Here is a 72,089-nt window from a genome sequence, read left to right as displayed (position 1 = left end):
ACATCCACTACCCTACCTTGTACCTCTTTTATTACCCCATCCATGTACAGATTGAACAACCATGGAGACATGACACATACCTGTTTCGACCCAACTTTCAAAGAGAAAAATTCACTTAGTTCACCATCCACACGCACTGCAGCCTTCGCACCATCGTACATACTCTTCACAGCATTCAGCAACTTCCCATCTACTCCATATATTCTTAACACTTTCCACAATCCTTGTCTAACCACCCTGTCATATGCTTTCTCCAAATCCATGAAAGCCGCATACAACTTCTTTCCCTTCTCTAGAAACTTTTCCACTAAAGATCTAAGAAAGAATATCTGATCTACACAACCTCTTCCCTTCCTAAAGCTTCCCTGTTCTTCTCCAACTAATTTCTCTGTTCTTTCTCTAACTCTGTCAGTAAGTATCCTACCAAACACTTTTCCTATTATACTAAGAAGACAAATGCCCCTATGATTACCACACACTTCTTTTTCCCCTTTTCCTTTGTACAAGGGAATAATTATACCTGACTTCCAATCCTCCGGGACTCTACCTTCCTCCCAGGCCAATCTGCACATCTTCCACATCCATTCTACTACTATCTCTCCCCTATGCTTCAGCATTTCACCACACACTCCATCAATTCCTGAGGCTTTCCCCGATTTAACTTTCTTCATTGCTTCCACAACTTCTATCCTACTGATTTCTCCCTGTCTTATCACTTCCCTCCTTCTCCCAGCCATTCCCCAGCCACTTATACTCGCATTACTTCCATCCTCTATGTTCAACAATTCCTTAAAGCATTCTCTCCATCTGCTCACTTTTTCTCCCTTCTCCACTAGTAATCTACCATTTTTATCTTTCACTCTCTTGCTAACTTCATAAAAAAGGTTATTGTTCTTGCTGTCACTGTTCACGGTCTGAGGGTGCGCACTTGAATGGTTTGGTGGGCAGGAGACTCGGTCGGGCGGCCAATCAGTGCTTGGCTGGCGCTGACATCACACGACCAATCACAGAGTGAAGCTTTTGTTGGCTGGGCGGAGCACCGGAGCCCGACCTTTTTTAAATATTCAAACATTTCCAGGACGCAATAGCCCTGGGTAGTTTTTTATATAGGCGTGATAGTGAGATATGCTATAGCGGAACCCGTGATAGCCGAGGGTTGAGTGTACTTTATACTTAATTTTGCAGAAATGGCCTCTCATATACCGGTATGTGGAGAAGGGCCAAGCATATTGGGCTTTTATTTTTCAGTTTTGGGCCAAGCAAGTTGGGCTTTTATATTTCAGTTTTGGGCCAAGCAAGTTGGGCTTTTATATTTCAGTTTTCGATATTCACTTTTTACATTCGTTATGTTTATACCTACCAACAGTTGGCTCTGAAATCATTTTCTAGTCAGCTTATTCAAAACATTCAGCCTGATTAGAATTATAATGAAATTAACAAGGATCACTGAAAATGTGATATGGCTTAATGGCAGTACCTTTTCAATATGGGAGGCAGCAACTGACAAAAGTAACTTACTAAAATCATGTATCAGCTGGTTGGAACCCCACAGCTGATCACCAATATTACGTATCAGCTTAGGGGTGACTGCACTGTTCCAAGCAGGTTATCAATGATGTAATGTTCCACCTGGTTGAAGTCACTTCCAGCTGACACTCTCCACCAATGTCTCTCTCACACACAGGAGATGGTGGGAAACAGTGTAGATCCTGTTGAAGGAATGGTAGGTAATGTGTGCAGGTGAACAGAAACTTGAGCAGATTGTGATTTATCTCTATTCGCCACAGAAAGATACAATTGCAACACAGAGAGAATTCAGAGTAATACATCTCTCCCGTTTGAGTGATAAAAGTGTTCTGTTATAGCCGGCCGGCTTCCCCACTGGGAGTGGCCCTGGGTCAGCATAATATAGAGGTGCCATCCCACAGATACTTTGGGATTTATACATGAGTAGAAGTAATTACAACTCTACCATGCACATTATACTTCAATAAAGTAGTATTAATTACATTAAAGCATACCAACTGGGTATATATATGTTTCCCCAAGACTTAAACGTATATACATTTCATATTCTTCTATCGCCTTCCCTTACCCTCGTTGTTTATAACAGAAAATGCTGGCTTTGCAAGTCTAGATGCTCATCCTTTCCCATGCCACACTTTACAGTAAGATGGTGTTTGGTTGATTATCTTCACACTATATTACAAACTCCTCAATTATGTATAAACACCTTTATATGTAATATGTAAAAATAGTGTAAGACTACAACTCGTCATGGAAACAATGTCCAGTACCAGAACAAACGAATGTTTAGGGTATTTGAAAATCCAGTAACAGACCTGAAACAGTCTTGGAAATGTTGTGCTACATGAGTACGTTTAAGTACTTGGGTAGTGTGATGAGTAAGGATGGAGGTCTGGAAGGTGAAGTGCTTGAAAGGGTACAGCAGGGAAGAAAGGCTGCTGGTTCTTTGAAAGCAGTGATAAGAAACAGGGAAGTGAGCATGGAAGTGAAAAAGTTACTACATGGCAGTATTGTGATACCAACTCTAACGTATGGAAGTGAAGCTTGGACGTTGTTGGAAGGACACAAGTCAAGAGTGAGAGCAGTGGAAATGAGTTATTTAAGAGAAGCCTGTGGAGTCACATGGAGAGACAGGCTGACGAATGAGGATATAAAGGAGCGTTGTGGTGTGGATGTGGATGTGATAGGAAGTGTTATGAGGAACACACTGAGGTGGTTTGGCCATGTGGAGAGGATGGAGGATGAAAGACTGACGAAGAGAGTGTATGTGAGTGAGGTGGAGGGGGGCAGAGGGAGCGGGAGGCTGAGGATGAGATGGAGGGAATGGGTGGAGAGGCATATGAGAGAGGGGGGTGTGAGTTGGGAGCAGGGCAGTGAAATGGCTGGGGACAGGGCGACATGGAGGCGTTTTGTTTGTGGCCACCCCAAACGGGATTGAGGCATCTGGCAATAGATAGATAGATAGTGTTTGAGTATAAACTTCACAGAACTGGGCAGCCATTTTGGACTTCAAGATGGCCGACATAGTCCAGTAATTAAATGGCAGAGGTTGGACAAAATTGCTTTATTTTGTTTCTCAACTGATTCTGACAGGAAATTAGGTCTACTAGCCAGGATAAAAAATCTACCCTGATCTGCTCACTGCTAATACCCTAAATTTGCCTTAATCCAAGATGGCCACCATTGCAGGTATTTAATTCCAAAAATTGGCACATCTTCCAAACGAACAGAGCTATGAATGCAAACGAAGTGTCTAATCCAATGTTTTTGGGGTCAGGGAATTCATTTATAGCATTTTTAATAAGACGGATGTTTCTAAAGCTTGAATGTGACAAGACTCCCTGACTGCATGACACACACACGGGTCGCCGACAGAGACGGACCTCTCCCAGGATCGTAGGGAAATAAAAGCTGAATCACCGACGAAAGGAAGCTGAGCCTAATTGTGACTGTGTTAATGAGTGCATGAGTGGTGGTCCTGTTGGACAGTAATAAAAAAAAAAACGTGGTTTCGGTCATAAAAGAGACAAGATAAAGTGAAAACAGAAAGTCTCCATATGGTTGAATCATGGAGGAAACAGACGATGCATTGTTTACAGTCAGTGAGAAAGAATTTGAGGGCTTTTGTGAAGAGGATGTGGGAAAAGGAAGTATTAAGTTGAACCAGACAAGAATAGCAGGTGTAGAGAAAACAGCGGAGAGGAATGACCAGGAGATAAAAAAGGTATGGGCAGTAATTAAAGAGTTACAGGAACAGACCATAGAGCAGGAAAACGGGATCAAAAGTTTAAGGAGTACACTGGAAAAAATCTGTACACGTAGTGACGAACAAGAAAGGGAAATTACTGAATTAAAAGTAAACAATGAATCAGCCTCGAATGAAATAAAACAGCTTAAGAGGGAGAATAAGAGGTTGGAAGAGGAAAGAGACATGATGAAAAGCAAACTAGATGAGTATGAATCCAAGTCAAAAATGCAGGAAGAGCACATTAAGAAATCAAGGAGCAACATATGGGGTGGAAGAAAATTCAGGAAGAGGGAAATGTAAATTTGAGAGAGATTATAGACCAACAAAGCAAGGGAAAAGTGGAGAGGGAAGTGGTTAGGGTGTTGAGAAGTAGAGAATCTTTAGAGATGTAGCAGATAAGAAAAAATGTATAATAATTTCAGGAGTTAAAGAAAAACATATGAAAATAAGATCAGACAGAGAAAGAGAAGAACTGAGTAAGGTTAAAGAAATAATATCAATAGTCATGGAGGAAAACATGGAAGCTCAAGAAGAGATTGAAGAGGTGTTCAGGTTGGGAAAATATGAGGAAGGAGGCGCAAGGCCATTGAAGGTAAAGTTCAAGTCCCAAGCAACAGTTAACGAAATTATCAGTAGAACATGGAAACTATCGGACAAGGAAGGGTTTAAGAATGTTTGGATAAGGAGTGATGCAAATGAGGAAGAAAGAGCTAAAATAAAGGACTTAGTAAAGGAAGCAAAGGTAAAAAACGAACAGAGAACGGAGGAAGAGAAGACAGTGTTTTATTGGAGAGTCATGGATGAGAAGTTAAGGAAGTGGTACCGGCAGAGACAAGGAGGAAAGAGGGTATAGAAAACGCCAAAAATCATTGGAAGGTGGCATATACTAACGTTGATGGTTTAATATCGGCAAGGTTAGAAATCAACGATCTTTAGAGGATACATGAACCTGACGTTATGTGCTTTGTAGAGACCAAGTTAAGAGAAGATATTGATGTTCATATGGGAGATGGTAAATACAAACTGTGGAGAAGAGACAGAAAAGAAAAAACACGAGGAGGAGTGATGATAGCAGTGAAGAACAACATAAATGCAGATACCGTGGAAATGGGAGAAGGCAGGGCTGAAGTGATAAATATGAAATTAGAAACTGGAGAGAATAACAAGCGAGATATGGCAGTAGTGTATGTTCCCCCTAAGACAAGAGCATGGAGTGATGATGAATACCAGGAAATGCTGTCAGACATGGCATGTTATTTACAGAAACTAATTAACAAAAGCAACAATATAATTTTAATGGGTGACTTTAATTGTAAAGAGGTGAACTGGGAAAAATGGGACTCAGGAGGCGGCGAGGATTCGTGGGGCACTATATTATTAAATATAGCAATGAACAATGTGATGACGCAATGGGTCAAAGATGAGACAAGGTTCCGAGGTGAGGACACACCAGCAAGACTAGACTTACTGTTTACCAAAGAACCCGATGTAATAGAATCCTTGAAATATCTGTGTCCTATTGGAAAAAGTGATCATGTGGTCATTGAGTTCCAGATGATAACAGGGAACATGGAGCCAAGAGACGAGCTTTATAGGCAGGGAAGGTACAACACTGGGAAAGCAAACCTTACAGGATTGAGAAAATTTTTTGAAAATGCAGATTGGAGAAAATTCAGAGAAACAACAGAGATACAGAGGAAGTGGGATATTTTTCTAGACCTGTATAATTCGGGAGTGGAAAAATTTGTGCCAAGAGTAATGGGGAAAGAAAACAGGAAAAAAAGAATGGTTTAATAAAAGGTGTATGATAGCAAAAAAAAGAGAGAGACACGGCGAGGAAAAATTGGAGAAAGAGAGGTAACAACAGAACAAAGGAAGAATATAAAAGAATTAGAAATGAATACACAAGAATACGCAGAGAAGAAGAAAGGAATTTTGAAAAAGGTATAATAGACAAATGTAAGGATGAACCCAAACTGTTTTATAGATTTGTTAATGGCAAACTGAAACAAAAGGAAGGAATCACCAAACTGAATGTAGAAGAAGAGGTCTATAAGGATGCGGCAATACAAGCAGAAATAATTAACAAACGTTTCCAGTCAGTTTTCACTAATGAAAAGGACTTTGTGGAGGTGGAGGTAGTGACTAGAAATAGAAATGTAGTGATAAAAGATATAAAAGTGGAAGTACAGGAAGTGTATAAACTACTAGAAACTCAAGATGTAAGGAGAGCCCCAGGACCAGATGGAATCTCTAATTGGGTACTGAAGGAATGCAGAGAACAACTGGCAGATAAGATTCACAGTTTAATTGTGTGTTCTCTTGAAGAGGGGAAAGTGCCTCAAGAATGGAAGATGGCAAATGTGGTACCAATTTATAAGGGAGGAAACAAGGAAGAACCTCTGAATTATAGACCAGTGTCCCTAACCAGCATGGTCACTAAATTGTGTGAAAGAATTCTGAAAGACAGATGGATTAAATATCTGGAAGAGATGAATATTTTGGTTGATAGTCAGTTTGGATTTAGAAGTCAAAGGTCGTGTGTTTCCAACTTGTTGAGTTTTTACTCAAGAGCGATTGACGTGCTTCAGGAAAGATAAGGTTGGGTGGATTGTGCGTATTTAGATTTGGAGAAGGCCTTTGACAAGGTACCCCATAAGAGACTAATGTGGAAACTAGAGCATATAGGAGGACTGAAGGGGAACCTCCTAGAATGGATGAGAGACTTTTTGAGAGAGAGACAAATGAGGACAGTAATAAAGGATAAGATGTCTGGATGGAGGGAAGTAACAAGTGGAGTCCCACAGGGCTCAGTGTTGGCGCCAGTAATGTTCCTGATTTACGTAAATGATATGGTAGCTGGAGTGAACAGTTATGCAAGTCTGTTTGCTGATGATGCAAAGATCATGAGGAAGGTAGAGGTTGAGGAGGATTGCAAAATGCTGCAGGAGGATCTGGATAGGATACATGAATGGAGCCGGATGAGGGAAATGAAATTCAATGCAAAGAAATGTAAAATATTGGAAATGGGTAAAAGTACCAAGAGGCCATCATTGAATTATTTGATGGGTAATGAACCAATCACAAAAGCGAGAGAAGAGAAAGATTTGGGTGTGCTGGTCCAGGACAGTTTGTCACCTGAAAAACACATTAACAAGACAGTTAGAGAGATGTATAAACTCCTGACTAATATAAGAGTAGCTTTTCATTATATGGATGAGGAGATGATGAAAAAATTGATAGTAGCCATGATTCGCCCCAGGTTGGAATATGCAGCAGTAGTGTGGTCACCACACAAAAAGGAAGATATAAACAAGATTGAGAGAATATAAAGAACAGCAACCAAGATGGTCCCCAGTCTGGCAGATCTGTCATACAGAGAGAGGCTAGAAAAGCTGGATTTGCTCTCCTTAGAAGAAAGAAGAGAGGTGACATGATTGCAGTGTTCAGGACCATGATGGGAGTAGATAAAACTGACAAAGAAGATCTGTTTTTATGGGATAAGAGAGTAACAAGAGGACACGGGATGAAACTGAGGAAGCCAAGCTGCTTGAAGGATATCAAGAAATATAGTTTTCCTTATAGATGTATAGACCAGTGGAATAACCTGGACAAAGAGATCGTCCAGTCTAAAAACTTAAACGAGTTTAAAGCTAAATTTGACTTACTGAGAAACAGAGACGGGACCCCACGAGCATAGCTCTCTCTTTGTTTGCTTTGTTAATGCCAGCACAACCTTTCTCTGTCAGTTTGACATAGTCATTGGACTTGTCTAGGTCAATCACTTCTCTGCAGATGACACACGCCATCTCTGTTCAGTCTTTAAGTTAGTTCATCTATCCTCCACCACAAATATGCTGTTATTCCATGCACATGCACACTGTAGAAATTAAACAAAAGCCATTTACAATCTAGAAACATTTCAAATAACGACAGTGAAGGCATGGTGTGAATTACAAATAAGACAGAAAAAAGTAGAATAATATGACAATTTTTTGCACAAAATTTAGAGTATGATTGCAATTATCTGCAAATAGGTCACATACAGACAAATAATACCATAATAAACGAACTCCTTGACCTGAAAAACATAGGATTAGACACTTTGTTTGCATTTATAGCCCTATTAGTTTGGAAAATATGCTAATTTTTGGCATTCGGTACCCGTGATGGCGGCCATCTTGGATTAGGGTAAATTTGGGGTACTAGCAGTGAGCAGATCAGGGTAGATTTTTTATCCTGAGTAGTAGACCTAATTTCCTGTCAAAATCAGTTGAGAAACAAAATAAAGTAATTTTGTCCAACCTGAGTGGATTTCTTTACTTTAATTACTGGACTAACACCACATGATCAAGAAAATGATTCCAATGAAAAGGTAGGGTTTGCCTTTGACATTTTCCGTCTATCTTTTATAGCCTTGCATTATAACAAAAGACTGATTTCAGCTGGCAGCCATACTGGCCTTAACATGGACGACCTCTGCCAGGTCCAACAATGATCCCACTGGATTGCCAGACCCTGAAAACATTGGGTTAGCCATTGGAATTTTGCTTCTATTTATCATATTATTGGAGTTATTGAAGAAAACAGAGTTGCTACGCAACTGTATTTTGAAATCCAAGATGGCAGCCACCAGGGGACCCAAATTTGGGGGGTCCATCTCGAAAAATTATTGTATGGGTCCATTCTACACCTGTGCAAAATTTAGTGCTTTCCTGACAAAGTGAACGATCGACTTGATAATTTGGCCTTAGCTGCTGGACTATACAGGAAGGGGCAATAGCCATGCACCAACCCACTTGCTGACAGGTAGGGAATGGGTGGGTTGGTTATACAAGGTCTGTTCAGAAAGTATCCAACTGTAGGCTCTAAAAATAAACATCTAACCCGATGAGCCAGGACACTAATCTCCCTCAAGTAGGCTGCTTCTGACTTCACACAAAGTCCAGCATTCTTTCCACTGCCTGAAACATTTTTAAAAGTTGGTTTTCAGTATCTCCTGCAGGTGTATGTAACAAACATATATATGTACACAGGAAAAAGGGAAAAAGAAGTGTGTGGTAATCATAGGGCCATTTGTTTTCTGAGTGCAATAGGAAAAATATATGGTAGGATACTTATTGATAGAAATAGGGAAATAACAGAGGAATTAGTTCGAGAAGAACAGGGAGTGGAAGGGAAGAGGTTGTGTAGATCAGATATTCATCCTTAGGTCTTTCATGGAAAAGTTCCTAGAGAAGAGAATGTTGTATGCCTTCATGGATTTGGAGAATGCATATGACAGAGTGGACAGACAAGGAATATGAAAAATATTAAGAATATATGGAGTAAATGGGAAGTTGTTGAATGCCGTGAAGAGTAGGTATGAGGGTGCTAAGGCTGCAGTGCATGTGGACAAACTGTGTGAATTTCTCTGTCTGAATGTTGGACTGAAACAGGGATGTGCCATGCCTCCATGGTTGTTCAATCTGTATATGGATGTGGTTATCAGAGATACAAGGTAGGGTAGTGGATCTTGAAGTGGCCCTAATGAGAGAAGGCAGTGTTTGGAAATTCCCTGTACTGCTGTTTGCAGATGATACTGTGTTGTTAAGTGAAGATGAAAGGGAGCTGCAAGGCTTGGTGGATGAGTTTGGGTAAGTGTGTAAGAAAAGGAATCAAAAGGTGAATGTAGGGTAGAGTAAAATTATGGTCTTCTAGAGAAGTGAAATCAGTGAATGTACAGTGAGGCTGGATGATGAGGAAATGGAAAATATGAGTGCGATTAAGTACTGGGGTAGTGTGATGACTAAGGATGAAAGTTTGGAGGGTGAAGTGCTTGAATGGGTACAACAATTCACCGGGTCGGTCAGGATCACTTGATGGTCGTGATCGTCAGCTTTTACCCTCCCGGAAGGGAGCTAAGAGCTCATATAGTCCGATCTAAGGGCAAGGCTGTGACCTTCACACATGCACACACCTGTCCCCTTGCTCAGGGGGACAGTAACCACCCACTTCGTCAGTGAAACTTTTCGCAACCTGAGCGAGGCGCGAACTCCCGTCCACCAGTTGGCAAGCGAGAGCGTTACCACTGCACCAGCGAGGTTGCTGGTTCCTTGAAAGCAGTGATAAGAAACAGGGAAGTGAGCAAGGAAGTGAAAAAGTTACTACATGACAGTATTGTGATACCAACTCTAATGTATGGATGTGAAGCTTGGACCTTGTTGTAGGGACAGAAGTCAAGAGAGAGAGCAGTGGAATTGAGTTATTTGAGAAGCGTCTGTGGAGTCACATGGAGAGACAGACTAACAAATGAGGATGTGAAGGAGCATTGTGGTGTGGATATGGATGTGACAGGAAGCATTAGGAGAAACACACTGAGGTGGTTTGGCCATGAGGAGAGGATGGAGAGTGAGAGACTGACATGGAGAGTGTATGTGAGTGAGGTGGATGAGGGGAGATGGAGGGGGAGGCCAAGGATGAGATGGAGGGATGGAGTGGAGAGTTATATGAGAGAGTGAGGTGCACCCTGGGAGCAGAGCAGTGAAATGGCAGGGGACAGGGCAACATGGAGGCAGTTTGTTTGTGGCCACCCCATGCAGGATTAGGGGGTCTGGTAATAGATAGATAGATAGATAGTTTTCCAGGGAGGGGCACTAACCCTCCACCAACCCATTTGCTGGCATGTAAGGAACATGTGTTGGTTGGTTATAAGGCTAACACCCAGTGTATCAGATATTTCCTGGTTTACAGGAAATCATTTGGCTTGCCACTCAGTGTAGAGCTACTCCCAAATAAAGCACCATTACAGGTTTGTGACAGAGGTTTTTGGGGCATTTTAGGCTTTGCAGTTGAGGGCATCCTCCCTAACCCCACTGAACCTATGTTATATCAACCTCACTATACAATAAATCATTATGCAACAGGTTTTCACTTTACACAACCCTACTGTATAGTGAGACCAAACCGTATTTGAGGCATTTAGTCGAAAAACAACAAACGTGCCAAACATCTAAAATTAAGATTTAGGTCGCAACACACTCGTCTGCTACTTTTCTCTCCAGTAGAAACGTTTTCACAGCATGTTCATCTTTAAAATATGGTCGAAAGTCCAATACAACAAATTGGATTCTTGTACCAACACGCTGCGGGTTGGTACACGTGGCCTGTGTCTCTCCCGAGGAAAGGTGTAGTGGAAGAAAGGTGAACATGCCAGCAAGCACTCCTCCAGGCTGCCAGTGAGCAGTGGGTCTCATGATGACGTCATACTCACAGCCAATCAGCAGCCGTGTTTTGTGGGCGTGTTGGTTGGTGGGTGTGGCCAGATCCTGCCCTTTCCAGTTCTGTTTACACTGTACGCCACACAGATGTGCTTTTGGTTTATTACATTACTTTCACCTCAGATTTACAGTGATTTATACTACAACATGAGTGACTAACATAGTGATAACGACCAGGAGGTCTCTGAGCATACGCAGAAGTGAAAACATAATCCAACTTTTGGGAAATGTGCAGTTGCCAGGCAAAAACAAAATGCTGGGGATGCATACGTGAGTTATAACACAAAAAAGGAAAAGCCAGTTAGGAAAACTGGTCCTTCTTGGAAGTGTGGCTCAGCTGCTTCAACAACTTGGACAATGAGTAAAGTAAGTGATCTATTTACAGCTTTTTAGGCAATGAGTGATTATACCAGACAGACCAGTTACTTTGCCAGTCATGTGAAAAGTGTTGCTATGAAGCAGCCTCATGTCAAGGGCCATAAAACAGGCAAGACATGTACGATTAGTTATTGTGTTGAGTACCGGTATGCCAATGTGACTAACGATGTTCGTCGATCATCATTCCTCAGCGTTCGAGCGTAGAGTTCGTTCTGTACTTGACAAAGTGACTGTAGCTGGATCAGTGGAAACTGTCAAGCGAGGCACTGGCCCTAATCTGAAACAAGTTAGTGATGAACGTAAGGCAGCAGACCGACAATACACTAGACTACTGTTATCCTCACACCCTCCACAGCACTTAAATACATGCACCAGTACTGTACATGGGTTGGTGATTGTCCTTTTCATATTTTTGGTTATACAGTAATCCCGCATATTTCTCGGTAGTTACGTTCTTGTAACCCCCGCGAAAAGTCAATTTCCCAAATACTCTATTAACAATTGAATCTTACACTTGTGTCCACCATGCTGCCCATCACACAGTCCATGTCCATACTGATTGCGAGACAATTCGCCGTCAGACAATTCCCCGTCAAAACATGGACGATTCCCCTTCAGAACAATTCGCACCCTGGACGATTCCCCGCCATTCTATAAATATACTAATCAATACTTTTATCAATATACTTATTATTAATTAATCAATACTTTAATAACTATATTTCAGGGGGATCCAGCAAAGTCTATGTTCAGTAGCGTAGGTTCTGGATCTTATTTATTAGTTGCACCTTTAGTCAATAATTAACTTGTTTCTTCCTCGCTGTAGTCGCCTTTGAATTATATTCTAGCGTCACCCATAGCTATCTTCATTAATGAAGGCGAATTGTTTTGTGTTTGTTGTGACTGCGAATTGTCCCGAAATCTCCATACTCATCCCGAAATACCTTCTTACAAGATGGAAAGCACATACTCCATTATGAAGGAAAAACGTAAACACCGTACTGTAATACACAATTATCTACACATTTATTCACAAAACAGTACAAAATAAAAAGATGCATTAACTGGTGATAGCAAACACTCCCACAGTTGTTTCTTAGCTTGTCCAGTAACACAATTTTCTCTGCTAAGGTCATAACTTATTCTTGATCGTTTTGTCACTTTGGAGTTCTTACTAATTGTATTATTAGCCTTTGGTGAGGCTGGCTTACGTCCTGGGGCCATGTGGAAAGCAAGTGGGAGGCAAGAGGCTCATATCATATTGCGGTTACAAGTACACCAGACACATGAGGCAGTCAGGCGTGGACTGAGAAATGCGGGGCAGAGAGCAGTGTTGCCATATCCAAACAATGAAATTATGCTAGGGCAATGAAAAAATTATGCTAGATTGAGCAAATTTGTTCCAAGTAAAAAATGAATTATGCTAACTTGAAGCTAAATGATAAAATTCTATACATATTTGTGCTACATATTAATTATGTACTGTTTACTATGAAAATATTAAAATGAACCTACATACAGTAAGAGGATAAATATCGGTTTTCTGCCCATACACTTTTTCCCACGAAACTTACGTTTTTCTGATGGATTTTGAAGTGATTCATTCGATTTTGAGCATCATTTCCGTCAGAAATAACCAGATTTTGAGATATGACCCCCCCCATCCCCCTGCAATAATGGGGGATCTTTGGGGAATCGGGGGTTATAGGGAGGGGGGGAAACACAGAAAATGGTCATTTCCGACTGAAATGAAGCTGAAAATCGAATGAATCATACCAAAATCCATCGGAAAAACCTTGGTTTCATGGGTAAAGTACAAAGCTCAAACTTATCCTAACCTAACCTAACCAAACCTAACCTAATCCAACCTAACCTAACCTAATCCAACCTAACCGAACCTAACCTAATCCAACCTAACCTAACCTAACCTAATCCAACCCAACCAAGCCCAAACTGAAAGTAACCAACTATTCAAACATCTTACCTTATTCGTCTCTCTCTCTCTCTCTCTCTCTCTCTCGCTGATTTGTAGCTTTAATAAAATTATTCCGGTGGTGGCGACCATCATCCACTCACTTGATGTAGTGCTGCCCACTTCTTCTTTAGCCTTTATCATTCTTTTTCTGTGCCTGCCCTCCTCTCTTCCTATTTCTCCCATCTTTCCTGTCACTACTTATTGCTTTTCTTTCCGTTACAGGTTGCTTTACATTGAGTGACAAGCCAAATGGTTTCCTGTAAGCCAAGAAACCATTTACAACGCTGGGTGGTAACCATATAACCAAACCATACGTGCTCCCTACGTGCCAAGTGGGTTGGTGGAGGGTTAGTGCCCCTCCCTGTAAAACAAATAACTGAGAGTCAACTGGCCACCCTGTGCGGGATTGTGGCGTCTGGCAATAGATAGATAGATAGATAGATTCCAAAAATATTCCATTCTATTCTAAATTATGCTAGAATGATTCTAAAACTTCTATTATGCTAAAAAATATTCCAGACTCGAAAATCTGATCAAAATTATGCTAAAAGAATAAAATTATGCTAGATATGGTAACACTGGCAGAGGGGCCGCGGGAATGGGGCAGAGGGTGGCGTGAGTTTACCACGCTACGATTGGAAGCTGTGGGAATTTCAAATTTTTTGTTTTCTGTATATTCAAGGATACTTTAGTTGAACTTATTAATGCTAAGAAAATCCACGAGAGGGCAAAACCGTAGACAAAAAATCCGCAAAAAATGCGGGATTACTGTATTCAAATTAGGTTTTTCTTTTTTCCATAGGGGTATAATGGTATGGGGTTAATAACTGAACAGCATTATAACCTGATACAGTAATCCCTCCACTATCCAATGTAAAAGAGCCAAGGGCATGTCTGGAAAGTGGTCCCGTCTGGATAGTGGGCCCCTGCCTCCTGGACTGGTACTTATGGACCCTAACCCAGCCTAACTCTGAAAGCCACCTAAACAGCTCCCTACCGGACATGGATACCACCTATTTAAACCTATTTAAGACCCTATTCACACCAACAATGGACATAAAGCATGATATAAATGAAAAGGAACCAAAGAATGAGGAATTAGAAGTGACTGTACCTCAGCCAGGGTACTTACAGCACGTTTGTGGCCACCTTTTGTAAGGTTTTGGCAGTGGTGAAAATGCTCTTCAAGAACGTACAGTAATCCAGTGTTGTGCTGCAGTTACAGTAACTCTTTGCACTGTGAGTTATAACTGTTTAACACTGCACATTGTTAGTTGCATCAAGCCAGTTTCAACTGCCAGGTTTGCACTCCACAGTTAATCCTTTGCACTCTAAATTCTGATTTCTTAAAACTGCACAACACTGTAAATTCCCGTGTGGTCTAGTGGCGAGGTATTGCAGTTTATTCACAAAAAAATGAGCACATGTGGCTTTCATTACGATAAGCTACCACTCGCGATCGAAGTTAGGCAGTAACTGTTTTGAGTGTTGTGATGGGGACACAGAGTTGACAGATCGCAACGGCCGCATTACCAAACTCCTCAGTTTTCATTACCAAATTTAACTCTTCATTACCAAATTCGTAAAGCTAGCATTTATTCTTCACTAATTATATATACAAGTGGAAATACATGTAATCACTCTTCTTATAATTAACAGCATGTTGATTATTTTCACGTTATGTACGTTAGTAGATTAATCAGAGAGTGCAAACAATCCACCATCTCCATCCTGTGTATCCTCATACATGTGAAACATCAGTTTGGTAATGCATTACTCTGATTCATTACCAAATGAATATTTCATGACCAAATTGGCCCACATTTGGTAATGAAAAATACCAAATGGCAACCCTGACAGGGGAGGGGGGAGGGGGGAGGAAGGAAGGGGTGAGGGTCCGTGGTGTAACAGCTGTTCGGCGCCGCGCGGCAATTTCAAATTACGAGTGGGAAAAAATTCAGATTTTTTTTTTTTTTTAATTTTTTTGGCCATTTTTGGGTTCCGAAGGTCCAGGCCCACAATATCCGGTAAGTGGGGATGTCCAGAAAGTGGGCGTCTGGAAAGTACAGGGATTACTGTATATCATATATTTTGTATTTTATTCTCATGTGTCTTAGAGTACTTTACCAGCTCTATTTTTTGAGATATTGTTTATCAAAATCAGGCTACTGGTTAATGACCTACAATGAGACAAATTTTTAACACTGTTTACCTAAAAACACTGATTTGGCACATTTGTCATTACCTGACTAATCACATTTTTTTTTTTTTTTTTTTCCAGCAAGAACATGTCATCTTGGCCACGGGACGTTTTGAAAATTGTAGATCCATTTCACAATTTTTGGATGGTTGGCCGTACTTCCATGGAATTCCACATATTACTGTGATGCCGTGGTTACAGTCAGAGACTTGAATAAGTTAGTAGAAAACAATGTCACTGTAGTTATGGGTCAAAGAATGTCCCTTAAGGAAATGTATTAACTGAAAAAGAACTGAAATTCAGGCTTTTATAATAAAAAAATTTCAAACCTAACAAAAATGAAAGATATCTTTGGTCCTAACAAGATCATTCTTCAATCATACCACCTGTTCTGTTCAAACTATTTATGAGCATTATACAAACCAGATCTAATAAAAAACGACACAGAACTTTGACAATTATCAAATGACATTGTTTGTATCTTGAAGTTTAATTTCTGAAAAGCCAGCTTGACTTCCCTGAGTCTGGAAATTTTCACTTTAATTATTGCCCTATAATGAATTTGCAAGTACAGTACAGTAATACTCGTGAAGACTGCATAGTGGAACGGTATTACAGAAGACTGCGTAGTGGAACGGTATTACTGAAGACTGCATAGTGGAACGGTATTACTGAAGACTGCGTAGTGGAATGGTACAGTAGGTCCCCGTTATAACAATGAGGTGCATTTGGGAAAACCCATCACTGAACCAGGGTATCAGTTACCAGGGACGTTCAAACATAAAACATACAGTACTGTATAGGGATGCATTTGGGAGCCTTGGGATCTCCCTCCCAACCAAGTCCAAAACCCACCCAAATGAGTCCAAAAACAAGTTTCAAGCTCACCTAAACCCCCAGATAGCTTTAAAACAAGCTAAACTTAGCCTAAAAGCAGTTTATAACTCACCTAAACCCAAAAATCTGAAAATTATAAAAAATGTCTGGAAAAAAAAAATCAAACTTAGTGAACTGTATCTCAAAATGACAGTGTTCACCCCATCTATGACTAAAACATTAATCTAAGACTAAAAACAGTTTATCAATCAACCTATATACAAAAATTAAGTCTAAAATATCATCAAAATCTGAAAAAAATAATGATCAGTTAAAATCAACAAACAATTCTCATCGGATAACCAGAGACTGGCCACTGACAGGCGGGGAATGGTGTTAATTGTTTTACATCGCAATGGCGGGGTATTGCATAAAGGAGATTCGTACAGCGGGATATTACTGTACTGTTCTCATGATTTGCTTAATAAAGAAAAAAAGTCAACATCTGACAGTCAACATGTGAAATAATTCCCAGGGTAAAAATAAGTTTTACTTTAAGCAGCAGAAGCACCTTATCAATTCACTTCTTGATCTGAAGTTTTCTGGTTATTTTTGGGGTGGTAAATGAATCTGTCACATTAGACTTCTTTCCTTAATGTTTTTAGCCAGGGTCCTTCTGCTGTATCAATTGTTTCTGAAGAGCAATGGCGGACACTTACTCCAACACATGTCCCCGTCACCTTTTAGTTCCTCTTCCTAACCTTACATTTCATCCTAACCTAACTCAACCAAGATTCAACTACCCAGTAAGTCTGCCGGGTACACACATGCTTTATTTGAAACAGTAGAGGCACCCTACCAAATTAGTTCATCTTCTTCCTGATAGTCTGTTATATTTTTCTGATTATTTCTGGTGTGGTAAGTAAACATTTCATGTGAAATCCGTTTGTCCATTATTTTTTACTGTTCCGCTGTGTCAGTTTGTTTGGTCAGCGAAGGTGGAAGGGACCGACCTAACCTAGCTTAACTGTACCTAATAATTTAATTTAAACTAACCTAGCTTAGCCTAGCATCCAGTTAGGGAGCTGGGAAATGAGAACCATCTTTGAGTATGGTATGCTGAGCTGGACAGACAATCGTAAGTATGGCTTAAAGGTTGTGATGATAAAATGTGGAAAATTTTTCAGCAGTTAAAGGTAATTTTACCATCCTGAAAATAGTAAAAAAAAAACAGAAAACAAACTGAAGGAATATGAACTGAATTGGTAAAGTCCTTCTACTGCTTCAAGTAAAGCGTACGTTTACTGTCTGTCGTTATAAGTGCTGTTTTGGCATAAGGAACATACCGGTAATGATAAAACAAAAGCAAAAAAGTCAACAGAAAATGGTAATGCTTTACCAAACACGCACGGCAATTCCACCTATATTATACCAAACTCACAATCTCAAGGTGAGTAATTTTGGTACATAAACAACACAGATAGTTAACTGTTCCATTGTGACTGCAAGAAGTGAATGGACAAAGGCAAAAACTATACCGTACCTATTTTGGGTAGTTATGGAAGTGGCCAGGTCGGCCAGGACAATGTTCACCTACGATCTATCCAGCTGGCTGCGTTGTTTACCAACCACTGCTCCGACTGGACGCATCAGTATATCCTGTGTCAAAGCAATGGCAACTTAATGATTTAACCAAACCTAACCCAGCTTTCAGGGGTGGGTTTATAAATGAGGCCAGTAATTGTGGTAATGCAGGTAACCTGTGAAAGACATATTTCAACAGAAAATATGGAAAGGCTGTGCTCATTTCATGAAGAATGAATCAGAAGTAAATTGTTTACCACCATGAGGAAGAAAATACAGAGAACAAACTGGAGTAGTATGGACTGAATTGGTAAGATCCATTTACTGCATGATATCAAACGTACATTTACCATTGCCAGTATTAAAGCCAATGATTTCTACTTTGTCATGAAAACTGGATTACCGTACTATAAAACATAAAAGGTGAATACAGCTTGAGAACTCTGAAAAAAGAATGACAAACTAAAACTAACCCGAGAACACCGTATACACATCAACATTAGCATATCACTTGGTTAACACTAACTTACCGGTGGTGACTATCCTTCAATGCCAGAGTAATGGCTATTATTTCGGAATTACACCCAACAAACGCAGACTGGAATTAATATGGTCACCATTTAGTTTGTGGAGTTTTAAATGATTTCTCTGCCCCCTCCACACGATGGTCCTGACGGGGAAAAGACCCACAAAGCTACAGATGCTGATGTAGGTAGATGTGGAGTTAATGCTAAACATAGGTCATCTGTGTAGTGGCTGGTGGCTTATTTGTAGGCGTTTTGAGGGGCAAGCAGAGTGCGGCTTAGTCAATGGTCAGCACAACTCGCCCTCACAACAAACACAAAACAATTCGCCGCCTGAACGATTCCCCGTCAGGTACTTTCATCTTAGTTTATTTAGCATATACAGTATACTAGATTTTGAGTTATATGATTGCCAAGTGATTGCGGTTTATTGTTCCTATAATAAATGTAAAATGTGGCATCAAATAGTGGTAACGAAAAAAATATAAATATAATGAAATGAGCCGCCAGCACCGGGATGCACATCACTCTGCAAGTCTGCAGAGCGACTACAAATTCATTACCGGTGTAGCGTTTTTTGTAGCACCTCGGAAAGTCAAAAGGGTTTGGGTTTCGGCTGTTGGAGTTTACAGAACGCTAAGCAATAGCACAGGCAGACGAAGGAGCACTGTGAGCCTCGGAAGAACTGTCGTACATAGCCAGTCTGCAAGGAAATAAGATGACACCTTTTTCATAATGACATTTTATGCTCCTAAGATAAACGTAGGAGCATTACTTACAATTTTCGTTCCATTCCGAAGCAGAAATTAAGGCCAGTAGAAACCATTTACTCTCCTATTCTTTTCAAGTAAGCCCAACCTCGAGGTGGATTTGTAAACTTGTTTCAATGGCTGCAGTTCCTGCGGTAAGACGTATGATAAACTGGACAATTTTGGGATCCAAGCACATTTCACGGTCTGGAAATGCATCTATATCCCTCAGAAAACACATAATATGAAAATACTTATGGCTGACTGAGACGTTACGTAAGAATTTTGTAATTTTGTACTTTCGTTGGAACGAAGCCAAAACCACAGTCAATTCATTGGACGCGTCGGCCATTTTGAGGCTGGAGGTGCGAGCTGGTGCGAGACGGAACATATATAATTGATTGATTTTCGTAATAAAATACATTGTTAGAATTCCTTATTGTCATATAGTCATTAACATGATTATTTGTTATGCATTATAATATAAAAAATGAAGTTATCTTCTGGTATTGCGAATTAAACACCATGCTAAACTCCCTAACTGGCTACACTCCGCTACACAACACGCTAATTGGTAGTTTGGGTATGCACCACTGCAGAGGCAAACTCCTCGGTGAGGAGATTGACTTTCCAACAGCGGAATCTCAAATAGTGTTGCCAACCAGTGACAACCAAAATTCCCCACAGCTCCAGGCTAAAATTCCCCAAAATTCCCCATTCAGTAATAATATATTACAATCTCTAATTATTATTGTACAGGTTCAGTCTAATAGACAGATTATTGCAAACATATTAAGAAGAAATGGTTATTCACAATTGATTTAATAAAATACAGGTTTTTCTTATTGTGTATCCTATTATTTTCAGGGAAATAAATACAATGGCTATAGAAGTAATGTACTTTTTGGGTTATGACGAACATTAAGCATATACTATCAACAATATACTCTTGGGTAGTGTTACACTACACTTATGAATGGTAGAAACAATATCACCCATATTGTTTTTGGGTTAGCCTTGGAATATGCAAATTATGACACAAATAACCTATAGATTATGCTTCATCAAAGTATCCTTAAATTATGGAGAAAATCATTGCACAAACTAACCACTCAAATTTCTCTTGAGTTAACTTAGGGTATGTCTAATTTCTTTTTCTGTACAGTTGCTTCTGGGGCAGGAAAAATAATAATGGGTAAAGTTTGTGGAAGGCATCATTATTGTAATGCTGGGTAGAATTAGGCTCGACTTCTCGTACCTATTTCACCCAACGTGGAGCGGGGTCCTCTTTCGAGACCGGAGCTAGTGCAATAAAGAGAGGCAGGACATAAAAACCTTCGGCAACACCATACACGTATATTACCACAGTCAGACACAGGACACTTCAGCAGATATTACAACACAATATAGAGCAATACAAAAACCTTATCTAAGATATGTGTATCTCGCAGGATACTAGCTTTCTAGATACTAATGACAATACAACAAATCTTAGTACTAGGAGTGCAGTAAATACAGGTGCGCGCGGAGCGCGTAAGGGGGAGGGGGCGGGAGGGGGTTTGTGATCCACTAGGAGGAGGTAGGGGAGACGCGGAGAGTGACTTAAAACGGCGAGGAGAAAGTTATGGTAATATTGGAGGATGCCTGATATTGGCAAGGGAGTTTAGGTGCTTTCTGTTGGCGAAGATTCTTTGACAAATAACTCTGATTCTTACTTTGGCTTTAAGAGAGTGAGCGAGGAATGGAGAGAGTTTTTAAGAGTAGCGTGCGGAGGGAGGGAATATCGTTAATACTCCCCTTTCTTGATATTTAGGGTGGGAACATGTTTCTGTAGGCACAGGCTTATTAATTACACATCTTCTAAGTATGATATGTAGACTCTCGCTTCACAACGCGTAACAAAGTCGGAATACTCGTAAATACTATTTCACAATATTACTTAGAGACTAGCCAATAGAACTCCAATAATATTTTAGTCTTTCTTCTGGTTCTGGAGATATGTCTTTAGAAAGATTCGGGGTGACACTCGCACGTATTTTCACTTTAGATCTTAATCCACATTCTCGTCCTTCAACTGGATATTGTGTTCTGATTTACCCCAATAGGGATTACATAAATTCACTGCACAATACTTATTCTAAGAGAGAGGGAGTCACACTTAACCTGCTTCACGATTGTTACAGGGTCACCCGTATTTCCTCATGGAGAGAAACAAGGACACGTCATCGGTGATCCGGTCGGACTGAGGGCGTCGTCAGGGCGGGGCGAGCCGAGAGGGCACGGGGCGGCTCGCGAGGGCGTCCTCTCGCGTCCGGGGGCTTCCGGGCCGGGCTCCGGCGTAAGGCCCGTAGGACTGGGGCCAAAGAGGTCTAGGTACCTCTGGGTCAGGTCCCGGCGTCGCGGGGGCGTGGTGAGGTCTCGCCCGGGTGTCCTAGGGAGGGCCGGAAGAGGCGACAGACTGCGGTCTCCCGCGACCAGAGGCGCCGTCAGGGGAGGACTGCGGCAGCGGTTGTCACGGGGGCCTGACAGGTGTGTCTGCTCGAAGGCCAAACGTAGGGAACAGAGACCGGGGGAAGCAGGGAGGTCTTTCCGGGATATTCTGGAACGAGACCCCTGAGGTTCAGTCTCTGGTTGGGGAGACGTCCCTTTCCTAACTACGCCCTGGGAGCGACCATCGATCGTCTCCACCTGGACACTGGGGGAGCGACCATTGATCGTCTCTACCCGAATATTGTGGGAGCGACCATTGATCATCTCGACCGGAGTACTAAGGGAGCGACCGTTGATCGTCTCTACCTGGACACTGGGGGAGCGACCATTGATCGTCTCTACCCGAGTACTGTGGGAGCGACCATCAATTGTCTTGACCGGAGGACCAAGGGAGCGACCATTGATCGTCTCTACCTGGACACTGGGGGAGCGACCATCGATCGTCTCTACCCGAATACTGTGGGAGCGACCATTGATCGTCTCGACCGGAGGACTAAGGGAGCGACCATTGATCGTCTCGACCAGAGGACTAAGGGAGCGACCATTGATCGTCTCTACCTGGACCCTGGGGGAGCGACCATTGATCATCTCTACCCAAACACTGTGGGAGCGACCATTGATCGTCTCGACCGGAGTACTAAGGGAGCGACCATTGATCATCTCGACCTGGACATTGTGGGAGCGACCATTGATCGTCTCGACCGGAGCCCTAAGGGAGCGACCATTGATCGTCTCTACCTGGAAATTGTGGGAGCGACCATTGATCGTCTCAACCGAATCACTGTGGGAGCGACCATAGATCGTCTCTACCAAATCACTGTGGGAGCGACCATAGATCGTCTCTACCAGAGGGGCGCTGCCTGGAGTGCTATTTCTGACTCCACCCCTAGCTAACTCAGTGATTCCGCCACACGAAGGTAGTGTCTTTCGCCTATGGTGGCGGCGGTGTGGTGGTTGAATGTCACAGGGGCGCACAGCCCGGGTTGACATGCGTCATTGTTGCCTGGAGTGTTGGTGGCTAGTGGCGGCTACCCCGTGGGGTCCGAGTGGGGGTGTCGGCATTCTCGTGGGCGAACTCCGTTGTTTCTGGTTCGCCCTGTTACCAGGGATACTATGGTATTCTCCGGGAGTTTCTTCGGGAGTACCGTATATGCGTCTGTTAAAGCCACGCATTTCACCACTGTGTTCTTGAAAAAAGTCACGTCCCTGTGGCTGGAGGTGGAACGCTAGAGTGTTGGGGGTGGTGTAAACGGGCTGGAGGTGTCGGAGTGTGTTCTGCCAGGCGACAGTGTAGGAATTTTCCTCCTGTGCTTGGTCATAGGTGAGGAAGAGGGTGGAGAGGGCGGTGGTCGACTGGAGGATATTTAACAGGTGGTGTGGCCCGCGGAGTCGGTGGTTCTTGGTAAGGGTAGGGGCCCATACGGCCCGCTTAATCCTCATGTTGCTTGGTGTGGCTGTCGGTGTGGTTGGAGGTTGAATGCTGGATAGAGTGGGCGAAGGCCGGGTTTTGTATCGTGGTAATGCGGCTTTGAGTCTCTGGGGAGTACAGGTAGGAGGGATTTGGGCCTGATGTAGCTTGGCGGTGTGTGTGTATTGGGTGGGTGGGCATAAGAGTCGCCTGGAGGGGGTGGTGGTGGTGGTTCTGAGGGTGGGTGTGGGTGGGGAAGCAGGCGTGCGGGGTGGCCGGGGTCGGTTAGCGCGGGCCGTCGCGCGCATTGGGGACGCAGAAGAAGGTGAGAACGTCGGAGTGGGCGTGCGTAGGTGTGGAGGGGAGAGGGCGGTGGTAGTGGGTTGTCCTGCGGGGGTGGCGGGGTGGGCGGGGCACGTGGGCTTGGGTGGAAAGGGTGAGGCGGCGGAGGGAAGGGGTGAGGGTGAGCGAGGCGTGGCGGGTTAGATGTCAGGTGTGGTGCAGGGGGTGGTGGAGGCGGTGGAGGCTGAGGTGGTAGGGGAGGTGGAGGGGGATGGCGAGGAGGAACCATCGCACTCGTATGTGGAAGTGACAGGCGGTGCGGGAGCAGGGGGGGGTTGGGGTTGAGGTCGGTAGTGGTGGTGAGGTGGCAGGAGAGTTGGCTTGGAGGGTAGGTGGCGAGGAGGGAGTGCGATCTTGTGGTGGCATCCCGGTGTTTGGTGGTGGAGTGGTCTGGGCGGTAGCAGGGCTCTGTGCTAGTGGTGTGGGGTGGGCGGTGGGTACGAAGCTAGGGGATGGTGTGGGTGTGGGGGCAATGGTGGACGGTGTGCGGTGCTGAACCCGTGGTGGCCTGGCAGGGGCTGTGGAGTGGGATGTGGCAGGTGGGGTGTGCCGTCGGAGCCGAGGAAAGGTGGGGTGAAGTGTAGGGGGAGAGAGAGACGGTGGTGGCGGGGAGATGCGGTTTCGCGGGGTTGTTTGAATGCTTGGGGATGAGGAGGAGGGTGTGATAGGGAAGGTGAATGAGTTAACCTTGTGGGCGGGGAAAGCGAACGGTGGTGAAGTGATGGCGGTGGGTGGAGCGGGGTGGGAGGTGGAAGGCAGTAGATGGGGGGAGGTGGTTTTAGGAAGTAGGTTAGGGGAAGATGTGGAGAGGGTCCTAGGAGGCCTGTGAAGAGGGAGGCCGGTTTTGTGTTGCGGGAGTATAGTGGTGTGTGGGGTGGGAAGGTTAGAACTAGGGGCAGGAATAGGGGAAGGTAGAACAGAAGAGATAGTGAGAGGGGGGGAAAAGGAAAGATAACGTTCTCCCCTGTCGTAGACTGGGGGAGAGGTGAGGTGGCCCCCGCCATTACGGTGGGATGCGGGGGCAGGGGGGCGCTTTTTGTTTTTCCCTTTTTCTTTTTTCTTCCCCTGGGGCTTAGGGGAATTTGCGTATGGTGGGGAGGTTTGTAAGCGTCCTCGTGTCATTTGGCTGCACTGGGCAGCTTCTAGCTGCTCACGGATGTCGTGGATCGGACATCCGTGGTAGCACGGAGAAAATTCCCACGGGTTGATGGTGATGAGGTCAACGGGGAATTGATTTATTACGCCGATGCGTTGAGGGGTGGCATGGACGGCTAAAAGGCGCCTCATTAAACTGATATCTCTATCCATGTCTCCTGTTGGATCATGGATAGTGAAGTGTTGTCTCACAACACTTGGGAGTACTCTGAGCAGAGTATTAAATGTATGCTGATCCCGGGTTTCTTCATCTGCCTCCGGGTAGGCAGCAGTAACCAGGCGTCTTGCCTGTATCAGGGTATTATCTAAATCCCCGTCATAAGTAAAGCTATCCAATTTGGATAGAGCCACCACTTTCCCTAGTGATGGGGTGATGGCTTGGACCGCGAACTTGGTAAAGTTCTGCCAGGTGAGTTCTGGGACAATTTTTGGCGCAATATTCGCTGCGGCTTTACCCAGTAGTGGTAGTGTGACTGCAATTTTTTGTTGGTCATTATCGAAGCCAATATCTAGTAAGGGTTTAACTATTGCAAGATATGTGTGTATGTCATACTGGTCAGGGTCAAACTTGGGTAACTGAACGTGCGGTTTAGTTGCCATTTTCCCAAATATTTCCTGTTTACCTCTCTTCTACGCTCGGATCTAGAACCACCGCTGGCCACCAGTGTAATGCTGGGTAGAATTAGGCTCGACTTCTCGTACCTATTTTACCCAACGTGGAGCGGGGTCCTCTTTCGAGACCGGAGCTAGTGCAACAGAGGTATGACATAAAAACCTTCGGACACCATACACGTATATTACCACAGTCAGGCACAGGACACTTCAGCAGACATTACAACACAATATAGAGCAATACAAAAACCTTATCTAAAATATTGTGTATCTTGCAGGATACTAGCTTTCTAGATACTAATGACAATACAACAAATCTTAGTACTAGGAGTGCAGTAAATACAGGTGCGCGCGGAGCGCGTCAGGAGGGGGGGGGTTGTGATCCACCAGGAGGAGGTAGGGGAGACACGGAGAGTGACTTAAAACGGCGAGGAGATAGTTATGGTAATATTGAAGGATGCCCGATATTAACAAGGGGAGTTTAGGTGTTTTCTGTTGGCGAAGATTCTTTGACAAATAACTCTGATTCTTACTTTGGCTTTAAGAGCGGGAGCGAGGAATGGAGAGAGTTTTTAGGAATAGCGTGCGGAAGAGGGGAATATCGTTAATACTCGCCTTCCTTGATATTTTGGTGGAAATAGGTTTCTGTAGGCACAAACTTATTCATTACACGTCTTCTAAGTATGATATGTAGACTCTCGCTTCACAACGCGTAACAAAGTCGGAATACTCGTAAATACTATTTCACAATATTACTTAGAGACTAGCCAATAGAACTCCAATAATATTTTAGTCTTTCTTCTGGTTCTGGAGATATGTCTTTAGAAAGGTTCGGGGTGACGCTCGCACGTATTTTCACTTTAGATCTTAATCCACATTCTCGTCCTTCAAATGGATATTGTGTTCTGATTTACCCCAGTAGGGATTACATAAATTCACTGCACAATACTTATTCTAAGAGAGAGGGAGTCACACTTAACCTACTTCACGATTGTTACAGGGTCACCCGTATTTCCTCATGGAGAGAAACAAGGACACGTCATCGGTGATCCGGTCGGACTGAGGGCGTCGTCAGGGTGGGGCGAGCCGAGAGGACACGGGGTGGCTCGCGAGGGCGTCCTCTCGCGTCCTGGGGCTTCCGGGCCGGGCTCCGGCGTAAGGCCCGTAGGACTGGGGCCAAAGAAGTCTAGGTACCTCTGGGTCAGGTCCCGGTGTCGCGGGGGCGTGGTGAGGTCTCGCCCGGGTGTACTAGGGAGGGCCGGAAGTGGCGACAGACTGCGGTCTCCCGCGACCAGAGGCGCCGTCAGGGGAGGACTGCGGCAGCGGTTGTCACGGGGGCCCAACAGGTGTGTCTGCTCAAAGGCCAAACGTAGGGAACAGAGACCGGGGGAAGCAGGGAGGTCTTTCCGGGATATTCTGGAACGAGACCCCTGAGGTTCAGTCTCCGGCTGGGGAGACGTCCCTTTCCTAACTACGCCCTGGGAGCGACCATTGATCGTCTCTACCCGAATATTGTGGGAGCGACCATCGATCGTCTCCACCTGGACACTGGGGGAGCGACCATTGATCATCTCTACCCGAATATTGTGGGAGCGACCATTGATCGTCTCGACCGGAGTACTAAGGGAGCGACCGTTGATCGTCTCTACCTGGACACTGGGGGAGCGACCATTGATCGTCTCTACCCGAGTACTGTGGGAGCGACCATCGATCGTCTCGACCGGAGGACCAAGGGAGCGACCATTGATCGTCTCTACCTGGACACTGGGGGAGCGACCATCGATCGTCTCTACCCGAATACTGTGGGAGCGACCATTGATCGTCTCGACCGGAGGACTAAGGGAGCGACCATTGATCGTCTCTACCTGGACCCTGGGGGAGCGACCATTGATCGTCTCTACCCAAACACTGTGGGAGCAACCACTGATCATCTCGACCGGAGTACTAAGGGAGCGACCATTGATCGTCTCTACCTGGACATTGTGGGAGCGACCATTGATCGTCTCGACTGGAGCCCTAAGGGAACGACCATTGATCATCTCGACTGGAGCCCTAAGGGAATGACCATTGATCGTCTCTACCTGGAAATTGTGGGAGCGACCATTGATCGTCTCGACCGAATCACTGTGGGAGCGACCATAGATCGTCTCTACCAAATCACTGTGGGAGCGACCATAGATCGTCTCTACCAGAGGGGCGCTGCCTGGAGTGCTATTTCTGACTCCACCCCTAGCTAACTCAGTGATTCTGCCACGCGAAGGTAGTGTCTTTCGCCTATGGTGGCGGCGGCGTGGTGGTTGAATGTCACAGGGGCACACGGCCCGGGCTGACATGCGTCGTTGTTGCCCGGAGTGTTGGTGGCTAGTGGCGGCTACCCCGTGGGGTCCGAGTGGGGGTGTCGGCATTCTCGTGGGCGAACTCCGTTGTTTCTGGTTCGCCCTGTTGTCGGGGATACTATGGTATTCTCCGGGAGTTTCTTCGGGAGTACCGTATATGCGTCTGTTAAAGCCACGCATTTCAATTATCATTATTAAAAGTCAGCTGATCTCTGCTACTGCTGCTGTTGTTGTTGTCACCCATTTTCGTTCATTCGAATGCACACGAAATATTGACTTTATTGAAGAAGGAAAACAGATTCATTATTGTTTCATTTTAGAAAATATGAAGTCACTCTGAAATTACGATTTTTATATATAACCTATTTCAGTTTCTACAGCTCATTTTATGGGTTAAGTATCGTGCCATTGGCAAAAAATCCCCAAATTGAAAGCCGATTTCCCCATTTCCCCATGTGTACCCCGCATTCCCTAAATCTGGGGATAATTCCCCATGGTTGACAACACTGATCTCAAACCCCTTTGACTTCCCGAAGTGCTACAAAAAACGTCTGTCCGCCCCCTACGGCACATGCGCGGGAGTTGCCAGAGGCCGCCACAAATATGCCATTTGTCCTCTGATCTCTGTAGGGGTAACATGATTGGAGCCTCTCGCCCTTTGTTTACAAACGGCAAATACCATTCCGGCTTCTCATATCATTCGTCTCAAAGCTTTCTTGGGTAGTTTCCTTGTAATGCTGTGTTTTTAAGGCGACTTCTCGTCTTAAAAACACGAGCACTGGAACGGGGTCCTTTTACTAGACCGGATGTAATGCACTAACAAAGGAACAGGGCATAAAAAGAGACAGTACACCGAATCACATCTATTGCTTAAGTTCTAGTCATTACAGTGTACATACAACAATATTTGATACATAATAGAACAGAGATACAATATTACACTCGTTTACATAATCTGATCCAATATACATTAACACAGGGCACAGGGCAGTCGTGGATATGTGTTACTATTACTTAGAGGAGATATCACTTCACTGTGGTTGTCAGTTTGGATTAATTGTCGTGTCACTGGTGGATAATAATAAATGGGGGAGTCTCACTTTGGTTCACTGTGATCGGGAGTCTGTGGCGGAGATATTACTATAATAGAGGTAGGGTGCGTATGGCGACATCCGACACCGTCACCAAGTCGCGGGGGAGCACTTCACTTGCCTTTCGGCTCACTCACGCACCTACCTCTAGTTCCACAGAAAACTCCCCGTTTCTTTCCTGTAGAGGGGGACTGAACTGTTTAACGCTTGCACACGACTTTCTATGATACCACTGTTTAATATATCTTTTATTAGACACTGCCACTGTGCATTGGATCACTGTCACTGTATTCGGGGTCACTGTCACTGTCACTGCTTTACCCTTGTTTCTTGGGTGGTTAAGTCACTGGTACTTACTGTCAGGGAGGCTCCCCTGTTTGGGGCCTCGACCTGAGGGGCGGCTCCTTCCTAGGGCCGCGCTGGTGGGGTGCAGGGAGGCGCTGTGGTCTGGGGGCCTCGACCTGATCGGGGGCCCTCGGGACTAGGGCCGAACAGTCAGAGGATTCGGGCCTGCTTCCTCTGCTTCTGGGGAGTGAGGGAGCCTGGGTCTCCGTCGTTGTGGACCGCGGTGGAAGGCCTGGGCATCCTGGGACTGCGGGTGCTCAGGGGGAGAGGCGCCGTCAGGGCTGGGCTGCGGCAGCGTCTCCTGTAGGGCTCCGACAGGACTAAGGAGCGTCCGGGTGTGGGTGGTAGATCCGCTATCGGGCCTTGCCACCACTCTAACGCCTCCTCTTGGCCAAGAAGCCTGGATGGCGACGAAGGGCTCCCCAAAGGGAAAGAGGCTAGAGGGAGACTCACGCTCTTCGTGGTTCCCTGAGTGTGTTCATAGGGCTGAGTTGGGGCTCTACTTCCCCTAGTGTGGACTTTGGCTGGAGCCATGAACTTGCCCGGCGTGCGAGGGACACCTATAGGGTGATCGAGGTCCCAGATCATCATGCTGATGCAGAGGTCAAGAGATCACACGACGCCTTGATACAATATTGCAATTTCTACGACGAACTAGCGAATCTACGGACATCGTCTCCGAATTAAAAGCAAATTTCTACAAAAGCAACGGAGACTCTACAAGATTAGCTTCAGTCTACAGTAAATCCCTACAAAATACAGCCTACAATGCAAATAGTCTACAAGTCTACGAAACAACTCTATAATCTTCACGTAACTTCAAGCAGCAACAAGAAGAATATAAAACAAAGCAAGTAAAGAAGAGGGAAAAGGACCACAAATGCCTCGAGGAAGAACAACAAAACAAACGAAGAGTGAGACACAACTCATAACCACCAGACCTCACCCTCCTCTCTCTGCTACATCCACCCAACCCCCAACGCTTACGCAGGAGTGCAGAGGTCAAGACACGCAGCAAAAAACCAAGTCCATATTCACAACTCATCTTACTCATCTTCACTCAAGTTACTCATCACTACTCATTCACTCACCACAGCTACCAGTGTGGGAAGTTGAGGTCATCATGCGTGCTTGCTGAAAATACGCCACGTCAGTCAACACACCACCTGCACCACCACTCACACCATTCCCACCACGGTAAAAATTAGTGAGTTACATAGTTACTTCATTTATACAATACACAGTGATAGACAATAAGCTTCTGCACAAACATATAAAACGTGCTGTATAGTTACAACTTAAATACACATACTTACTTCAATTATCTTCATAATTCAATCATTAAATACTTGCACCAACAATAAATATTCTACACAGTATATATTCATTCATTTATTATAACATTTATTTACTACCAACGAGTGTTCCCATTTATACCTACATAAAATACGTGTTTCATACGTACAACTATACATTATTATATCTACAAAGTAATAAAGAAAATTGTAATGCTGGGTAGAATTAGGCTCGACTTCTCGTACCTATTTTACCCAACGTGGAGCGGGGTCCTCTTTCGAGACCGGAGCTATTGCAATAAAGAGAGGTAGGACATAAAAACCTTCGGCAACACCATACACGTATATTACCACAGTCAGGCAGAGGACACTTCAGCAGACATTACAACACAATATAGAGCAATACAAAAACCTTATCTAAAATATTGTGTATCTCGCAGGATACTAGCTTTCTAGATACTAATGACAATACAACAAATCTTAGTACTAGGAGTGCAGTAAATACAGGTGCGCGCGGAGCGCGTGAGGAGGGGGGGGGGTTTGTGATCCACTAGGAGGAGGTAGGGGAGACGGGGAGAGTGACTTAAAACGGCGAGGAGATAGTTATGGTAATATTGAAGGATGCCCGATATTAACAAGGGGAATTTAGGTGTTTTCTGTTGGCGAAGATTCTTTGACAAATAACTCTGATTCTTACTTTGGCTTTAAGAGCGGGAGCGAGGAATGGAGTGAGTTTTTAGGAATAGCGTGCGGAGGAGGGGAATATCGTTAATACTCGCCTTCCTTGATATTTTGGTGGTAATAGGTTTCTGTAGGCACAAACTTATTCATTACACATCTCCTAGGTATGATATGTAGACTCTCGCTTCACAACGCGTAACAAAGTCGGAATACTCGTAAATACTATTTCATCATATTACTTAGAGACTAGCCAATAGAACTCCAGTAATATTTTGGTCTTTCTTCGGGTTCTAGAGATATGTCTTTAGAAAGATTCGGGGTGACACTCGCACGTATTTTCACTTTAGGTCTCAACCCACATTCTCGTCCTTCAACTGGATATTGTGTTCTGATTTACCCCAGTGGAGATTACATAAAGTCACTGCACAATACTTATTCTAAGAGAAAGGGAGTCACTCTTAACCTACTTCACGATTGTTACAGGGTCACTCGTAATTTCCTCACGGAGAGAAACAAGGACACGTCATCGGCGATCCGGTCAGACTGAGGGCGTCGTCAGGGCGGGGCGAGCCGAGAGGGCACGGGGCGGCTCGTGAGGGCGTCCTCTCGCGTCCGGGGGTTTCCGGACTGGGCTCCGGCGTAAGGCCCGTAGGACTGGGGCCGAAGAGGTCTAGGTACCTCTGGGTCAGGTCCCGGCGTCGCGGGGGCGTGGTGAGGTCTCGCCCGGGTGTCCTAGGGCGGGCCGGAAGAGGCAACAGACTGTGGTCTCCCACGACCAGGGGCGCCGTCAGGGGAGCGCTGTGGCAGCGGCTGTCACGGGGGCCCGACAGGTTTGTCTGCTCGAAGGCCACGCGTAGGGAACAGAGACTGTGGGAAACAGGGAGGTCTTTCCGGGAGATTCTGGAGCGAGACCCCTGAAGTTCAGCCTCCGCTTGTGGAGACGTCCCTCTCCTCACTACACCCTGGGAGCGACCATCGATCGTCTCCACCTGGACACTGGGGGAGCGACCATTGATCGTCTCTACCCGAATATTGTGGGAGCGACCATTGATCGTCTCGACCGGAGTGCTGAGGGAGCGACCGTTGATCGTCTCTACCTGAGCTTTGGGGGAGCGACCATTGATCGTCTCTACCTGGATTTTGGGGGAGCGACCATTGATCGTCTCTACCCGAGCACTGTGGGAGCGACCATTGATCGTCTCAACCGGAGGGCCAAGGGAGCGACCATTGATTGTCTCTACCTGGGTTTTGGGGGAGCGACCATTGATCGTCTCTACTTGAGCTTTGGGGGAGCGACCATTGATCGTCTCTACCTGGATTTTGGGGGAGCGACCATTGATCGTCTCTACCTGGGTTTTGGGGGAGCGACCATTGATCGTCTCTACCTGAGCTTTGGGGGAGCGACCATTGATCGTCTCTACCTGGATTTTGGGGAAGCGACCATTGATCGTCTCTACCCGAATATTGTGGAAGTGACCGTTGATCGTCTCGACCGGGGTCCTAAGGGAGCGACCACTGATCGTCTCTACCTGGACGTTGTGGGAGCGACCATTGATCGTCTCTACCGGGGTTTTAAGGGAGCGACCATTGATCGTCTCTACCTGGATGTTGTGGGAGCGACCATTGATCATCTCTACCGAATCTTTGTGGGAGCGACCATAGATCATCTCTACCAATTCACTGTGGGAGCGACCATAGGTCGTCTCTACCAATTCACTGTGGGAGTGACCATAGATCGTCTCTACCAGAGGGGCGCTGCCTGTGTTGTTTCTGACTCCACCCCTAGCTAACTCGGTGATTCCGCCACGCGAAGGTAGTGTCTTTCGCCTACGGTGGCGGCGGCGTGGTGGTTGAATGTCACAGGGGTGCACGGCCCGGGCTGACATACGTCGTTGTTGCCCGGAGTGGTGGTGGCTGGTGGCGGCTACCCTGTGGGGTCCGAGTGGGGGTGTCGGCATTCTTGTGGGCGAACTCCGTTGTTTCTGGTTTGCCCTGTTGTCGGGGATACTATGGTATTCTCCGGAATATTCCGGAGTACCGTATGTGTGTCCGTCAAAGCCACGCATTTCACCACCGTGTTCTTGAAAAAAGTCACGTCCCTGTGGCTGGAGGTGGAACGCTAGAGTGTTGGGGGTGGTGTAAACGGGCTAGAGGTGTCGGAGTGTGTTCTGCCAGGTGACAGTGTAAGAATATTCCTCTTGTGCTTGGTCATAGGTGAGGAAGAGGGCGGAGGGGGTGGTGGTGTGCTGGAGGATATTTAACAGGTGGTGTGGCCCGCGGAGCCAGTGGTTCTTGGTAAAGGAAGGGGCCCATACAGCCTGCTTAATCCTCATGTTGCTTGGTGTGGTTGTCGGTGTGGTTGGAGGTTGAATGCTGGATAGAGTGGGCGAAGGCCGGGTTTTGTGTGGCAGTAATGCGGCGTTGAGTCTCTGGGGAGTACAGGTAGGAGGGATTTGGGCCCAATGTAGCTGGACGGTGTGAAGTCGCGGGGAGGTGGGTGGTGTAGGGGTATGGGAATATCGGGCGGGTGGGCGTGAGAGGCGGCCGGAGAGGGTGGTGGTGGTGGTGAGGGTAGGGGTGGGGGGGGAAGGGGGCGTTGGATGTGGGCGTGTTGTCTTTCGTGCCGCGGGCGTGGTAGAACGTGGTATTGGTGGAGTGGGCGTACGGGTGGTGGGCAGGGGAAGGGGGGTGGAAGGGGGGTGTGGTGAAGGGGTGGTGGTGCGGGCGGAAGAGGTGGTGGTGGGCTGGGGGGAGGGGGTGGCGGCAGGGGCTGGAGATGGGGGAGTGAGGACTGAGGGGGAAGCCATGGATGGGTGGGGCGAGGGGGAGGGGGGGTGGCGGGGGAGGCGTCAGGTGAGGCGCCTGGGGCAGGTGAGGTGGAGGTGGTAGGGGGGGAGAGGGGGAAGGTGAGGAGGAGATGTAGCACTCATATGTGGTTGTAGATGGTGGGGCGGGAGCCGTGGGGGGTTGGGGGGGTGGGGTCGGGGCGGGGGGAATGGGCGTGCGGAAGGGGCGCACGTGCCGGTTTCGGAGGGTACGGGGAGTGCCGTGGTAGTCCACGACCACCTGGTAAGGGTTGGGGATCTTGGTGATGATGTGGGGGCCCATGACACGGGGGGCAAGTTTGTGGGGAGTGGGGAGTTGGGCGACGACTACGGTGTCACCCGGCTTGAAGGGGTTGGGTTCAAGATCTAAATTCCGCTGTAGGTGGTATATCCGCCTTTTTAGCAAGTGTAGCGGGTCCGTGGCGGGGGCGGAGGTGGGCGGTTGCAGGTGATGGCGTAAAGGTAGTAGGAGGGGGGTTTCGCCAAAGATCCTTTCGTGGGGGGAAACCCCGTCCTCTCGGGGGCACGAATTCATGCCCCACTGGACGATTTTGACGTGTGCTGGCCAATCGTTGTCTTTTGTAGCCTCGATTCTGGTCCATAGCTGATTTGCCAAGGTACGATGGCTGCGTTCACACACCGCGTTCCCTTGAGGCCAATATGGTGAGGAGTGGGAGATTTCGTATCCAAAAATCCTGGCCAGCTCTTCCCAGACTTTTCCGGAGAATTCGGGGGCATTATCGGAATGGATGGCTTGGGGAATGCCAAAGTAGGGGAAAACGTGTCGGAGTAAGGCATCGGCGACAGCGACGGCGTGATGTTCTTTAGCGGGGCAGGCTACTACGAACTTGGAATACGTGTCAACAAAAGTGATCACGTACTTATATCCCGATTTAGGAGGGAGAGGCCCTACCACGTCGACTGCTAGGAGCTGCCAGGGTTTGTGGGCGGTGATATGGCCAGAAGGCCCGGCGGTCCGGGTAATGTCTTTCCCGAGCGCGCAGGCGCGGCAAATTTGAATAATTTCCTTGGCGAGGGTGGAGGGGTTCGGGGCCCAGTAGACGTCATTAAACACATGTAGCAATTTTTTTGTGCCCAAATGGATGCCGTTGTGGGCGTGTAACTGGCGCAGGGTGTCACGTGCCGCATCGGGGGCCAAGAGGATGTGCCCAGATGGGGTTAAAAGGTGGTAGCCCTGTCGGCACAATTTGGGAAACAGGTGGGCTGGAATCCAGGGGGGGCGTTCCTTGTGGTGCCAGAGTTCTAGCAGGTCCGGGTCTGGTTGGACCGCTCGGATGGGAAGGCGGGAGAGGGCATCTGCATTGGTGTGGAGCTTCCCGGGTCTGTACGAGATCTCATATTGGAATTCCTCTAGGGTGTCACGCCATCGGACGATTTGAGCGTTCTGGGAGTCCGATTGTCGCAGCCACTGGAGTGATTGGTGGTCGGTTATTATAGTGACTTGGGTCCCGGAAAGGTAAGCCCTAAAATATTGGAGGGACCAGATTATGCCGAGGCATTCTCGCTTGGTGGCATCATAATTTTTCTCGGCCGGGTTCAGTGTGCGGCTGGCACAAGCGATAATGTGTTCCCGACCGGCCTGTACCTGGGCTAGAACAGCGCCAATGGAGTCAAGGGAGACGTCCGTGTAGAGGCGAAAAGGGAGGGCATAGTCGGGGAAGGCCATGATGGGGGCCGAGATGAGCTTGTCTTTCAGCTGTTGGAAAGTGGTTTGTCGGTCCTCTGTCCAGAGGAAAGGTTCGCCTTTTCTCGTCAGGTCGTGAAGAGGTTTAGCAATCTGTGCAAACCCCTTCACGAAGTGGCAATAGTAGGACGCGAGCCCCAAGAAGGCACGGACGCCGTGGACATCCTGCGGAGGTGGTATGTCCGCTATGGCACGCAGCTTGTCGGGGTCTGGGGAAATTCCTGCTTGGGAAATTGTATGGCCTAGAAACGCGACGGTTCTTGCGGCCGGGACACATTTGGATGGATGTAACTTGAGGCCTGCCTGGCGAATTCGGGTGAAAACTCGGCGGAGGCACTGCAATTGGTCGGCCCAGGTTTGGCTAAAAACAATGACATCATCAAGATAGGCCAAACATATCTCCCAAGTGAGGCCGCTTAAGACAGATTCCATCACCCTGGAAAACGTGGCAGGGGCATTGCAGAGGCCGAATGGCAGGACATTAAATTCATAATGTCGGCCATTACTAGTAGAGAAGGCCGTCTTGCCTCGATGATCCGGGTGGACGGGGACCTGCCAATATCCAGACTGGAGGTCAAGGGTAGAAAACCAAGACGCCCCGTATAGGGAGTCTAGGGAATCGTCGATGCGGGGGAGGGGAGTAGCATCCTTAATCGTGACGTCGTTCACGCGGCGGTAATTCATGCAAAACCGCATCGTGCCGTCTTTTTTTTTCACTAGAACGATGGGGGAGGACCACGGGCTGGTGGAGGGGGAAATAACACCCGCCTCTTCCATCTCGCGCACTTGGCGGTCCTCCGCTTCTCTCTGTCGGGGGTTCTTACGTCGGGAAGGTTGTCGTATCGGAGGGCCTGTCGTATGGATCTCGTGAGACAGGTACGTAATGTGTCCTATATCTGCGGGCCCTGTCGCAAACAAATCCTGGAACTCCAGGAGGAGGCGGCGTAAGGCGTCTGACTGTTGGTCGGAGAGATGGTCAGGGATGGGGGGAAGGGGGGCGGGGCGGTGGGGGGGGACGGGATGCAGGGCTCGGCTTCTTCCATCTCTCCGACGATAAGCCCTTTGGGGAGGGTGAGAGGGGATGGTGCGAGATTGGCGATGCGAATGGCAGCGCGGTGGGGGGGGAGAAAGGTAGGGGAAACGAGGCAGGCAGAAAGGGGTCCGGAAGGGAGGAGGGGGGAAAACAAAACGGATGGGCCCGAGGGCCTGTTCAGGGGCACCCATGCCTCGTGGTGAGAGGGGATGGTAACGGCGGCGGAAATGGTTGCAGGGAAGGAGGGGGCAAGAGTGGGGTGGGGCAGCGCGGGGGAAGGGGGGGCAAAGAAGGGGGGAAAAAAGAGAGAGAGTGCGGGGGGGGGGTTGTGTGGGTCCTCCGGCCGGGGCTACGGCGTGCAGGTACAAACGGCTGGAGCGGAGCGGGGTGGGGGGCGGAACTGGAGTTGTCGGTTGCGACAGTCGATAGTGGCTCCGAGTTTTTGAAGTAGGTCTAGCCCTAAATATCCATCATAGCTCCGGCAGGAGGAATAAAAAATGATGAAGGGGTCCTAGGCAGATACTGTCTGGTGGGTGTCGACCCGTAGGGCCCGAGTCTCCCCACGGATGGGCAGGGGGCCATCCTCCGCGTCTATAAGGTGAGTGGTAGTGGGGCGGAGCGGGCCAAACCGTGATTTGTAGCGGGAGAAATAATGGCTGTAAAGGCAGGATCTGGCTGCTCCCGTATCAACTAGTAGTCTGGCCTTCACGCCGTTGATTTTCATCTTGTGGTATACTGGGGGGCGATACTTAGGGGTGATGGCCCCCCCCACCGTGGGTTGGTGTGGGGGCGGGCCTAAAAATCCAGCTGGCTAGGGCTCTCGTGCTCCTGTTCCTGCTCTAGTTCTCCTGAGGGGGGGGGTCGTCCACCGGCGCCAGCTCGTCCCCTGAGGCTTCGCCTTCTAGGGCGGAAACCTTACGCGAACCCGGGGTTGTGCTTTTGCGGCGAGCAGCTTTCAGCTGGTCCCGTATGTCATGAAGGGGGCAATGGGAGTTGCAGGCTGTGAATTCCCACGGGTTGATCAGAATTAAGTTTGGGTTTTCTCGCGGGGCGGAACGCCGACGAGAGGGGTGCGCCCTGGGTGGGCTAGGCGTCGGGGTCGGGCTGGTGTGGGGCAGGGGTGGACGCGGTGTGGCTGGGGGAGCCGGGGGTCGGGTGGGGAATTTCTTGACAACATTAATTTGTTGTGGAGGAGGTCAGGCGGTCAGGAGGCGCCGTATCAGCTGTATATCCCTATTCATGTCTCCTGTCGGGTCATGGATAGTAAAGTGTTGCTTCACAACACCTGGGAGTACTCGGAGCAGAGTATTGAATGTATGCTGATCCCGGGTTTCTTCGTCTGTCTCCGGGTAAGCAGCAGTAACCAGGCGTCTTGCCTGCAACAGGGTATTATCTAAATCCCCGTCATAAGTAAAGCTATCCAATTTGGATAGAGCCACCACTTTCCCTAGTGATGGGGTCATGGCTTGGACCGCGAACTTGGTAAAGTTCTGCCAGGTGAGTTCTGGGACAATTTTTGGCGCAATATTCGCTGCGGCTTTACCCAGTAGTGGTAGTGTGACTGCAATTTTTTGTTGGTCATTATCGAAGCCAATATCTAGTAAGGGTTTAACTATTGCAAGATACGTGTGTATGTCATACTGGTCAGGGTCAAACTTGGGTAACTGAACGTGCGGTTTAGTTGCCATTTTCCCAAATATTTCCTGTTTACCTCTCTTCTACGCTCGGATCTAGAACCACCGCTGGCCACCAGTGTAATGCTGGGTAGAATTAGGCTCGACTTCTCGTACCTATTTTACCCAACGTGGAGCGGGGTCCTCTTTCGAGACCGGAGCTAGTGCAATAGAGGTATGACATAAAAACCTTCGGCAACACCATACACGTATATTACCACAGTCAGGCACAGGACACTTCAGCAGACATTACAACACAATATAGAGCAATACAAAAACCTTATCTAAAATATTGTGTATCTCGCAGGATACTAGCTTTCTAGATACTAATGACAATACAACAAATCTTAGTACTAGGAGTGCAGTAAATACAGGTGCGCGCGGAGCGCGTCAGGAGGGGGGGGGTTGTGATCCACCAGGAGGAGGTAGGGGAGACACAGAGAGTGACTTAAAACGGCGAAGAGATAGTTATGGTAATATTGAAGGATGCCCGATATTAACAAGGGGAGTTTAGGTGTTTTCTGTTGGTGAAGATTCTTTGACAAATAACTCTGATTCTTACTTTGGCTTTAAGAGCGGGAGCGAGGAATGGAGAGAGTTTTTAGGAATAGCGTGCGGAAGAGGGGAATATCGTTAATACTCGCCTTCCTTGATATTTTGGTGGAAATAGGTTTCTGTAGGCACAAACTTATTCATTACACATCTTCTAAGTATGATATGTAGACTCTCGCTTCACAACGCGTAACAAAGTCGGAATACTCGTAAATACTATTTCACAATATTACTTAGAGACTAGCCAATAGAACTCCAATAATATTTTAGTCTGTCTTCTGGTTCTGGAGATATGTCTTTAGAAAGATTCGGGGTGACGCTCGCACGTATTTTCACTTTAGATCTTAATCCACATTCTCGTCCTTCAACTGGATATTGTGTTCTGATTTACCCCAATAGGGATTACATAAATTCACTGCACAATACTTATTCTAAGAGAGAGGGAGTCACACTTAACCTACTTCACGATTGTTACAGGGTCACCCGTATTTCCTCATGGAGAGAAACAAGGACACGTCATCGGTGATCCGGTCGGACTGAGGGCGTCGTCAGGGCGGGGCGAGCCGAGAGGACACGGGGTGGCTCGCGAGGGCGTCCTCTGGCGTCCGGGGGCTTCCGGGCCGGGCTCCGGCGTAAGGCCCGTAGGACTGGGGCCAAAGAAGTCTAGGTACCTCTGGGTCAGGTCCCGGTGTCGCGGGGGCGTGGTGAGGTCTCGCCCGGGTGTACTGGGGAGGGCCGGAAGTGGCGACAGACTGCGGTCTCCCGCGACCAGAGGCGCCGTCAGGGGAGGACTGCGGCAGCGGTTGTCACGGGGGCCCAACAGGTGTGTCTGCTCGAAGGCCAAACGTAGGGAACAGAGACCGGGGGAAGCAGGGAGGTCTTTCCGGGATATTCTGGAACGAGACCCCTGAGGTTCAGTCTCCGGTTGGGGAGACGTCCCTTTCCTAACTACGCTCTGGGAGCGACCATCGATCGTCTCCACCTGGACACTGGGGGAGCGACCATTGATCATCTCTACCCGAATATTGTGGGAGCGACCATTGATCATCTCAACCGGAGTACTAAGGGAGCGACCGTTGATCGTCTCTACCTGGACACTGGGGGAGCGACCATTGATCGTCTCTACCCGAGTACTGTGGGAGCGACCATCGATCGTCTCGACCGGAGGACCAAGGGAGCGACCATTGATCGTCTCTACCTGGACACTGGGGGAGCGACCATCGATCGTCTCTACCCGAATACTGTGGGAGCGACCATTGATCGTCTCGACCGGAGGACTCAAGGAGCGACCATTGATCGTCTCTACCTGGACCCTGGGGGAGCGACCATTGATCGTCTCTACCCAAACACTGTGGGAGCAACCATTGATCATCTCGACCGGAGTACTAAGGGAGCGACCATTGATCGTCTCTACCTGGACATTGTGGGAGCGACCATTGATCGTCTCGACTGGAGCCCTAAGGGAATGACCATTGATCGTCTCGACTGGAGCCCTAAGGGAACGACCATTGATCGTCTCTACCTGGAAATTGTGGGAGCGACCATTGATCGTCTCGACCGAATCACTGTGGGAGCGACCATAGATCGTCTCTACCAAATCACTGTGGGAGCGACCATAGATCGTCTCTACCAGAGGGGCGCTGCCTGGAGTGCTATTTCTGACTCCACCCCTAGCTAACTCAGTGATTCTGCCACGCGAAGGTAGTGTCTTTTGCCTACGGTGGCGGCGGCGTGGTGGTTGAATGTCACAGGGGCGCACGGCCCGGGCTGACATGCGTCGTTGTTGCCCGGAGTGTTGGTGGCTAGTGGTGGCTACCCCGTGGGGTCCGAGTGGGGGTGTCGGCATTCTCATGGGCGAACTCCGTTGTTTCTGGTTCGCCCTGTTGTCGGGGATACTATGGTATTCTCCGGGAGTTTCTTCGGGAGTACCGTATATGCGTCTGTTAAAGCCACGCATTTCAATTATCATTATTAAAAGTCAGCTGATCTCTGATGCTGCTGCTGTTGTTGTTGTCACCCATTTTCGTTCATTCGAATGCACACGAAATATTGACTTTATTGAAGAAGGAAAACAGATTCATTATTGTTTCATTTTAGAAAATATGAAGTCACTCTGAAATTACGATATTTATATATAACCTATTTCAGTTTCTACAGCTCATTTTATGGGTTAAGTATCGTGCCATTGGCAAAAAATCCCCAAATTGAAAGCCGATTTCCCCATTTCCCCATGTGTACCCCGCATTCCCTAAATCTGGGGATAATTCCCCATGGTTGACAACACTGATCTCAAACCCCTTTGACTTCCCGAAGTGCTACAAAAAACGTCTGTCCGCCCCCTACGGCGCATGCGCGGGAGTTGCCAGAGGCCGCCACAAATATGCCATTTGTCCTCTGATCTCTGTAGGGGTAACATGATTGGAGCCTCTCGCCCTTTGTTTACAAACGGCAAATGCCATTCCGGCTTCTCATATCATTCGTCTCAAAGCTTTCTTGGGTAGTTTCCTTGTAATGCTGTGTTTTTAAGGCGACTTCTCGTCTTAAAAACACGAGCACTGGAACGGGGTCCTTTTACTAGACCGGATGTAATGCACTAACAAAGGAACAGGGCATAAAAAGAGACAGTACACCGAATCACATCTATTGCTTAAGTTCTAGTCATTACAGTGTACATACAACAATATTTGATACATAATAGAACAGAGATACAATATTACACTCGTTTACATAATCTGATCCAATATACATTAACACAGGGCACAGGGCAGTCGTGGATATGTGTTACTATTACTTAGAGGAGATATCACTTCACTGTGGTTGTCAGTTTGGATTAATTGTCGTGTCACTGGTGGATAATAATAAATGGGGGAGTCTCACTTTGGTTCACTGTGATCGGGAGTCTGTGGCGGAGATATTACTATAATAGAGGTAGGGTGCGTATGGCGACATCCGACACCGTCACCAAGTCGCGGGGGAGCACCTCACTTGCCTTTCGGCTCACTCACGCACCTACCTCTAGTTCCACAGAAAACTCCCCGTTTCTTTCCTGTAGAGGGGGACTGAACTGTTTAACGCTTGCACACGACTTTCTATGATACCACTGTTTAATATATCTTTTATTAGACACTGCCACTGTGCATTGGATCACTGTCACTGTATTCGGGGTCACTGTCACTGTCACTGCTTTACCCTTGTTTCTTGGGTGGTTAAGTCACTGGTACTTACTGTCAGGGAGGCTCCCCTGTTTGGGGCCTCGACCTGAGGGGCGGCTCCTTCCTAGGGCCGCGCTGGTGGGGTGCAGGGAGGCGCTGTGGTCTGGGGGCCTCGACCTGATCGGGGGCCCTCGGGACTAGGGCCGAACAGTCAGAGGATTCGGGCCTGCTTCCTCTGCTTCTGGGGAGTGAGGGAGCCTGGGTCTCCGTCGTTGTGGACCGCGGTGGAAGGCCTGGGCGTCCTGGGACTGCGGGTGCTCAGGGGGAGAGGCGCCGTCAGGGCTGGGCTGCGGCAGCGTCTCCTGTAGGGCTCCGACAGGACTAAGGAGCGTCCGGGTGTGGGTGGTAGATCCGCTATCGGGCCTTGCCACCACTCTAACGCCTCCTCTTGGCCAAGAAGCCTGGATGGCGACGAAGGGCTCCCCAAAGGGAAAGAGGCTAGAGGGAGACTCACGCTCTTCGTGGTTCCCTGAGTGTGTTCATAGGGCTGAGTTGGGGCTCTACTTCCCCTAGTGTGTACTTTGGCTGGAGCCATGAACTTGCCCGGCGTGCGAGGGACACCTATAGGGTGATCGAGGTCCCAGATCATCATGCTGATGCAGAGGTCAAGAGATCACACGACGCCTTGATACAATATTGCAATTTCTACGACGAACTAGCGAATCTACGGACATCGTCTCCAAATTAAAAGCAAATTTCTACAAAAGCAACCGAGACTCTACAAGATTAGCTTCAGTCTACAGTAAATCCCTACAAAATACAGCCTACAATGCAAATAGTCTACAAGTCTACGAAACAACTCTATAATCTTCACGTAACTTCAAGCAGCAACAAGAAGAATATAAAACAAAGCAAGTAAAGAAGAGGGAAAAGGACCACAAATGCCTCGAGGAAGAACAACAAAACAAACGAAGAGTGAGACACGACTCATAACCACCAGACCTCACCCTCCTCTCTCTGCTACATCCACCCAACCCCCAACGCTTACGCAGGAGTGCAGAGGTCAAGACACGCAGCAAAAAACCAAGTCCATATTCACAACTCATCTTACTCATCTTCACTCAAGTTACTCATCACTACTCATTCACTCACCACAGCTACCAGTGTGGGAAGTTGAGGTCATCATGCGTGCTTGCTGAAAATACGCCACGTCAGTCAACACACCACCTGCACCACCACTCACACCATTCCCACCACGGTAAAAATTAGTGAGTTACATAGTTACTTCATTTATACAATACACAGTGATAGACAATAAGCTTCTGCACAAACATATAAAACGTGCTGTATAGTTACAACTTAAATACACATACTTACTTCAATTATCTTCATAATTCAATCATTAAATACTTGCACCAACAATAAATATTCTACACAGTATATATTCATTCATTTATTATAACATTTATTTACTACCAACGAGTGTTCCCATTTATACCTACATAAAATACGTGTTTCATACGTACAACTATACATTACTATATCTACAAAGTAATAAAGAAAATTGTAATGCTGGGTAGAATTAGGCTCGACTTCTCGTACCTATTTTACCCAACGTGGAGCGGGGTCCTCTTTCGAGACCGGAGCTATTGCAATAAAGAGAGGTAGGACATAAAAACCTTCGGCAACACCATACACGTATATTACCACAGTCAGGCACAGGACACTTCAGCAGACATTACAACACAATATAGAGCAATACAAAAACCTTATCTAAAATATTGTGTATCTCGCAGGATACTAGCTTTCTAGATACTAATGACAATACAACAAATCTTAGTACTAGGAGTGCAGTAAATACAGGTGCGCGCGGAGCGCGTGAGGAGGGGGGGGGTTTGTGATCCACTAGGAGGAGGTAGGGGAGACACGAAGAGTGACTTAGAACGGCGAGGAGATAGTTATGGTAATATTGAAGGATGCCCGATATTAACAAGGGGAGTTTAGGTGTTTTCTGTTGGCGAAGATTCTTTGACAAATAACTCTGATTCTTACTTTGGCTTTAAGAGCGGGAGCGAGGAATGGAGTGAGTTTTTAGGAATAGCGTGCGGAGGAGGGGAATATCGTTAATACTCGCCTTCCTTGATATTTTGGTGGTAATAGGTTTCTGTAGGCACAAACTTATTCATTACACATCTCCTAGGTATGATATGTAGACTCTCGCTTCACAACGCGTAACAAAGTCGGAATACTCGTAAATACTATTTCATCATATTACTTAGAGACTGGCCAATAGAACTCCAGTAATATTTTGGTCTTTCTTCGGGTTCTAGAGATATGTCTTTAGAAAGATTCGGGGTGACACTCGCACGTATTTTCACTTTAGGTCTCAACCCACATTCTCGTCCTTCAACTGGATATTGTGTTCTGATTTACCCCAATGGAGATTACATAAAGTCACTGCACAATACTTATTGTAAGAGAAAGGGAGTCACTCTTAACCTACTTCACGATTGTTACAGGGTCACTCGTAATTTCCTCACGGAGAGAAACAAGGACACGTCATCGGCGATCCGGTCAGACTGAGGGCGTCGTCAGGGCGGGGCGAGACGAGAGGGCACGGGGCGGCTCGTGAGGGCGTCCTCTCGCGTCCGGGGGTTTCCGGACTGGGCTCCGGCGTAAGGCCCGTAGGACTGGGGCCGAAGAGGTCTAGGAACCTCTGGGTCAGGTCCCGGCGTCGCGGGGGCGTGGTGAGGTCTCGCCCGGGTGTCCTAGGGCGGGCCGGAAGAGGCAACAGACTGTGGTCTCCCACGACCAGGGGCGCCGTCAGGGGAGGGCTGTGGCAGCGGCTGTCACGGGGGCCCGACAGGTTTGTCTGCTCGAAGGCCACGTGTAGGGAACAGAGACTGTGGGAAACAGGGAGGTCTTTCCGGGATATTCTGGAGCGAGACCCCTGAAGTTCAGCCTCCGCTTGTGGAGACGTCCCTCTCCTCACTACACCCTGGGAGCGACCATCGATCGTCTCCACCTGGACACTGGGGGAGCGACCATTGATCGTCTCTACCCGAATATTGTGGGAGCGACCATTGATCGTCTCGACCGGAGTGCTGAGGGAGCGACCGTTGATCGTCTCTACCTGAGCTTTGGGGGAGCGACCATTGATCGTCTCTACCTGGATTTTGGGGGAGCGACCATTGATCATCTCTACCCGAGCACTGTGGGAGCGACCATTGATCGTCTCAACCGGAGGGCCAAGGGAGCGACCATTGATCGTCTCTACCTGGGTTTTGGGGGAGCGACCATTGATCGTCTCTACCTGAGCTTTGGGGGAGAGACCATTGATCGTCTCTACCTGAGCTTTGGGGGAGCGACCATTGATCGTCTCTACCTGGATTTTGGGGGAGCGACCATTGATCGTCTCTACCTGGATTTTGGGGGAGCGACCATTGATCGTCTCTACCTGGGTTTTGGGGGAGCGACCATTGATCGTCTCTACCTGAGCTTTGGGGGAGCGACCATTGATCGTCTCGACCGGAGGGCTAAGGGAGCGACCATTGATCGTCTCTACCTGAGCTTTGGGGGAGCGACCATTGATCGTCTCTACCTTAATTTTGGGGAAGCAACCATTGATCGTCTCTACCCGAATATTGTGGAAGCGACCGTTGATCGTCTCGACCGGGGTCCTAAGGGAGCGACCGTTGATCGTCTCTACCTGGACATTGTTGGAGCGACCATTGATCGTCTCTACCGGGGTTTTAAGGGAGCGACCATTGATCGTCTCTACCTGGATGTTGTGGGAGCGACCACTGATCATCTCTACCGAATCTTTGTGGGAGCGACCATAGATCATCTCTACCAATTCACTGTGGGAGCGACCATAGGTCGTCTCTACCAATTCACTGTGGGAGTGACCATAGATCGTCTCTACCAGAGGGGCACTGCCTGTGTTGTTTCTGACTCCACCCCTAGCTAACTCAGTGATTCCGCCACGCGAAGGTAGTGTCTTTCGCCTACGGTGGTGGCGGCGTCGTGGTTGAATGTCACAGGGGCGCACGGCCTGGGCTGACATACGTCGTTGTTGCCCGGAGTGGTGGTGGCTGGTGGCGGCTACCCTGTGGGGTCCGAGTGGGGGTGTCAGCATTCTTGTGGGTGAACTCCGTTGTTTCTGGTTCGCCCTGTTGTCGGGGATACTATGGTATTCTCCGGAATATTCCGGAGTACCGTATGTGTGTCTGTCAAAACCACGCATTCCACCACCGTGTTCTTGAAAAAAGTCACGTCCCTGTGGCTGGAGGTGGAACGCTAGAGTGTTGGGGGTGGTGTAAACGGGCTAGAGGTGTCGGAGTGTGTTCTGCCAGGTGACAGTGTAAGAATATTCCTCTTGTGCTTGGTCATAGGTGAGGAAGAGGGCGGAGGGGGTGGTAGTGTGCTGGAGGATATTTAACAGGTGGTGTGGCCCGCGGAGCCGGTGGTTCTTGGTAAAGGAAGGGGCCCATACAGCCCGCTTAATCCTCATGTTGCTTGGTGTGGTTGTCGGTGTGGTTGGAGGTTGAATGCTGGATAGAGTGGGCGAAGGCCGGGTTTTGTGTGGCAGTAATGCAGCGTTGAGTCTCTGGGGAGTACAGGTAGGAGGGATTTGGGCCCGATGTAGCTGGACGGTGTGAAGTCGCGGGGAGGTGGGTGGTGTAGGGGTATGGGAATATCGGGTGGGTGGGCGTGAGAGGCGGCCAGAGAGGGTGGTGGTGGTGGTGAGGGTAGGGGTGGGGGGGGAAGGGGGCGTTGGGTGTGGGCGTGTTGTCTTTCGTGCCGCGGGCGTGGTAGAACGTGGTATTGGTGGAGTGGGCGTACGGGTGGTGGGCAGGGGAAGGGGGGTGGAAGGGGGGTGTGGTGAAGGGGTGGTGGTGCGGGCGGAAGAGGTGGTGGTGGGCTGGGGGGAGGGGGTGGCGGCAGGGGCTGGAGATGGGGGAGTGAGGACTGAGGGGGAAGCCATGGATGGGTGGGGCGCGGGGGAGGGGGGGTGGCGGGGGATTCGTCAGGTGAGGCGCCTGGGGCAGGTGAGGTGGAGGTGGTAGGGGGGGAGAGGGGGAAGGTGAGGAGGAGATGTAGCACTCATATGTGGTTGTAGATGGTGGGGCGGGAGCCGTGGGGGGTTGGGGGGGTGGGGTCGGGGCGGGGGGAATGGGCGTGCGGAAGGGGCGCACGTGCCGGTTTCGGAGGGTACGGGGAGTGCCGTGGTAGTCCACGACCACCTGGTAAGGGTTGGGGATCTTGGTGATGGTGTGGGGGCCCGTGACACGGGGGGCAAGTTTGTGGGGAGTGGGGAGTTGGGCGACGACTACGGTGTCACCCGGCTTGAAGGGGTTGGGTTCAAGATCTAAATTCCGCTGTAGGTGGTATATCCGCCTTTTTAGCAAGTGTAGCGGGTCCGTGGCGAGGGCGGAGGTGGGCGGTTGCAGGTGATGGCGTAAAGGTAGTAGGAGGGGGGTTTCGCCAAAGATCCTTTCGTGGGGGGAAACCCCGTCCTCTCGGGGGCACGAATTCATGCCCCACTGGACGATTTTGACGTGTGCTGGCCAATCGTTGTCTTTTGTAGCCTCGATTCTGGTCCATAGCTGATTTGCCAAGGTACGATGGCTGCGTTCACACACCGCGTTCCCTTGAGGCCAATATGGTGAGGAGTGGGAGATTTCGTATCCAAAAATCCTGGCCAGCTCTTCCCAGACTTTTCCGGAGAATTCGGGGGCATTATCGGAATGGATGGCTTGGGGAATGCCAAAGTAGGGGAAAACGTGTCGGAGTAAGGCATCGGCGACAGCGACGGCGTGATGTTCTTTAGCGGGGCAGGCTACTACGAACTTGGAATACGTGTCAACAAAAGTGATCACGTACTTATATCCCGATTTAGGAGGGAGAGGCCCTACCACGTCGACTGCTAGGAGCTGCCAGGGTTTGTGGGCGGTGATATGGCCAGAAGGCCCGGCGGTCCAGGTAATGTCTTTCCCGAGCGCGCAGGCGCGGCAAATTTGAATAATTTCCTTGGCGAGGGTGGAGGGGTTCGGGGCCCAGTAGACATCATTAAACACCTGTAGCAATTTTTTTGTGCCCAAATGGATGCCGTTGTGGGCGTGTAACTGGCGCAGGGTGTCACGTGCCGCATCGGGGGCCAAGAGGATGTGCCCAGACGGGGTTAAAAGGTGGTCGCCCTGTCGGCACAATTTGGGAAACAGGTGGGCTGGAATCCAGGGGGGGCGTTCCTTGTGGTGCCAGAGTTCTAGCAGGTCCGGGTCTGGTTGGACCGCTCGGATGGGAAGGCGGGAGAGGGCATCTGCGTTGGTGTGGAGCTTCCCGGGTCTGTACGAGATCTCATATTGGAATTCCTCTAGGGTGTCACGCCATCGGACGATTTGAGCGTTCTGGGAGTCCGATTGTCGCAGCCACTGGAGTGATTGGTGGTCGGTTATTATAGTGACTTGGGTCCCGGAAAGGTAAGCCCTAAAATATTGGAGGGACCAGATTATGCCGAGGCATTCTCGCTTGGTGGCGGCATAATTTTTCTCGGCCGGGTTCAGTGTGCGGCTGGCACAAGCGATAATGTGTTCCCGACCGGCCTGTACCTGGACTAGAACAGCGCCAATGGAGTCAAGGGAGACGTCCGTGTAGAGGCGAAAAGGGAGGGCATAGTCGGGGAAGGCCATGATGGGGGCCGAGATGAGCTTGTCTTTCAGCTGTTGGAAAGTGGTTTGTCGGTCCTCTGTCCAGAGGAAAGGTTCGCCTTTTCTCGTCAGGTCGTGAAGAGGTTTAGCAATCTGTGCAAACCCCTTCATGAAGTGGCAATAGTAGGACGCGAGCCCCAAGAAGGCACGGACGCCGTGGACATCCTGCGGAGGTGGTATGTCCGCTATGGCACGCAGCTTGTTGGGGTCTGGGGAAATTCCTGCTTGGGAAATTGTATGGCCTAGAAACGCGACGGTTCTTGCGGCCAGGACACATTTGGATGGATGTAACTTGAGGCCTGCCTGGCGAATTCGGGTGAAAACTCGGCGGAGGCACTGCAATTGGTCGGCCCAGGTTTGGCTAAAAACAATGACATCATCAAGATAGGCCAAACATATCTCCCAAGTGAGGCCGCTTAAGACAGATTCCATCACCCTGGAAAACGTGGCAGGGGCATTGCAGAGGCCGAATGGCAGGACATTAAATTCATAATGCGGCCATTACTGGTAGAGAAGGCCGTCTTGCCTCGATGATCCGGGTGGACGGGGACCTGCCAATATCCAGACTGGAGGTCAAGGGTAGAAAACCAAGACGCCCTGTATAGGGAGTCTAGGGAATCGTCGATGCGGGGAGGGGAGTAGCATCCTTAATCGTGACGTCGTTCACGCGGAGGTAATTCATGCAAAACCGCATCGTGCCGTCTTTTTTTTTCACTAGAACGACGGGGGAGGACCACGGGCTGGTGGAGGGGGAAATAACACCCGCCTCTTCCATCTCGCGCACTTGGCGGTCCTCTGCTTCTCTCTGTCGGGGGTTCTTACGTCGGGAAGGTTGTCGTATCGGAGGGCCTGTCGTATGGATCTCGTGAGACAGGTACGTAATGTGTCCTATATCTGCGGGCCCTGTCGCAAACAAATCCTGGAACTCCAGGAGAAGGCGGCGTAAGGCGTCTGACTGTTGGTCGGAGAGATGGTCAGGGATGGGGGGAAGGGGGGCGGGGCGGTGGGGGGGGACGGGACGCAGGGCTCGGCTTCTTCCATCTCTCCGACGATAAGCCCTTTGGGGAGGGTGAGAGGGGATGGTGCGAGATTGGCGATGTGAATGGCAGCGCGGTGGGGGGGGAGAAAGGTAGGGGAAACGAGGCAGGCAGAAAGGGGTCCGGAAGGGAGGAGGGGGGAAAACAAAACGGATGGGCCCGAGGGCCTGTTCAGGGGCACCCATGCCTCGTGGTGTGAGGGGATGGTAACGGCGGCGGAAATGGTGGAAAGGAGGGGGCAAGAGTGGGGTGGGGCAGCGTGGGGGAAGGGGGAGCAAAGAAAGGGGGAAAAAAGAGAGAGAGTGCGGGGGGGGGGTTGTGTGGGTCCTCCGGCCGGGGCTACGGCGTGCAGGTACAAACGGCTGGAGCGGAGCGAGGTGGGGGGCGGAACTGGAGTTGTCGGTTGCGACAGTCGATAGTGGCTCCGAGTTTTTGAAGTAGGTCTAGCCCTAAATATCCGTCATAGCTCCGGCAGGAGGAATAAAAAATGATGAAGGGGTGCTAGGCAGATACTGTCTGGTGGGTGTCGACCCATAGGGCCCGAGTCTCCCCACGGATGGGCAGGGGGCCATCCCCCGCGTCTATAAGGTGAGTGGTAGTGGGGCGGAGCGGGCCAAACCGTGATTTGTAGCGGGAGAAATAATGGCTGTAAAGGCAGGATCTGGCTGCTCCCGTATCAACTAGTAGTCTGGCCTTCACGCCGTTGATTTTCATCTTGTGGTATACTGGGGGGCGATACTTAGGGGTGATGGCCCCCGCCACCGTGGGTTGGTGTGGGGGCGGGCCTAAAAATCCAGCTGGCTAGGGCTCTCGTGCTCCTGTTCCTGCTCTAGTTCTCCTGGGGGGGGGGGTCGTCCACCGGCGCCAGCTCGTCCCCTGAGGCTTCGCCTTCTAGGGCGGAAACCTTACGCGAACCCGGGGTTGTGCTTTTGCGGCGAGCAGCTTTCAGCTGGTCCCGTATGTCATGAAGGGGGCAATGGGAGTTGCAGGCTGTGAATTCCCACGGGTTGATCAGAATTATGTTTGGGTTTTCTCGCGGGGCGGGGCGCCGACGAGAGGGGTGCGCCCTGGGTGGGCTAGGCGTCGGGGTCGGGCTGGTGTGGGGCAGGGGTGGACGCGGTGTGGCTGGGGGAGCCGGGGGTCGGGTGGGGAATTTCTTGACAACATTAATTTGTTGTGGAGGAGGGCAGGCGGTCAGGAGGCGCCGTATCAGCTGTATATCCCTATCCATGTCTCCTGTCGGGTCGTGGATAGTAAAGTGTTGCTTCACAACACCTGGGAGTACTCGGAGCAGAGTATTGAATGTGTGCTGATCCCGGGTTTCTTCGTCTGTCTCCGGGTAAGCAGCAGTAATCAGGCGTCTTGCCTGCAACAGGGTATTATCTAAATCCCCGTCATAAGTAAAGCTATCCAATTTGGATAGAGCCACCACTTTCCCTAGTGATGGGATGATGGCTTGGACCGCGAACTTGGTAAAGTTCTGCCAGGTGAGTTCTGGGACAATTTTTGGCGCAATATTCGCTGCGGCTTTACCCAGTAGTGGTAGTGTGACTGCAATTTTTTGTTGGTCATTATCGAAGCCAATATCTAGTAAGGGTTTAACTATTGCAAGATATGTGTGTATGTCATACTGGTCAGGGTCAAACTTGGGTAACTGAACGTGCGGTTTAGTTGCCATTTTCCCAAATATTTCCTGTTTACCTCTCTTCTACGCTCGGATCTAGAACCACCGCTGGCCACCAGTGTAATGCTGGGTAGAATTAGGCTCGACTTCTCGTACCTATTTTACCCAACGTGGAGCGGGGTCCTCTTTCGAGACCGGAGCTAGTGCAATAGAGGTATGACATAAAAACCTTCGGCAACACCATACACGTATATTACCACAGTCAGGCACAGGACACTTCAGCAGAGATTACAACACAATATAGAGCAATACAAAAACCTTATCTAAAATATTGTGTATCTCGCAGGATACTAGCTTTCTAGATACTAATGACAATACAACAAATCTTAGTACTAGGAGTGCAGTAAATACAGGTGCGCGCGGAGCGCGTCAGGAGGGGGGGGGTTGTGATCCACCAGGAGGAGGTAGGGGAGACACGGAGAGTGACTTAAAACGGCGAGGAGATAGTTATGGTAATATTGAAGGATGCCCGATATTAACAAGGGGAGTTTAGGTGTTTTCTGTTGGCGAAGATTCTTTGACAAATAGCTCTGATTCTTACTTTGGCTTTAAGAGCGGGAGCGAGGAATGGAGAGAGTTTTTAGGAATAGCGTGCGGAAGAGGGGAATATCGTTAATACTCGCCTTCCTTGATATTTTGGTGGAAATAGGTTTCTGTAGGCACAAACTTATTCATTACACATCTCCTAGGTATGATATGTAGACTCTCGCTTCACAACGCGTAACAAAGTCGGAATACTCGTAAATACTATTTCATCATATTACTTAGAGACTAGCCAATAGAACTCCAGTAATATTTTGGTCTTTCTTCGGGTTCTAGAGATATGTCTTTAGAAAGATTCGGGGTGACACTCGCACGTATTTTCACTTTAGGTCTCAACCCACATTCTCGTCCTTCAACTGGATATTGTGTTCTGATTTACCCCAATGGAGATTACATAAAGTCACTGCACAATACTTATTTTAAGAGAAAGGGAGTCACACTTAACCTACTTCACGATTGTTACAGGGTCACTCGTATTTTCCTCATGGAGAGAAACAAGGACACGTCATCGGCGATCCGGTCGGACTGAGGGCGTCGTCAGGGCGGGGCGAGCCGAGAGGGCACGGGGCGGCTCGCGAGGGCGTCCTCTCGCGTCCGGGGGTTTCCGGACTGGGCTCCGGCGTAAGGCCCGTAGGACTGGGGCCGAAGAGGTCTAGGAACCTCTGGGTCAGGTTCCGGCGTCGCGGGGGCGTGGTGAGGTCTCGCCCGGGTGTTCTAGGGTGGGCCGGAAGAGGCGACAGACTGCGGTCTCCCACGACCAGGGGCGCCGTCAGGGGAGGGCTGCGGCAGCGGCTGTCACGGGGGCCCGACAGGTGTGTCTGCTCGAAGGCCATGCGTAGGAAACAGAGACCGGGGAAACAGGGAGGTCTTTCCGGGATATTCTGGAGCGAGACCCCTGAAGTTCAGCCTCCGCTTGTGGAGACGTCCCTCTCCTCACTACAGTACACCCTGGGAGCGACCATCGATCGTCTCTACCTGGACACTGGGGGAGCAACCATTGATCGTCTCGACCGGAGTGCTGAAGGAGCGACCGTTGATCGTCTCTACCTGAGCTTTGGGGGAGCGACCATTGATCATCTCTACCTGGATTTTGGGGGAGCGACCATTGATCGTCTCTACCCGAGCACTGTGGGAGCGACCATTGATCGTCTCAACCGGAGGGCCAAGGGAGCGACCATTGATCATCTCTACCTGGGTTTTGGGGGAGCGACCATTGATCGTCTCTACCTGAGCTTTGGGGGAGCGACCATTGATCATCTTGACTGGAGGGCTAAGGGAGCGACCATTGATCATCTCTACCTGAGCTTTGGGGGAGCGACCATTGATCATCTCTTCCTGGATTTTGGGGGAGCGACCATTGATCGTCTCTACCCGAGCACTGTGGGAGCGACCATTGATCGTCTCAACCGGAGGGCCAAGGGAGCGACCATTGATCATCTCTACCTGGGTTTTGGGGGAGCGACCATTGATCGTCTCTACCTGAGCTTTGGGGGAGCGACCATTGATCGTCTTGACTGGAGGGCTAAGGGAGCGACCATTGATCATCTCTACCTGAGCTTTGGGGGAGCGACCATTGATCATCTCTTCCTGGATTTTGGGGGAGCGACCATTGATCGTCTCTACCCGAATATTGTGGGAGCGACCGTTGATCGTCTCGACCGGGGTCCTAAGGGAGCGACCATTGATCATCTCGACCAGGGTCCTAAGGGAGCGACCATTAATCGTCTCTACCTGGATGTTGTGGGAGCGACCATTGATCGTCTCGACCGGGGTCCTAAGGGAGCGACTGTTGATCGTCTCTACCTGGACGTTGTGGGAGCGACCATTGATCGTCTCTACCGAATCTTTGTGGGAGCGACCATAGATCGTCTCTACCAATTCACTGTGGGAGCGACCATAGATCATCTCTACCAATTCACTGTGGGAGCGACCATAGATCATCTCTACCAGAGGGGCGCTGCCTGGAGTGTTGTTTCTGACTCCACCCCTAGCTAACTCGGTGATTCCGCCACGCGAAGGTAGTGTCTTTCGCCTACGGTGGCGGCAGCGTGGTGGTTGAATGTCACAGGGGCGCAAGGCCCGGGCTGACATACGTCGTTGTTGCCCGGAGTGGTGGTGGCTGGTGGCGGCTACCCCGTGGGGTCCGAGTGGGGGTGTCGGCATTCTTGTGGGCGAACTCCGTTGTTTCTGGTTCGCCTCGTTGTCGGGGATACTATGGTATTCTCCGGAATATTCCGGAGTACCGTATGTGTGTCCGTCAAAGCCACGCATTTCAAAAATATACCATCACAGTTACTCAGTGAGCAATTAAAAGAACTGTATTTAACATTTATTAATTAAAACTACCTAGTGGAAACATATAAATTAAGTTACAAGGTAAACTAGAAAAAAAAAAATGGCCAACACAAATGACGTTAGCAAGAGTGAACATCTTCAACACAATCGTGAAGACAATGATTTCCACACAGTGCTGACACATATTACTCACGATAGGTACAGGTGAACAACAAGTCAGTGTGTATAGTTAATACTGTATATATGTATATATATTTTTTATATAAAATAACAAAATATGGGACTATATAATATCATTTTATAATCTCTGTGCAATATAAACTAAACTTTAAAAAAGTATCCCAAGGAAATTAGCCAGTAATTATGCAGCCATGAACAACATGGAAAAAGCGTACACAAGCTAAGAAAAACAAACTATAGAAAATCAATACATACAAAAAGAAAAAAAAAAAGAAAGAAAGAAAGAAAGAAAAAGTAAGAAAGAAAAAAGAGAAATAGAGTAAGATCACATAACAAACAAATGAAAATAAGTGTAAGTGTTACTACATATGCCAAAATACCACATAAACTACAAACAAAAAAGCAAATTGTTGTCTCCACAAACAAGTGGCATGGCACATCATCACTATCATCGACCGCAGCATATGTTAGGACTGCAATTATTACAATTATGTAACTCCATATTATAATTATGTAACGACAAACGATTACATTATGTTACACTTGCTACAATTATGTAACTACAAACAATACGTACCAATTTATGTGACAGTTGCATTAGCAAGATGTAACTTTTATGTAACCTTAACTACAATTATGTAACTACAAACAATACTACAAACAATATGTACCAATTTATGTGACAGTTGCATTAACAAGATGTAACTTTTATGTAACTTTAACTACAATTATGTAACTACAAACGATATGTAACAATTATGTAACGACAAAACAGTTGCATTAACAAGATGTAACTTTTATGTAACTTTAACTACAATTATAAGGCCAAGACACTTATAACAGTTGCATTAACAAAATGTAACTACAATTATAAGGCCAACACAATTATGCATTAACACAATATTTTGTAACAATTCATAAAATGTTACAATTATGTAGTACCACAATGTTAGTACAATATTATGTCATGCAAGTATAGCACAATTCTGTAATACCAGTATCATCATACAAGTTAGGTGAAATATTAGACATTACTAAGGTGATAACTCTATGTAATGCATAACCTAGCAGTATTACCATTGCACAATTATATGCGTACGTCTGTTGTACATGCACGTCTTACAAAGTGTTATACAACAACCATTGCATTTATTCAAATATGTATACAACTTGTTTAAAATGTAATATTACTGAATAATCACTATTTACTATATTATATGTATACAATATTCATCAATTATGTTACTTTTACAATATTATGTATTTCACTTAATTAGCTTATAAGTTCATTATAATGTACATATAATATGTATTAATATGTTATGACTATTAAATGTCGATGGTACGCCATTTTTTGCGCGGCCGAGCAGTGTGGTAGGACTCCATATTATAATTGCAAATCATAATAGATAGATAGATAAATAGATAGATAGACAGCCCTCTGCGAGCCTGGGAAAAGGAAATGAGGTTTGCAAGTTACACTGAGGAAAGCTGACGACAGCGGCCAGTAAGGAGATGATGCAGTTAGCTGTCAGCAGTCCTCTCGTGAACAAAGACCTAGTCCATCCACGAGGAACACACGTGACACACCCCTGCTACACCAGAATTTAGGAAAGAGAGAGGCAGATGGAGGTTAGACACAGAACAGGCAAGAGAGAAGGAGACAAGCCTTAGAACAGGCCATGGGGAGAAGGGCTTGGCAATTTGAGAGAGAGAGACAGATAGCGAGACAGGGAGGTAGCTACCCGGGACTTATACTTCGTTCCGTGTGAGAGACTTGTTAATATTTCCAAGACAAATAAAAATAGTCCCATACTATTCTTTACCTCTCCTGTCACTACATGACAAATGGGAAGTTACTACAAGATATAAAAGCCGCTCGACCACAAGTCTAAAATATATATATAACTCAACTACAACTCAACCACAAAAGAACCACAAAGTATTTTATGACACAAAGTCATTTATGACAGTCGCCCTTTCGCCGAGGCAAGAGGCCGTCGACGTGGTGCTCCTCCCGCAGTAGGAGACAAGCCGGAGTGAGGGGCTCAAGAGCCGCACTCTCTCCAATACGGACAGATCCTACCGTCAGGGAATTCTCCACCCTGGTACGTGCCCCGGCCGGAGCCGAGTGTCTGCCCGTACGGGAAACGACTAACGGAGAAACGGGATCACCCGTCTGCTCCGGCGAGAGGCCGGCCCCGAGTCGCCGCTTCCGTAATTGGGTAGCGCTACACGTACGGTAGCAGGGTCTCTCTACCCTGGACCGTATTCTGGCCGTAGCCAAAGTACAACTGGAGAGGGATGCACACAGGCAACTCTCTCTCCTTAGTGCGTTAAGGCCGGAGCCTGGGGTCACCTTCCCCTTTACACACTCTGTCAGGCCATAGCCTGTGTCTATTTCTCTCTTATGGCCATAGCCTTGGGCCTCTTCCTGCCCTTGGGCCTCTTCCTGCCCTAGAGGGTGTAACAAGACCGTCAAGACGGTGTTACCTGGGACTGACTTCTTTTCAGTCCCACCCCTGGTCTGACGGTCACTACCCTGCCCGCACAATAGTTCAGTTTGCCTGAACGCCTGGGGTTGGGGCACTTGCGGGGAATAGAGGCTCAGGGTCGGGATGCCCCGATGACCCTCTTGCCCGAGGTCACTAACCTCACCGGTGTGTCCTCCTGGGGTGGTGGTGGGGTGGCGGCTCGGCGGTGGTGTGGGGGGTGGTGAGGTGGGAGGTCCTGTGGCGGGCTCGGCGGGCATTTTACCACCCTCCGCGTCGTTGAAGTCACGGCCCTGTGACTGGAGGTGGTAGATGGTGGAGGTGGCTGTCTGGTAGGCCGGGGTAAGGTGTTGGGTGAAGCTGACCCAGTGCGTGGTGAATTGATTGGGCTCCTGGTGGGGGCAGAGCGTGAAGTGGAGGGAGGACGGCTGGTTGGTCCGGCATAGGAGGCATAGCAGGTGGTCGGTGCCTCTGATTCTGGTTGGTGGGTGGTGATGAGGTTGCCATCGGACCCTGGTTACCTTCATCTCGGGGAATGGTGCCTGGTGGGGAGATGAAATTTGAATGCTGGAGAGTGATGGGAGGTTGGTGCTTTTATTTGGGCTAATGTGGTGGGAGGAGCGTTTTCCTTTGGGGAATTGGGAGTTTGGAAAGTTCCAACGTGCTTGGTGGAGGGGTAGGGTTATGGGGGAGGTGTTGGGGGTGGGTGGGGATGGTGGATTTTGGGGTAGGTGTGTGTTGGGTGGAGGTGTCGGGGTGTATCTTGTGGATGGGCGTGAGAGTCGTCCCGATCTGGTGGTGGTCGTGGTTATGGTGGGTGTGGGCGGTGAGGCTGGTTGAGTGCGTGGTGTCAGTGAGGGTGTACGGTGGTGAGGTGGGGGGATGGTTGGTGGTGCGGTGTGACGTGTATAATGGGAGTGGTCATGGGGGAGGGCGGTGGTGGGTGTGGGGTTGGCGTGATTCTCGGGGGAGGTGGGTGGTTGTGGTGGCGAGGGCGGCCTGGGTGGGGTGGATTGAGGGGTGGTGGGTGGATGGGTGTTCGGTGGGTGAGTGTCTGGTTGTGAAGTAGGGGTGGTGGTATGTGGTTGCGGTGACGGTGTGTTTGGTGGAGGGCTGGTAGGCGGAGAGTTTGAGGAGGGGGGTGAGAAGGAGTAGTAGTAAGAGTCTGGGGGGTGAAGTTGAGGAAGGTCAGGGTGGCCAGGTGTGCGGGCCTGGGTGGAGGTAGGCTTAGTGCGGGGGTGGGCGGTGTTGGGTGGGTTGAAGGGGCGCACGTGGCGGTTTCTGTATGTGCGGTGTTGCCCCTGTTGATCCACGGTGACTTGATATGGATTAGGCACTCGCACAATTTTGTAAGGTCCATTGAATCGGGGGGAGGTCTTCGGTGGGGTAGGGAGGTTTGCAACCACCACAGATTGGCCAGGTGTGTATGGGTTGGAGTGGATTGTGTCAGGTGCTAGATCTTGCTTTGAGTGTAGGTGGTGGAGGCGGCGTTTGAGGTGGTGGAGAGGGTCGGTGTTGGAGGGTGGAGTGGGCGGTTGTAGGTGGTGGCGGAGGGGTAGGAGTAGGGGTGGTTCCCTGAACACTCTCTCGTGCGGGGTTATTCCATCTTCTCTTGGGCACGTATTTAACCCCCATTGTATGATCTTTACATGTGCAGGCCAGTCTTCATTTCCCGTTTGCGTAATGCGCGTGCGGACTTGGTTCATCAGGGAGCGATGGCTTCTTTCGCATACGCTGTTGCCTTGGGGCCAGTAGGGAGATGAGTGGGAGATGTTGTATCCAAAGATGTTGGCTAGTTCTTCCCAGATTTTCCCCGTAAATTCTGGGGCATTGTACGAATGGATGGCCTGTGGAATCCCGAAATAAGGGAAAACATGTCGGGTGAGGGCGTCGGCGACTGACGGTGCAGTGTGGTCCTTGGCGGGGCAGGCGATGATGAACTTAGAGTACACATCCACGAAGGTGATTATGTACTTGTAGCCGGATTTTGGTGTAAGGGGGCCGACGACGTCTAGGGAGAGTAGTTGCCATGGTTTTTGTGCTGTGACTTTTCCTGTAGGGCCTGGTGTTCGGGTGATGTCTTTGCCAAGAGCGCATGCTCGGCATGATTGTATGATCTTCTTTGCGATGGTGGATGGGTTGGGGGTCCAGTACATATCGTTAAAGATCTGTAGCAGCTTCTTAGTTCCTAGGTGGATGCCGTTGTGGGCATGGAGGTGGAGCATGGTGTCGTGGGCCGTGGCTGGGCTGAGGACAATGTGTCCGTTCGGGTCAAAGAGATGTTCGCCATGTGGGTGGAGTTTGTTGAATGTGGTCTGTGGAATCCAAGTTGGGCGTTGTTTGTTAATCCACATTTTAACCAGGTCGGGTTCTTCTTTGATGGCATTGATTGGGAGACAGGATAGGGCATCGGCGTTGGTGTGTAGCTTGCCTGGTCGGTACGCAATTTCGAAGTCATATTCTTCGAGGGTTTCTCGCCAGCGTATCAGTTGGGCATTGTTTGTATTTGACTGTCGTAGCCATTGTAGGGATTGGTGATCGGTAATGACTACTACGTGGGTGCCCAAGATGTAGGATTTGAAATATTCTAGGGACCAGATGATCCCTAGACACTCACGCTTTGTGGCCGCGTAGTTCCGCTCTGCCGTGTTAAGGGTGCGATTGGCACAGGCGATGATGTGTTCTCTCCCATTTTGTACCTGCGCAAGGACAGCTCCTATGGCGATGAGGGACACATCGGTATACAGGCGGAAGGGAAGATTGTAGTCTGGGAACGCGACTACTGGCACGGTGGTTAATTTTGATTTGAGGGTGGTGAAGGCTGTTTGTCTTGTCTCGGTCCATAGAAAAGGTTCACCTTTTTTTGTTAGTTCGTGAAGGGGTTTTGCGATGTCAGCGAATCCTTTGACGAATCGCCGGTAATACGATGTTAACCCCAGGAATGCTCTGACTTCGTGCACGTCGCGGGGGAGTGGGATGTCTGCGATGGCTCGAAGCTTATCTGGGTCTGGTGAGATGCCCTCGGCATTAATTAGATGTCCCAAAAAGGAAACTGATCTCTCTGCTAATACACATTTCGTAGGTTTCAGTTTAAGTCCTGCTTGGCGTATGCGGTGAAACACTTGCTTGAGGCGGTGAAGGTGGTCGGTCCACGTACGACTGAAAACAATGACGTCGTCGAGGTATGCTAAGCAAGTCTCCCAAGTTAAACCGCTAAGGACTGACTCCATTAAACGGGAGAATGTGGCAGGGGCGTTGCAGAGTCCGAAAGGGAGGACATTGAACTCGTAATGTTTGCCATTGGATGTGGAGAAGGCGGTTTTGTGTTTGTCGTCGGGATGCACAGGGACTTGCCAGTACCCCGACTGCAGGTCTAAGGTGGAGAACCATGTCGAGCCATGTAAGGAGTCCAGTGAGTCGTCGATGCGTGGCAGGGGAGTGGCGTCTTTGATTGTGACATCATTTACTCGGTGGTAGTCAACGCAGAAGCGCATTGTCCCGTCTTTTTTTCTTATGAGTACCACCGAAGAGGACCATGGGCTAGTAGAGTTGGAGATAACGCCGGCATCTAGCATGTCCTGGACCTGCCGGTCTTCTTCCTCTTGTTGCTTAGGATTTTTCCGTCGTGATGGTTGGCAAATTGGAGGTCCTGTTGTGTGTATCTCATGGCTGAGATAGGTGGTATGGCCAAGGTCGGTCGGGCCTGAGGAGAATAGATCTTGAAAATCCAGGAGGAGTTGTCGGAGGCTGTTGGTTTGGGCTGGGGATAGGTGTGATGGTAGGGTGGGGAGAGCGGGTGGGTCTGGGGGCGGCGTTTGGCATGGTTCGGCTTCTTCAGTGTCGCCGATGATGAGTCCTCTTGGTAAGGTTAGTGGTGTGGTAGCGAGGTTGGCGACACGGATTTCTTGGGCATGTGGGGGGAGGAAGGTAGGGCTTACTAGACAGGAGGAGAGTGGTGCGGTGGGGATGGATGGTGAGAAGAGAACGGAGGTATGGGAAGGTTTGTTAAATTTTACCCAAGCTTCATGATGTGGTGGAATGGTGATAGAGGAGGCGACAGTGGCTGGAAAAGATTGGGAGGGATGCAGATGATGAGTGGTGGGTGGTGGTGATGGGAGTCTAGTGATGTGAGGGGCTGGGTTGGGTTTAGGTGTGTCTGTGGTATGGGACAGGTGAGTGTCTGATGGTAGTGTGTGGGGGTGGGGGTTTTTGGTGTGCCTTCGATGTTTGTTTTTTTTTTTTTTCTTCCTTAGTCTTGACTGCTGGTTGGTTGTGGTGGGCTGGATTGAAGTGGAGGCGGCGTTGATGGCAGTCAATGGTGGCATGTAATTTCTGGAGGAGGTCCAGCCCTAAATATCCATCGTATTGACTGCATGTTGAGTCGAATATGATGAATGGGTGGCTAGTGGATATTTGTTGATGGGTGTGGGTCTGAAGGGCCCGAGTTTCCCCACGGATAGGCAGGGGGCCGTCCCCTGCGTCGACGAGGTTGGCTGAGGTGGGGAAGAGGGGGCCGAATGCACCCATGTGGCGGGAGTAGAAGTGGAAGTAGAGGCACGATCTGGCTGCTCCTGTATCCACTAGTAGAAGTGCCTTGACCCCGTTTAGCCAGATTTTGTCGTAAACAGGGGGTCTGTAGTTGTGTGAGGTGGCCCCTGCCACCGTGGGGAGGTGGGGGGGCGGGCCTAAAAATCCATCTGCTGTGGAGTGGTGTCCTCTTGGTCGTCGTCGTCTGTTCCCGAGAGGGCGTGCGTCGGTGTGTCGTCTTCCTGGGCGTCGTCATCTAAGGAGGAGACTTTCTTGCGGCCTTGTTGAAAGCTTCTGCGCCTGCTAGCTTTGAACTGTTCCCTAATGTCGTGTAGAGGGCAGGTGCGGCTGCAAGTCGTGAATTCCCAGGGGTTAATGGTGATGAGGTTTCCTTGTTCCCTCGGGTTTGAGCGCTTCTTTTGGGGGTAAGCTCTAGGGACTGTGGGCGGCTAAGTAGCTGGCTGATGCGGCGGCAGTTTAGGTTTGGAAGGGGGTTGTTGCCTTGTAGGAAAACGTGTCACCGCGTGGAGTGGCTGTGGTGTGGGGCGGGCGGCGAGCAGACGTCCGACGAGTTGTAGGTCATTTTCCATGTCCCCTGACGGGTCGTAGATTGAGAAATGCTCCCTGACTATGCTGGGGAGGATTCTCAATAGTGCATTGAATGTATGGATATCCCGGGCATTTGGTGGTGCCTCAGGATAGGCGGCGCTGACGAGGCGCCTAGCCCGGGTGAATGTGTCATCCAGGTTTCCGTCGTAGGTGAGGGCGTTGAGTTGAGAAAGAGCGACAACTCGGCCTGTTGATGGCGTGAAAGCCTGTCTCACTATTTGTGAGAATTGGTCCCATGACAGTTCTGGGACGATTTTTGGTGCGACACTAGTGATTATTTTACCCAAGTTAGGTAGAGTGACAGCGATCTTTTCTCTGTCTGAGTCAAACCCTATGTCCAGGAGGGGTTTGACCATGTCCAAATATACGTCTATGTCGCACTGGTCCGGGTTGAACCTCTGCAATTGGATGTGCGGTTTAGCTGCCATTGTAAGTTCCCTTTCGTGTTCCTCCGTGCGTTACTCGGATCTAGAACCACCGCTTGCCACCAGTGTAATGCTGTGTTTTTAAGGCGACTTCTCGTCGTAAAAACACGAGCACTGGAACGGGGTCCTTTTACTAGACCGGATGTAATGTACTAACAAAGGAACAGGGCATAAAAAGAGACAGTACACCGAATCACATCTATTGCTTAAGTTCTACTCATTACAGTGTACATACAACAATATTTGATACATAATAGAACAGAGATACAATATTACACTCGTTTACATAATCTGATCCAATATACATTAACACAGGGCACAGGGCAGTCGTGGATATGTGTTACTATTACTTAGAGGAGATATCACTTCACTGTGGTTGTCAGTTTGGATTAATTGTCGTGTCACTGGTGGATAATAATAAATGGGGGAGTCTCACTTTGGTTCACTGTGATCGGGAGTCTGTGGCGGAGATATTACTATAATAGAGGTAGGGTGCGTATGGCGACATCCGACACCGTCACCAAGTCGCGGGGGAGCACTTCACTTGCCTTTCGGCTCACTCACGCACCTACCTCTAGTTCCACAGAAAACTCCCCGTTTCTTTCCTGTAGAGGGGGACTGAACTGTTTAACGCTTGCACACGACTTTCTATGATACCACTGTTTAATATATCTTTTATTAGACACTGCCACTGTGCATTGGATCACTGTCACTGTATTCGGGGTCACTGTCACTGTCACTGCTTTACCCTTGTTTCTTGGGTGGTTAAGTCACTGGTACTTACTGTCAGGGAGGCTCCCTTGTTTAGGGCCTCGACCTGAGGGGCGGCTCCTTCCTAGGGCCGCGCTGGTGGGGTGCAGGGAGGCGCTGTGGTCTGGGGGCCTCGACCTGATCGGGGGCCCTCGGGACTAGGGCCGAACAGTCGGAGGATTCGGGCCTGCTTCCTCTGCTTCCGGGGAGTGAGGGAGCCTGGGTCTCCGTCGTTGTGGACCGCGGTGGAAGGCCTGGGCGTCCTGGGACTGCGGGTGCTCAGGGGGAGAGGCGCCGTCAGGGCTGGGCTGCGGCAGCGACTCCTGTAGGGCTCCGACAGGACTAAGGAGCGTCCGGGTGTGGGCGGTAGATCCGCTATCGGGCCTTGCCACCACTCTAACGCCTCCTCTTGGCCAAGAAGCCTGGATGGCGACGAAGGGCTCCCCAAAGGGAAAGAGGCTAGAGGGAGACTCACGCTCTTCGTGGTTCCCTGAGTGTGTTCATAGGGCTCAGTTGGGGCTCTACTTCCCCTAGTGTGGACTTTGGCTGGAGCCGTGAACTTGCCCGGCGTGCGAGGGACACCTATAGGGTGATCGAGGTCGCCCTTTCGCCGAGGCAAGAGGCCGTCGACGTGGTGCTCCTCCCGCAGTAGGAGACAAGCCGGAGTGAGGGGCTCAAGAGCCGCACTCTCTCCAATACGGACAGATCCTACCGTCAGGGAATTCTCCACCCTGGTACGTGCCCCGGCCGGAGCCGAGTGTCTGCCCGTACGGGAAATGACTAACGGAGAAACGGGATCACCCGTCTGCTCCGGCGAGAGGCCGGCCCCGAGTCGCCGCTTCCGTAATTGGGTAGCGCTACACATACGGTAGCAGGGTCTCTCTACCCTGGACCGTATTCTGGCCGTAGCCAAAGTACAACTGGAGAGGGATGCACACAGGCAACTCTCTCTCCTCAGCGTGTTAAGGCCGGAGCCTGGGGTCACCTTCCCCTTTACACACTCTGTCAGGCCGTAGCCTGTGTCTATTTCTCTCTTATGGCCGTAGCCTTGGGCCTCTTCCTGCCCTTGGGCCTCTTCCTGCCCTAGAGGGTGTAACAAGACCGTCAAGACGGTGTTACCTGGGACTGACTTCTTTTCAGTCCCACCCCTGGTCTGACGGTCACTACCCCGCCCGCACAATAGTTCAGTTTGCCTGAACGCCTGGGGTTGGGGCACTTGCGGGGAATAGGGGCTCAGGGTCGGGATGCCCCGATGACCCTCTTGCCCGAGGTCACTAACCTCACCGGTGTGTCCTCCTGGGGTGGTGGTGGGGTGGCGGCTCGGCGGTGGTGTGGGGGGTGGTGAGGTGGGAGGTCCTGTGGCGGGCTCGGCGGGCATTTTATTCCTCCCTTAAATTAAATTAGGTTAGGCAGAAAGCAGTAATAATTCGAATTTCTAAGGTATGAATGAGTTAGGTTGGATAAACATAGATATAATTAATCATCTGGGGACGAGTTATCTAATCTCTTAGGTGTGAGTGTAGTGCCACACATTTGATATTCATGTATGTGTTTAGTAGTACTGTAATTTTAAGTTAGATAGGGTGTAACCTGAATATTAGTTTATAAGTTCCTACTCTAAGTAGTAATTCGTATATTATTGATTAAAGTAGGGCTAACTCTATTTTTACATGTATGTATCTCTGTATCTATGCAGTGGGTGATGTAATTGTGGATGTTGAGCTATGGGAGTTCCCCGTCTCGTAGAGTAACGAATAACAGACAGATGCGCCAACTTTTCTTGTCGTTGTTGGGCGCCGAGTTTAAACCTTAAACAGAATAATGATGAATATACAATTCTTTCCGTAACCTAGTTGTGAAATGTTTGCTAATGAAGCTGCTAGAACACAAATATGTAAGATTAGCAGTCCAAAAGGCCTAAATAATGTCATTTGTGAGGATTTAAAGTCCCGTTTATCTTGGCCGTCACTAGATGGCATGAGCTGCTTTCAGATTCAAATTGAAATAGTAATAGAATCAGTATCTAAATTAAGTAAGGAATAAATCACAAGTTTTCCCCAATTCAATCAAAAGTCCTGGCGTCATGGGTACACTGCTAAATAAATAGTAAAGAGAATTAAAACCCACCATATCGCAAAAACACAATCTCATTTGATCTAGCAGTGGCGTCCTTTGGTGCCCGACAGGCCCCACTTGCTGCTCAGACATCGTGTATAACAGACGTTCGTTTAGGTGAGTCGTCCACATTTCTTCTTCCTCCCCCTCTTTTTCTTTGTTTAATTCTTACTTATTATGGACTATGTGAAGTAATATTGTTGAGAGTTTAACGTAGAGTGACTTGCTGCTCAGACAACGTGTATAACAGACGTTCGTTTAGTCCCCAGACACCGGCGGCGACGTCAAAGTGTGCACGAGGCCTCCTAGTGGTGTTGCCCGTAGACTTTTTACATACACATTTACACTACCCACGAAGTATTTTACAAACCGAAAGTAGTTGATATGTTATTAATGATCCTATCAAGTGAACTTCTTTTTTTGTAAATAAGGAATAGAAATATGAAAGTGATATGTTCTGTAACGGAAAGGAAAAAAATTCAAATTCATTAACTGTTCTCTTTCTTTAAAATTAGTTTATTAGAAAAATTATAATCAGGAGCGTGGAAGGGAACTTACTGATTGTGAGCAATAATGTGATATTTGAGTTGTACCTCGAGGCTAAACCAGCCCGAGTGATTGAGGTGTTCCTGGTGATTGTATTTCTTTTTTTTTAATTATTTCCTCGAGGCTAGACAGGCCCGAGAGATTATGTATTTCTAGTGATTATATAACATTGTTGATGGTGAACTGTAAATAATACTGACTTGATGTGGGAACCGAGAAAATTATATGAGGAGAATACCTTATATGGGTGAAAGATGAACACAAATAATCATTCTTATTGACTCGAGGCTATGCCAGCCCGAACAGACAAATCATACCCGTAAAAGTGTCCCTGTCTTGAGGCCATTGTTGAGCCCAAGAGTAACGGCCAAAAAAGAAAGTAAAGTACAACGACTCCATACTTCGCGTGTATCAAATTGTTTCGTCTGGTAATAATGTTAGAGGAATGATCACCCAAAAGCCTTAGTAACATTTACAATCTTCTCTCATACTAAAAAGGGTCATGTAATAAAAAATGTTTTTGTGGAAATAAACAGAATTATTAAAGTAGAGTAAAGTATATAGCATTTTCTTTTCTTTATTAGTATACCTAATCACGGAAATTATGTCCTCAAGCCAAATTCACTCCCCTTCCAATTCAAGATTCCTTCGCTGAGGGAACGACAACCACCTGAGGTACCGACTAAATCTAAACTCGGCCAAAAACTACAAACGCTACCACAATTCATTCTTTTCTTAAATATTTACCATCCACTACATAAAGTCGAGTACCACTTGTATATCCATGGGTGAGTTGATCAATACCCACAACAGGTAAGAAAATACATACCCCTATCATCGTTACACTGGTGTCAACTGGTGGGATAAAGTTTCAGGTTTCACACTGGTGGCAATAGCGGTGGGATACTCATCGTTCCCAAATTAGTGGCGTTGGTGAGAAAATGAAGGGAAGTGAAAAGTAAAGAGAAACAATATTTCAAAATTTAATTTCCTTTTTTTTTGTGAGTAAGAATAGTACATTAGTCACCATGTCTCTATATGGACAGTTGTTTGCTCAGACGCAGCCGGAAGCTGATCGTCCGTCACAAGTAGGGCGAGATCATGTAACCATTCAATTGGATGAGGCTGAGGAACAATTCGGTGCTACTAACAGAACGCTGCTTTCACACTCGACCCCTTGTTCACACATTATGAGTTCACATCACTTTCTCACAAAACCGCGCGATATCCCAATTTTGGAATTGAATCAGCTACAAGGGATAGAAGCTACATCTCGCCTCGAAATGTTTTGTGAGGCGGTGGAACAAAGTCATACTAGCAACGCAACTAGAATCCAGGTTGCCAAGAGTCGAGTGGGTTCTGAATTGGCCACTTTTATTCATAATTATCAAAAGAAACATTTTGCACTGTCATGGCCCGAGCTTAAAAAATTCTTGAATGTGGAGTTTGCCATCGAGCTGAGTGTAGATCGAGCTTGGCAAGAGTTAGAGAACATGACCTATGACTGGGAGGAATCACCCCAGGCGTTTGTACATAGGTTCATGTGTAAGCATGCGGCTCTCGAAGCAAAGTTCCCGAAAGAAAAGTTTCCCTCGCGAGATAAACGGATCAAGAAGAAACTGTGGTATGGTCTTCCGCTTGAGTCTAGGGAAAAATTGGAAGCTTACCTTGATGACGGATATCCACTCCGTAAATTCATTGACAGGATCGAAAATGAAAGGCAGCTTCTCGAAGAGAGGTATACCACCAGAGTTAATGTAATGCCGGATAGAAACAATAAAAGTGAAAATCCCTCAGATACCAATATAGTTGATAATCCACCAAGACCATCCCATGATAACTGCCAATCCGAGTCAGACAAGGAAGTGACTGAATTGAGAGCTCAATTAAGGGATTTGAAAACAAATTTAGAACAACTCAATCAAAAACAATCTACTGAAACACCGAGGCGAAAATACTGTAGTCATTGTTTGAAGAGTTCACACACGTTGCAAGAATGTTGGGCCAAACCACCACCAGGCCACTGTTTTGATTGCCGTAGGTTGGGACGTCGTAGAGGCAGTAATGATTGCCCAGGGCGCATAAACCGCAGCGCAGCGATGCGGGGCAATAACAGATTTCACCCACCCAGTCCAAATGCGAGGCAGACCGCCACTCAAACAAAGTTACCCCATCAGGCTATTTGACTAACCGCAGGTATAACATCGCCCACAATAAGTGTCAGCGTGAATAATAAAATAGTGGAAGCTGTTGTTGACACAGGGAGTGGATATACCTTACTTAAAGAGGCCACTGCGAAGCGGTTAGGAACAGAAATAAACACGAGGAGAAATCCACCGAGATTACAGGGAGTCACAGGAGCGCCACTCCGTATCCTGGGTATGGTCAAAGTAGATATTAGAGTGGGAGATGAGAAAGTTCATCAACAGTGGTGTCCAGTCGTTCCGAACGCCTACTTGACTACTGAAATGTTGGGATGTGATGTCCTCGGACAGTCTCCGTTGATCTGGAATGGTGCACAACGAGCGCTAATGTGGGGAGGAGCCCCGTACGTTGTGAACTAAGTTCCGCGGCGAAAAGGAAAAGTTGAACGAGTCCAGGCCACACCTATCAGAGCCGTCAGGAACCCTCAACAGTTGAAGCAAATTAATCTTGTAACAGTAGAGAGACTCACCCCATATCAAACCAGATTCATTGCCGTGCCAGTGAGTGAGGAGCCTAAAACCACTTTACTATTTTACCCACAAGCACGTTTCAGTCACAATAGTCACCCTTACTTATTACAGGTGAATTCAGAGGGCCTAGTCTATTTGCCCCTCAATAATAGAGCCAAACAAGACAAACTGTTTCGGATAGGTACCATTCTAGGCTCATATGAAATCATTGACGACCCTCCTGTAAGTCCAGTCAACTCAGTAACCAAAATCCAAAATGATCTGATCCCTACCAGTGATCGAACAGATGAAAGTGGAACTCGTGTTCAACGACTCCGAAAGCTAATTGACGAACAGACATGGCCACACTTAGATTCAGCTCAACAAGAAGAATTAGCTAACGTAATTCTGCAACACGATCCTCTCTTCATTTTGGAAAAAGAAGACCTAGGAACCATCAGCGGTCCCCCCGTTCACATTAAAGTAGCAGATCCACAGCCCAGCCGTGGACCGATCTATCGATACCCTGAGCAAGCTAAACAGGTGATAGCTGAAATGTTGCAAGACATGGAAGAGAGAGAAATTATTGAAAGATCAACAGCTGTCTGGTTATCTATTGTATTAGTTAACAAGCTGGACGGCAGCAAGCGCATGTGTTTAGATTATCGCCACGTGAATCAACACCTAGCCACGGATATCTATCCACTGCCCAGACTGGAAGAGTTAGTCGAGCAGGCCGCAGGTCATAATTACTATGTGACTCTTGATATGCGTGAGGCATATTTTCAAATCATGTTGGACGAGGAAAGTCGTGATTTAACCACATTCAGTGATGGAGTCACACTTTACAGATTTAGGCGCTTACCATTTGGACTAAAATGTTCACCAGCCATATTTTCGCGACGAATGCAGGACATTCTTACTTCATTGTTGAAGCAAGGCTGGGTAAAGAATGATTTAGACGATTTGATCATTTGGGCTGATGACTTCTCCATGTTGTTGAGTCGCTTACAGCAACTATTCACTTTACTCTCACAGAATGGGGCCAAGTTAAATTTAAGCAAATGTACCTTTGGGTTAAAAGAAGTGACCTTTCTTGGCCATAAAATCTCAGCGGCTGGGGGTATGCCGGACCCAAAAAACATAGAGGCTATCAACAAAATGAAAAGACCCACCAAAGTAAAAGAAGTCCGGAGATTCCTTGGAATGTGTGGATTCTACCGAAAACACGTACCTTCGTTCGCAAAAATAGCAGCTCCCCTAACTAACTTAACCAGATCCAGAATAGCGTTCGAATGGTCAGATGAGTGTCAATCCGCTTTTGATCAATTGATATCGAGCTTAGTGAATGCGCCAGTATTGGTAAGAGCCAACGTGACTCGACCATTCATTGTAACCACCGACGCGAGCAATACTCATATTGGTGGCGTATTGAGTCAGATCCAACCAGACAACTCCAACTTGCCAATCGGTTACTTTTCCAAAAAGCTCAATCCTTGCGAGAGAAAATATTCCGCAACTGATAAAGAAGCATTGGGAGTTGTTCTCACATGCCGCAACTTTCACCATTACTTGTGGGGTTCCCACTTTACTATCTTGACAGACCACCAACCGCTTACTAGCATTTTTAAGCGAAAAACCAAATCCCCACGTATGAACAGATGGATTCTCGAGATGCGTGAGTACGACTACAACGTGCAGTACGTTAAGGGTAAATATAATGTAGTCGCTGATCAACTTTCTAGACCTGTCAGAGTAATATTCCACCAGTCAGAAACCAACTGGCTTGGATTTAGTCGAGACGAGATGAGAGCTAAGCAACGAGAAGAACCCATGTGGGATGAGTTAGTTAAGTACTTGCGTAGTGAGAAGCTCCCTGCTAAAAGACTACCGAAAGCCATGTTGAGCCAGTTTGCATTGATTGACGAACTATTATATTTTGCCCGTGAAACAACTGATGGTAGCATCCAATATTGTTTGGTGATTCCTAAGTCAATCAGTAGAGAAGCAATCAAACACGCGCACGAAACCTCAGGACATCTAGGTCAGAAAAAATCTATTAAGAAAGCCGAAGAACTATTCTATTGGCCATATCTAAAGGTAGATGTATGCGAGTATGTGAAACAGTGTCCCACTTGTCAGAGATTCAAAGGTGAAACTGGGTTGCAGCAACCTTGGAAAGGTTTCCCGCCTGTAAGTAAACCATTGGAACGTATCGGGATTGACTTGACTGATATGGGTGCTGGATCTCAGGGTTACCGCTATGTCCTTACTGTGATAGATCATTATAGTAGATTCGTCAAATATTATCCCATCAGGGATAAACATACACAACACATCATACACTGTCTTGGGCAATACTTCACCGACTTTGGGATGCCACGAGGTATCGTGCTGGACAACGGCGGAGAGTTCACGAGTGGAGAGTTCAAGAAGTTCTGCTGGAGGAACCAGGTGGACTTGTTCTACGTCACCCCTTATCATCCCCAGGGAAATTCCACCACTGAAAGGATGCATCGGACCATGAAAAGCATCCTAGCATCTCTCTGCAATGGACATCCCTTACGTTGGCCTCAGTTGCTTCAATCGTGTCAAACCGTCATGAATCAAGCGGTGCACTCGAGCAGGGGACAACAACCTTATTATGCCTTCTTCTCACGCCATCCCCCTCGCCTCATTGGTACCTTATTGCCTTCTGTGGATGCAGAGGAGGACGACCTGGCGATAGCACACACTCTCATAAAGGATACGACCCAACGGATGACGAGACGATACCGGGAGGTAGCCAACAGGCGGAGGAGAGCCCAGAAGGTTGAAGTCAATAGTTTGGTGTGGGCGAAAAAAAGAGACCATACAACCGGGTACCTGTAGAAAACTGAATGCCAAATGGGACGGCCTGTATAAGGTGATTGAAGTGCTGCTAGATGGAAGTGTTTACATAATTGAAAATGTATTTAGTGGAAAAAAAATACAAAGGGCTGCTGAAAAGGTAAAACCATATTACGGTACCGAGGAATGGCTCTTAGAACCGCTGCAGCAGGAGCTCGCCCCGGAGCCCGAAGATGAGCGATTACCACCGCGAGTGAGGATTGCCCCTCGGAGACTCATAGAGGAGTGTTAGAAAAGTGGATAAGTGCATATGACGAATGTTGTGAAACATAACTGCTTAAAGTTATGTTCCGGGTGGACTCATCCCTGAGGAGAGGGTGTAAAAAGGGAAAGAGAGAAGAGTTCCTGTTGGAACCGGGAAGTGCCTTACTTCGAGGGGAGTAATTAATCCCCTCACCTTACAGTTAGCACAGTTTGTGAGGTAGTGGAGTCTTCAGGACAGAATGAGCGCTCACCTCTCGCGGGTGGAAAGCTGGAAACGAAAGGACTGAGTGAATGTGATTGTGAATGGAAGAGTGTAAGGAAGCGCCTCCCGTGGTGATCTCAATCTCGAGAGACCCTGTCGAGCTCAGGTGAGTGACAAGCTATCCTCCAAAACCTGAGGCTGGCTGGGGCATGAATTCCCTCATAACATCTCGAGTAAGGAGTGATCATACCTCCTAATGTAGTGAGTAAGCG

Source organism: Coenobita brevimanus, chromosome 86 (assembly GCF_032717465.1).
Source record: "Coenobita brevimanus isolate Jiangsu-jjx chromosome 86, ASM3271746v2, whole genome shotgun sequence".
NCBI classification, from domain to species: Eukaryota; Metazoa; Arthropoda; class Malacostraca; order Decapoda; family Coenobitidae; genus Coenobita; species Coenobita brevimanus.
This window is presented reverse-complemented; position numbering follows the sequence as displayed.